General features: G+C 45.0%; 1 protein-coding gene across 4 annotated transcripts; it reads left to right on the plus strand.

Annotated features, from left to right (window-relative positions):
• Nucleotides 1–7,151: 7,151 nt before the first annotated feature.
• LOC143804853 (regulator of cell cycle RGCC-like) lies at nucleotides 7,152–53,701 on the plus strand. 4 transcript variants are annotated; one of them, XM_077283358.1, is made up of 6 exons: nucleotides 7,164–7,252; nucleotides 16,078–16,182; nucleotides 16,533–16,685; nucleotides 20,478–20,564; nucleotides 38,758–38,820; nucleotides 51,883–53,701. In XM_077283358.1, exons 3-6 carry the CDS (start codon nucleotides 16,565–16,567, stop codon nucleotides 51,888–51,890), a joined length of 279 nt encoding a protein of 92 aa, XP_077139473.1. In that variant the 5' UTR covers nucleotides 7,164–7,252; nucleotides 16,078–16,182; nucleotides 16,533–16,564; the 3' UTR covers nucleotides 51,891–53,701. The 4 variants fall into 4 exon arrangements, with proteins under 4 accessions (XP_077139471.1, XP_077139473.1, XP_077139472.1 ...); XM_077283356.1 differs by lacking the exon at nucleotides 16,078–16,182 and having other exon boundaries at nucleotides 7,152–7,252; XM_077283357.1 differs by lacking the exons at nucleotides 7,164–7,252; nucleotides 16,078–16,182 and adding an exon at nucleotides 7,341–7,425.
• Nucleotides 53,702–64,752: the final 11,051 nt, after the last annotated feature.

Here is a 64,752-nt window from a genome sequence, read left to right on the forward strand (position 1 = left end):
TTGATGTTCTCCCTCAACCGTCATTCCCATTTGATTACTGGGCATCCAAATTAGACACCTGGCCTGAATTGGCAGAATATGCGTTGCAGGAGCTTGCTTGCCCAGCAGCAAGTGTCCTATCAGAAAGAGTATTCAGTGCTGCTGGTTCAATATTAACCGAAAAAAGGACTCGTCTGGCTACCCAAAATGTGGATGATCTCACCTTCATTAAAATGAACCACTCCTGGATTTCAAATTATTTTGCCCCACCTTTCCCGGCTGACACCTAGCTTTCCTATAAAAAGGTCTTGCTTGTGGACTGGTCTTACTGAGTGTTAAAATCTCTTAATTTGCAGCAGCTGTTTGACCAGCATACGACATGTTTACACCTCTCCCAATGGGAAAACTCCCCCCACGGGGCCGTTGTCTCACTCTCGACACTTGGCGCAAGCACCCGTTAGTTACAGTGCTGTTTGTCAGAAGAGGTGGGTGTGCTCGCTTTTGGTCGACGGCACTGCCACTGGGTCCCTCATAGTACAATGTAGTGTCTCTGGCGGTGGTGGTGCGCACCCAACGTCAGACACACCGTTGTAACATGAGGGGCCCCGGGGCGGTACCGCCGGCCACAAGAGAGTTCCCCCCCCCAGCTCAAACTGTGCTCTACCACGTGCCAAATTATCTCGCACAGCTCCACCAATGTTTAGTCTATGCGCTGACATCATTCAATGCCTGGCACTGACAATCAATACCAATTTGTTGACATCTATGATGATAGTTAAAGTAGTCTGGGTCATGTCCTATATTGACACCAGTAAATACTAATTTACTGCCAAATTACTTTGTCATAAACTCTGCAGATGAGCCCACCCCTGTACCTAAGCATGCCACCCTTTTTTTTATTTATAGTTGTTTTGCGAGACATTAACATCTATTTATTTTTTGGGAGTACTGTGTCAGACACTTCTTGCAATACTCCTCCACTGACCACAATGCTGCCTGCCTGTGTATCCATGTAACCGATTTAAAACTGCCATGCCTGCCTATTGTTTGTTATTTTAGGCCTTTGATAGCCTGTCTGCGGCCCCTACCTGCAATACTCCTCCACTGACCACAATGCTGCCTGCCTGTGTATCCATGTAACCGATTTAAAACTGCCATGCCTGCCTATTGTTTGTTATTTTAGGCCTTTGATAGCCTGTCTGCGGCCCCTACCTGCAATACTCCTCCACTGACCACAATGCTGCCTGCCTGTGTATCCATGTAACCGATTTAAAACTGCCATGCCTGCCTAGTGTTTGTTTTTTTAGGCCTTTGATAGCCTGTCTGCGTCCCCTACCTGCAATACTCCTCCACTGACCACAATGCTGCCTGGAGTGCCTGCCTGTGTATCCATGTAACCGATTTAAAACTGCCATGCCTGCCTATTGTTTGTTATTTTAGGCCTTTGTTAGCCTGTCTGCGGCCCCTACTTGCAATACTCCTCCACTGACCACAATGCTGCCTGGAGTGCCTGCCTGTGTATCCACGTAACCGATTTTAAACTGCCATGCCTGCCTATTGTTTGTTATTTTAGGCCTTTGACAGCCTGTCTGCGGCCCCTACTTGCAATACTCCTCCACTGACCACAATGCTGCCTGCCTGTGTATCCATGTAACCGATTTAAAACTGCCATGCCTGCCTATTGTTTGTTATTTTAGGCCTTTGATAGCCTGTCTGCGGCCCCTACTTGCAATACTCCTCCACTGACCACAATGCTGCCTGCCTGTGTATCCATGTAACCGATTTAAAACTGCCATGCCTGCCTATTGTTTGTTATTTTAGGCCTTTGTTAGCCTGTCTGCGGCCCCTACTTGCAATACTCCTCCACTGACCACACCAATGCTGCCCGTGTACCCCTGGAACCTATTTAAAAGTTCATAGAGCCTAGTTATATATTTTATTTACTATTAATAAGGCCATGATGGACTACGCTGTACCACGCTACAAGCTAACCAGTCGACACTTCTTTTGCGAGAAAAGCCATCCCAACCCTCCACCAGCATGTAAAAGACCGCATTGTCCATGCACTCTGGCAATCTGTGAGTACAAAGGTGCACCTGACAACAGACGCATGGACCTGTAGGCATGGCCACGGAAGATTACGTGTCCATTAAGGCGCAATGGGTTAATGTGGTGGATGCATGGTCCACAGAGGACAGCCTACTAAGTCTGTCTGCAGTCCCTAATTCAAATTGTCCTCCACTGTCTAAATCGGAGCTTCCACCTTCTGGCTTTCGGCCTATAGTATCAGATATTAAACTGCATTTGGCCTTCAACTTTGGTTACGGCCTACTAACGGTGTCTGCCCCTGCCTGGTGTTTGTCCTCAACTGAATAAAGCTGAGCTTCAACCTTCTGGCTCTCATTAAGTGCTGTGTTTTTAAAAATTGGTGGTTAGGGCCTACTAACGGTGTCTGCCCCTCCCTGGTGTTTGCCCTCAACTGAATAAAGCTGAGCTTCAGTCTTAGGCTTTTGGCCTAAAGTATCAGATATTAAACTGCATTTGGCCTATTAGTGTGTTTGGGCCCTTAAAACAGTGTCTGCTGCTCCTGGGTTTGCTACTCCACTGAACAAAGCAATGCCGCCTGTTTAGTCCTGCTACCAATTTTGAACTGCATTTAGCCTACTTTATTCTTTGGCCCTATATCTGTTTCCTCCTCATCCTGCCCATTGCCCAGCCACTGCTAGATGAGTCTGCTGGTACATTGACCTAGACCACTACATTCCCCTTGCACTCTACACAGCCAGAATCTGACCCTGCTGAAAGTAAGGTTCCCCTTCCCGCATGTTATACCACCTTACACAGGGACAAAGAGGAAGGTGCAGATGAAAGTGCAGGTTCCTTCATCAGGTGGGGGGGGCATACTCGTTGGCGACGTCACTGGCACATGGCCCCTCAGAGTACGCAAAAGTGTCGCTGCTGGTGGGAGGTGCCCCCGCCATGCAAACACACCGCTGTACTTTGAGGGGCCCTGTGCCAGTGCCAATGCAAACAAGTGTGCCCCCCTGCTTGCTCAGGATCACGGCACTTGCAATGTTGAAATACTTACCTCTCCCTGCTCCACCGCCGTGACGTAGTCCACGATTCCTGGGCCCACTAAAACCTTGAACCAGCCCTACCCCCCACAAATTTGCCAAATGACCCCCAAGTTCCATTGAACAACTATTATTATAAAGTTAATTAAGATTGACAAGCTTCAGAAACAAGAATGGATGTTTTTGGCATTAAAATGGGCACTGTAGGTGTTTTCCTGGCCTCCACTCACTGCCGACTATGCTTCCCCATTGACTTGCATTGGGTTTCGTGTTTCGGTCGATCCCCGACTTTTAGCGATAATCGGCCGACTGCACTCGACTCGACTCTGGACAAAGTCGGGTTTCACAAAACCCGACTCGATCTTTAAAAAATGAAAGTCGATCAACCCTAGTAAGAACTGGTCTTTGATCATAAGGTCTCCCAGGTGCTCAAAGGTGGTCACTGACAGTCCTTGGATCCACTGGTTAAAGTGGGTCCTGAGTCCATGTACCACATCGCTATAACTCTTGTGTGGGCCATGTTGGGGGTTCCGGAACATTCTACAGTAAACCTCAGGTGTAAGCTGGTACTTTGTTATCAGGGCCTGCTTGATGGCCTCGTAGTCTTCATCTTGGTCTGACGGGAGAAGCAAATGCCTCCAGAGCTTTGCCTTTTAGCCCTGGGGTCAGGTATCGGGCCCATTCATCATTCGGCAACTTATACTGTCTGCAGGCCTTCTCAAAGGCCCTCAAAAAAGTGTCCAAGTCCCCTTCCTTTTCCATCAAAGGAAAGTGCTCTGGCCGGGGTTTAGGGATCTGAGTGCTGCTGGGCTCGCCGCTGGACTGGGACTCATGTCCCACTCAGTTATCTCCCATCCCAAAACCAAGGCACTCCCCCTGTGGTGACCTAACTCAGAGGCTGAATGCTCCCCTTTCTTAGAGTTAGGGCAAACCATTTCTATACCTAACTCGCTGGATGAACCTTGCATACGAATGAAACCATGATCAGGATGTTCACCACGTCAGGGGGGTTCTTTTAAGTGTAAACACAGCATAGTTACATGACCCGCTTATGGAGAAATCCGCTCCTTGCAGCTTGTTGGGTTTACCTCCTAGCGATTTCCTTGAGCCATCCGGAATATATAATCCTTATATCTCTAGCCTGGATCGGTGCCAGTATACGTAACTTTAAAAGAACAATAGAGTCCCATGCCTTCTGGAACAGGCTGTACCAGTTTTAGCTAGTATCAGACGTTATGGGGGAATGAGGAATTTATACAGAGACTGGCTTTCGCAGCTCATAGCCATATAAATTCTTGGCAGCTGGTCTCACATTACACTATATAGCAGGGGGAAGGGAGTTGCCTGCAGGCTAAGAGAGCAGAGCTTTCTAGGCATGGTGAAGAGGGGGTCGGAAAAGCCCACAGCGTGTGTCTGAAAGCCTTGGACCTTTTAGGTATATACTCAAAGCATGGCATATTCACATTATCGTAACACTGGGGTACTATAGATAATGCTAGGGAAGCTGGAAATTATTCTGGGGGAGCTGGAGATCATTCTAGGGAAGCTGGAGATGATTGTGATGGAGCTGGAGATGATTCTGGTGGAGCTGGAGATGATTCTGGTGGAGCTGGAGATGATTCTGGTGGAGCTGCAGATGATTCTCGGGGAGCTGGAGATGATTCTGGGAGAGCTGGAGATGATGCTGGGGGAGGTGGAGATGATTCTGGTGGAGCTAGTGATGATGCTGGGGGAGCAGGAGATGATTCTGGTGGAGCTGGAGATGATTCTGGGAAAGCTGGAGATGGTGGGGGAGCTGCAGATGATGCTGGGGAGCTGCAGATGGTGGCAGAGCTGGAGATGATGCTAGTGGAGCACGAGATAATTCTGCGGGAGCTGGAGATAATGGTGGAGGAGCTGGAGATGATTCTGGGGGAGATGGAGATGATTCTGGTGGAGATGATGCTGGGGGAGCTGGAGATGATTCTGGGAGAGCTGGAGATGATGCTTGGGGCTGGAGATGATTCTTGGGGAGCTGGAGATGATTCTGGGGAAGCTGGAGATGATTGTGGAGGAGCTGGAGATGATTCTGGGGGAGCTGGAGATGATGCTGGGGGAGCTGGAGGTGATTCTAGTGGAACTGAAGGTGGTTCTGGTGGAGCTGGAGATGATTCTGGGGGAGCTGGAGATGATGCTGGGGGAGCTGGAGGTGATTCTAGTGGAACTGGAGATGGTTCTGGTGGAGCTGGAGATGATACTGGGCGAGCTGGAGATGATTCTGGGGGAGATGGAGATGATTCTGGGGGAGATGGAGATGATGCTGGGGGAGATGGATGTGATGCTGGGGGAGATGGAGATGATTCTGGGGAAGCTGGAGATTATTCTGGGGAGATGGAGATGATTCTGGGGAGATGGAGAAGATTCTGGGGGAGCTGGAGATGATTCTGGGGGAACTGGAGGTGATTCTGGTGGAGCTGGAGATGATTCTGGGGGAGATGGAGATGATGCTGGGGGAGATGGAGATGATGCTGGGGGAGATGGAGATGATTCTGGGGAAGCTGGAGATGATTCTGGGAAGATGGAGATGATTCTGGGGAAATGGAGAAGATTCTGGGGGAGCTGGAGATGATGCTGGGGGAGATGGAGATGATGCTGTGGGTGATGGAGATCATGCTGTGGGTGATGGAGATGATGCTGTGGGTGATGGAGATGATGCTGGGGGAGCTGGAGATGATGCTAGGGAAGCTGGAGATGATGCTGGGGGAGCTGGAGATGATGCTGGGGGAGCTGGGGATGATGCTGAGGGAGCTGGAGATGATGCTGAGGGAGATGGAGATGATGCTGGGGGAGATGGAGATGACTCTGGGGTAGCTGGAGATGATGCTGGGGGAGCTGGAGATGATGCGGGGGAGTCGGAGATGATGCTGGGGGAGATGGAGATGATTCTGGGGGAGATGGAGATGATGCTGGGGGAGATGGAGATGATTCTGGGGGAGCTGGAGATGATGCTGGAGGAGCTGGAGATGATGCTGGGGGAGATGGAGTTGATGCTGGGGGAGATGGAGATGATTCTGGGGGAGCTGGAGATGACGCTGGGGAGCTGGAGATGATGCTGGGGGAAATGGAGATGATGCTGGGGGAGATGGAGATGATGCTGGGGGAGATGGAGTTTATGCTGGGGGAGATGGAGATGATGCTGGGGGAGATGGAGTTTATGCTGGGGGAGATGGAGTTTATGCTGGGGGAGATGGAGATGATGCTGGGGGAGCTGGAGGTGATTCTGGCGGAGATGGAGATGATGCTGGGGGAGAAGGAGATGATTCTGGGGAAGCTGGAGATGATTCTGGGGAGATGGAGATGATTCTGGGGAGATGGAGAAGATTCTGGGGGAGCTGGAGATGATTCTGGGGGAACTGGAGGTGATTCTGGTGGAGCTGGAGATGATTCTGGGGGAGATGGAGATGATTCTGGGGGAACTGGAGGTGATTCTGGGGGAACTGGAGGTGATTCTGGTGGAGCTGGAGATGATTCTGGGGGAGATGGAGATGATGCTGGGGGAGATGGAGATGATGCTGGGGGAGATGGAGATGATTCTGGGGAAGCTGGAGATGATTCTGGGGAGATGGAGATGATTCTGGGGAAATGGAGAAGATTCTGGGGGAGCTGAAGATGATGCTGGGGGAGATGGAGATGATGCTGTGGGTGATGGAGATCATGCTTTGGGTGATGGAGATGATGCTGTGGGAGATGGAGATGATGCTGGGGAAGCTGGAGATGATTCTGGGGGAGCAGGAGATGATGCTGGGGGAGCTGGAGATGATGCTGGGGGAGCTGGAGATGATTCTGGGGGAGATGGAGATGATGCTGGGGGAGCAGGAGATGATGCTGGGGGAGCTGGAGATGATTCTGGGGGAGCTGGAGATGATTCTGGGGGAGCAGGAGATGATGCTGGGGGAGCTGGAGATGATTCTGGGGGAGATGGAGATGATGCTGGGGGAGATGGAGATGACAGTGCGCAGACTCGATTCTGTCAGTCACAAGAATTGCAGGAAAGTCACGTACAGCGGGTTTCCCTTACGTCACTGCAGTTCGGTAGCTCTGTGATGTGATTGGCTCAGGGAGATACAGGGCGGAGCCTTCTCTCATCTTTCCCGGGAGCTGCTGCGGCTGTCGCTCAGAGGCGGAGAGGAGCGCGCCGGGGGCGGACATGGAGCGGGCAGGTGAGACTCGGGGCGGGCTCGGCACCGGGAGGGAGCACTGTCACCCGCGGCTGGCTCACCGGCTGCTGCTGGTAACGCGTGGATTGTACCTGGTCATACTGAGCAGTTCTTGTTTCACTTCCACTTCTTTTTCTTCAAAACTTTTCTTCAGGACGTGACAGTGTAATTGACAAGTTAAGAGCCGGCAGGGTCCTGTAGGCGCCGCCCAAATAGTACAGGGAGGACCCGGGGTCTGAGGAGGAAGCCACCAGCAGGGGCGTCCCGGGGACACTAATAATAACGCGCGGCCGGTGACGGTGTGAACTGCGGCTTATGGTAATGGCAGATAACGAGCTCTAGAAATCTGCAGAGCAGGTGACAGGGAAAGCTGCCGTCTCCCTGTCTTCTTCCTGCCATCTCCTGCCGTCTCCCTGCCGTCTCCTGCCGTCTCCCTGCCGTCTCCTGCCGTCTCCCTGCCGTCTCCTGCCATCTCCCTGCCGTCTCCCTGCCGTCTCCTGCCGTCTCCCTGCCGTCTCCCTGCCGTCTCCTGCCATCTCCCTGCCGTCTCCTGCCGTCTCCCTACCGTCTCCCTGTCTTCTCCCTGCCGTCTCCCTGCCGTCTCCTGCCATCTCCTGCCGTCTCCCTACCGTCTTCCTGCCTTCTCCTGCCGTCTCCCTGCTGTCCCCTGCCGTCTCCTGCCCTCCCCTGCCGTCCCTTGCCGTCTCCTGCCGTCTCCCTGCCGTCTCCTGCCATCCCGCTGCTCCTGTGTCTGAGCTTCATACATCGGTGACATTACGATGTCCCACAATATACACAGTACAAGTGATCAGAGGTTCCAGCTCCCAGGAAGAGAAGCTCCATTTCCCACCTTTTCCTAATTGAAAAATAAATGGAAATAACAAATATTTATATTATCATCTTGTCTGTAAACGTCCAATCTACTCACAGGTACAAATAATTATACTTCACATTAAATTACACAAAGAAAAAAAAAAAACAGAATTACTATATTTCACTTGCCACAAATTCGTTAAAAAAAAAAAAGTAAAAAGTGAGCAAAATGTCTTGTGGGCCCTAAAATAGTATAAATAAAAACAACAGAGCAAAGACCGAGCCGTGACCCAGAGCCATCGACAGAAGAGTAAAGGAAATGATAGGTCTCAGGAAATTACATGTTTTTTCTTTGATTATAAAGTTCAGAATTATTTTAACCACTAAAATGTGTATATATACTGCATGTGTGTGTATGTGTGTGTATATACTGCATTTGTGTGTATGTATATATATATATGTGTGTGTGTATATATATGTGTGTGTGTGTGTGTATATGTGTGTGCGTGTATATTGTGTGTATATATATATGTGTGTGTGTGTATATATATGTGTGTGTATATATGTGTGTGTGTATATATGTGTGTGTGTGCGTGTATATTTTGTATATATGTGTGTGGGTATATATGTGTTTGTGTGTGTGTGTATATATGTGTTTGTGTGTGTATATATGTGTTTGTGTGTGTAAGTGCAGCGCCCCAGAGTCCTGGTCGTTGCAGTACTGTGGCTCCGCCACTATGGGGAGCTATGGTGCGTCTGATGGCACTGAAGGAGTTCATCTGATCAGGTATCACAGACACCAAGACATTTCACAGCCAGGCCTCCGGGGGGGGCTAAGGGTTCTATTCACTAGGCCACTCCCCACCATAGTGGGTAAACTGGGGGTCAGGCAGGAAGTTAGATCAGAAAGCTGACTGGGTTGGAACCAGGCAACACCTTGTGGCAGAGGGTGTTGTGGGGGAAGATACAGTAGGGTCTCTGTCAGGGGTGGGATCCTGACAGAGGCTTGGCAACTTGAACGAACGTAACGGGACCGTGCCTGCTCAGGATAGCGGCGGTGCCCAAGGAAGGATAAGAAGCGAGATAGATTGTGCTGAGTGAGAAACGAGATCACGCAAAAGGAGAAATACCAGTAGGAGTCGTGTTGTAAGACCGAAGCAACATCCTACTGAGGCGCACTACCGGTGGCCGGAACGCCGAGGGAGTATCATAACATTCAGCTTCAAGCAATACTCCAAACAGCGGCATGACAGTCAGTCTAAGGCGGGCTGTCTAACTTAAATCACCTATGCAGTCTTGGGGGGCAACTTGTGGAGAGGGGCGACTCTAGGGTCCCGGAAGAGCTCCGAGCCTACCCGTCAAAGGGGTGCCGTCCCAACCAGAACACCAGGGAGGGACGGAGGATTAGCAGAACATCATCTAATCGAGTTGTGAGGGAACTTAAGAAACAGACACAACAGTTGTGGGGACTTTCTGTAAGCACAGCAGGGAAGGACCGCAACACATAGCGCTAGAAGGAAAGCACCGATTTCCACCTGCTAAGAGAACTCTGGAGGTGCCATTGGGCCGGCCGGGCTTGCGCAGCCTGGTTATCCGGATTCCGGACTGAGGACCCAGAGATCTTCAGTAAAGAGGTAAAGAGACTGCAACCTGGTGTCCTCGTTATTTACTGCACCGCACCACTACAGCTCCACCATCATCTGTCATCCTTATCTATCCACTTCATTATCCTATGCGCCCCTCGGCAGGGTCACGGACCGGGGCCTAGCCACCGTGACAACCCCAGAGCAGAGACTCAGAGGCCCGGTACCGGGTACACCTCGGCCCTGCGGCAGTGGGGGCGCTTCATATATATGTGTGGGTGTATATATGTGTTTGTGTGTGTATGTGTGTGTGTATATACTGCATGTGTATGTGTGTGTATATATATATGTGTGTGTGTGTGTGTATATATATACTGGATGTGTGCGGATGTGTGTGTGTATATATATATATATATATATATATATATATATATATGTATATATATATATATATGTGTGTGTGTGTATATATACAGTACAGACCAAAAGCTAGGACACACCTTCTCATTTAAAGATTTTTCTGTATTTTCATGACTATGAAAATTGTAAATTCACACTGAAGGCATCAAAACTATGAATTAACACATGTGGAATTATATACTTAACAAAAAAGTGTGAAACAACTGAAAATATGTCTTATATAATAATATAATAATAATAATTTTTATTTATATAGCGCCAACATATTCCGCAGCGCTTTACAAGTTATAGAGGGGACTTGTACAGACGATAGACATTACAGCATAACAGAAATCACAGTTCAAAATAGATACCAGGAGGAATGAGGGCCCTGCTCGCAAGCTTACAGACTATGAGGAAAAGGGGAGACACGAGAGGTGGATGGTAACAATTGCTTTAGTTATATTCTAGGTTCTTCAATGTAGCCACCTTTTGCTTTGATGACTGCTTTGCACACTCCTGGCATTCTCTTGATGAGCTTCAAGAGGTAGTCTCCGGGAATGGTCTTCCAACAATCTTGAAGGAGTTCCCAGAGATGCTTAGCACTTGTTGGCCCTTTTGCCTTCACTCTGCGGTCCAGCTCACCCCAAACCATCTCGATTGGGTTCAGGTCTGGTGACTGTGGAGGCCAGGTCATCTGGCGTAGCACCCCATCACTCTCCTTGGTCAAATAGCCCTTACACAGCCTGGAGGTGTGTTTGGGGTCATTGTCCTGTTGAAAAATAAATGATGGTCCAACTAAACACAAACCGGATGGAAAAGCATGCCGCTGCAAGATGCTGTGGTAGCCATGCTGGTTCAGTATGCCTTCAATTTTGAATAAATCCCCAACAGTGTCACCAGCAAAGCACCCCCACACCATCACACCTCCTCCTCCATGCTTCACGGTGGGAACCAAGCATGTAGAGTCCATCCGTTCACCTTTTCTACGTCGCACAAAGACACGGTGGTTGGAACCAAAGATCTCAAATTTGGACTCATCAGACCAAAGCACAGATTTCCACTGGTGTAATGTCCATTCCTTATGCTCTTTAGCCCAAACAAGTCTCTTCTGCTTGTTGCCTGTCCTTAGCAGTGGTTTCCTAGCAGCTATTTTACCATGAAGGCCTGCTGCACAAAGTCTCCTCTTAACAGTTGTTGTAGAGATGTGTCTGCTGCTAGAACTCTGTGGCATTGACCTGGTCTCTAATCTGAGGTGCTGTCAACCTGCGATTTCTGAGGCTGGTGACTCGGATAATCTTATCCTCAGAAGCAGAGGTGACTCTTGGTCCTCCTTTCCTGGGGCGGTCCTCATGTGAGCCAGTTTCTTTGTAGCACTTGATGGTTTTTGCAACTGCACTTGGGGACACTTTCAAAGTTTTCCCAATTTTTCGGGCTGACTGACCTTCATTTCTTAAAGTAATGATGGCCACTCGTTTTTTCTTTACTTAGCTGCTTTTTTCTTGCCATAATACAAATTCTAACAGTCTATTCTGTAGGACTATCAGCTGTGTGTCCACCAGACTTCTGCACAACACAACTGATCGTCCCAACCCCATTTAGGCTATGTGCACACGTTGCGGATTGGTGTGCAGAATTTTCTGCACAAAATCCGGATCTCCTGGCAGAAAACGCAGGTGCAGATTTGACGCATTTTTTATTGCGATTTTGTGCTTTTTTGTTGCGGATTTTGTGCTGATTTCATGCGTTTTTTACCACTGCGGATTTCTATAATGGAAGGGATAAGAAACGCTGCAGATCCGCACAAAAGAAGTGACATGCTACTTTTTTTGATCCGCAGTGTTTTTCATGCGGAATTTTCCACACCATTAGCACAGCATTTTTTTTTCTATTGATTTACATTGTACTGTAAATCACTTTGCAGTACTGCAGCTTTTCTGCACGGAAAAAAACGCTGCGGATCCTCACTAAATCCGCTTCGTGTGCACACAGCCTGACAGGGCACACCTGTGAAGTGAAAACCATTCCCAGTGACTACCTCTTGAAGCTCATCAAGAGAATGCCAAGAGTGTGCAAAGCAGTCATCAAAGCAAAAGGTGGCTACTTTGAAGAACCTAGAATATAAGACATAATTTCAGTTGTTTCACACTTTTTTGTTAAGTATATAATTCCACATGTGTTAATTCATAGTTTTGATGCCTTCAGTGTGAATGTACAACTTTCACAGTCATGAAAATACAGAAAATTTTTTAAAGGGAACCTGTCACCCCCAAAATAGAAGTTGAGCTAAGCCCACCAGCATCAGGGGCTTATCTATAGCACTCTGTAAGGCCGGTTTCACACGTCAGTGGCTCCGGTACGTGAGGTGACAGTTTCCTCACGTACCGGAGACACTGACACACGTAGACCCATAAAAATCAATGCATCTGTTCAGATGTCATTGATTTTTTGCGGACCGTGTCTCCGTGTGCCAAACACGGAGACATGTCAGTGTTCGTGGGAGCGCACGTATTACACGGACCCATTAAAGTCAATGGGTCCGTGTAAAACACGGACCTCAAACGGACGTTCTCCGTCTGGGGTCCGTGTGCGTGCAGGAGACAGCGCTACAGTAAGCGCTGTCCCCCCCACATGGTGCTGAAGCCGCGATTCATATGTTCCCTGCAGCAGCGTTTGCTGCAGAGAAAATATGAATAATAGTGTTTAAAATAAAGATCTATGTGTCCGCCGCCCTCCCACCCCCTGTGTGGCCCCCCCCCCCCCGCTGTTCAGAAAATACTCACCCACTCCCACGTTGGCTGTCACTCCTTCCTCTCTGCCCCGCGCCTCCTACTGTATGCGGTCACGTGGGGCCGCTCATTTACAATCATGAATAGTCGGCTCCGCCCCTATGGGAGGTGGAGCCACATATTCATGATGACTGTAAATGATCGGCCCCACGTGACCGCATACACTAGAAGCCGCGGCCAGACCAGGAAGCAGCGAGGGAGGCGGGTAAGTATTTTCTGAACAGCGGGGGGGGGGGGCGCGCACAGGGGGTGGGGGGGCGGCGGACACATAGATCTTTATTTTAAACACTATTATTCATATTTTCTCTGCAGCAAACGCTGCTGCAGGGAACATATGAATCGCGGCTTCAGCACGATGCAGGGTACCACACGCGTGGGTACCACACGCTCCGTGTGGTACCCACTCGCCATACGGGCGGCACACGTGTGCCGCACGTATGGCCTACGTGAGTTCCCAGGCACACGGACACGGATAACTCCGGTACCGATTTATTCCGGTACCGGAATTATCTGGACGTGTGGGACAGCCCTAATGCATTCTGTAATGCTGTAGATAAGCCCCGATGTATCCTGAAAGATGAGAAAAAGAGGTTAGATTATACTCACCCAGGGGCGGTCCCGCTGCAGTCCGGTCCGATAGGCGTCGTGGTCCGGGGCCTCCCATCTTCTTACGATGACATCCTCTTCTTCCCTTCCTGTCGCAGCTCTGGCGCAGGCGTACTTTATCCTCCCTGTTGAGGGCAGAGCAAAGTACTGCAGTGCGCAGGCGCTGGGCCTCTCCGACCTTTCCCGGCGCCTGCGCACTGCAGTACTTCTCTCAACAGGGCAGACAAAGTACGCCTGCGCCGGAGCCGCGGCAGGAAGACAAGAAGAGGACGTCATCGATGAAGATGGGAGGCCCTGGACCGCGGCACCCATCGGACCGGACCACAGCGGGACCGCCCCTGGGTGAGTATAATATAACCTCTTTTTCTCATCTTTCAGGATACATCTGGGACTTATCTACAGCATTACAGAGTGCATTACAGAATGCTGTAGATAAGCCCCTGATGCCGGTGGGCTTAGCTCATCTTCGATTTTGGGGGTGACAGGTTCCCTTTAAATGAGGTGTGTCCAAACTTTTGGTCTGTACTGTATATATATGGATCTGTGGGGGTGTAAGATGTGAATAACCATTAAAAAATGTTTTCCATTGCTTTAATATTAATTATCTATCTTTGTTGGGGGACGGGCACCTACAGTGGATGTCAGCCGCTTACGTGGCCTATTTTAGCCTTTAGGACGCTGCACGTCTTCATTTTTCTGTTGCTACAGCAGGATGGTAGCTTCATTTCTTTTGACTGTGGGAGCAATAATAATTTCTGGGCGCTTATAAATCACATCGGGTATTCTAGAATATGTATGTATGTACGTGGCGCTTAGCACAGCCACGTAGTATATAACACAGCCACGTAGTATATAACACAGACAGCCACGTAGTATATAGGACAGCCACGTAGTATATAACAGCCAGGCAGTATATAACACAGCCCACGTAATATATAGCACAGCCCACGTAATATATAGCACAGCCCACGTAGTATATAACACAGGCCACGCAGAATGTAACACAGGCCACGTAATATATAACAGCCCATGCAGTATATAGCACAGCCCATGCAGTATATAACACAGCCCAAGTAGTATATAACACAGCCCACGTAGTATATAGCACAGCCCACGTAGTATATAACACAGCCCATGTAGTATATAGCACAGGCTATGCAGTATATAACACAGCCCACGTAGTATATAACACAGCCCACATAGTATATAGCAGTGTGGGCACCATATCCCTGTTAAAATAAATAAAAAGTTATATACTCACCCTTTGTCGTCCACTGAAGCTGACCCGATGCGCGTGATGCTGCCGCCAGCTTCCGTTCCCAGTGATGCATTGTGAAATTACCTACATGACTTAGCGGTCTCGCGAGACCGCTAAGTCTTCTGGGTAATTTTGCAATGCATCACTGGGAAGGAAGCTGGCGGCAGCATCGCGCGCATCGGTAGACGTCGGAAGGTGAGAATAGCATAATTTTTTATTATTTTTAACATTATATCTTTTTACTATTGATGCTGCATAGGCAGCATCAATAGTAAAAAGTAGGTCTGGGATGGGGCGACACACTGGCACTCACTGGAGGGGAGAAGGGAGGGGGCACTGACTGAAGGAGAGTAGGGAGGGGCCAATTCACGGCCAGACTAAGCCTGTCGCTGATTGGTTGCGCCCGGCCGGGACCAATCAGCGACACGGGATTTCCGTTACGGAAGTTAGTTACAGACAAACAGACGGAAGTACCCCTTAGACAATTATATATATAGATTCATTATCCCCTTTACCTTTGATGCTTTCTGGGCCTTAAAGGGAATGTGGCAATAAGATCAACCACTCTAAAATCACATTTATAGGCATGCAGGTCTCTGAAATCTAAATCCATTGACTCCTTTATATCTTTTATCTGTTGCTGCACTTTTGCATTTTAATCCATATGCAAATTGGATGTGTTTTAAAAAAATGTTCTTGTGTTGAACTAACCTCTATAAATGTGCTTCTCCTTTGTACTGTATTATTTGCTGTGTCCTACCACGTTGAGGTGCTGCATCTGATGGTCACACATATACAGCTCCTGGCCAGGGGAGGAAGGGTAAATCAATATACTGAAGACATGGCAGGGACTCTTATTTACTTGTTTGTGTGAGAGAACGCATTTCCTTGCTTGTTTGTGTGAATTATCCAGCGGCAGCGACATAGGTACTGCACCAGCGGGTGCTGCTTGATTTATGATGAGCTCACAGGTTTGGTGACATGGCAGAAACACTTGCTCCTGTGATTAAACAAACAGGCAGGGAAATGTGTTCCCGCACTCAAGCAAGCAGCTGAGAGTTCCTGCCATGTCATCAGTATATTCACTTATGCTTCCGTCCCTGGTCGAGAACTGTGTATGTGCGACCATCATCTACAGCATCTCCGCATGGTCAGACACAGTGAATACACAGTACTCAGCACAGACACATTTATAAGATTATCTCAGCACAGGAATACTTTTTTTAAACACATCCAAATGTGGAAATTATTATTATTCAGAGATCTAATGATTAAAATGCACTTTTGTTTGTGGGACAAGGCTTTCAGGGGAGTTAACTTTAGGAATCGACTATTCGATATTCTGATTGCTTATATATTAAAATGCAATACTTCTTTCAGTGGATTTTAGGCCCCTGGTTAGTATAACACCCCATCGTCACCCTGGGGTGCCCACTGAATGACAGGAGTCCACTCCCTATGTTAGACACTGCAAAGAATGTAGAGGTCAGTTCATGTAGCATCGATGTTCTGTGACTAGTGTCCTCGTCTTGTCACATTATTGACTTACTCCATATTTTCAGTCCCTGCACATGTTTTAGTTTCCTGATCTTTTGTTCTGCACATATTCCTCATTGTTACTGTGCGTCGTTAGCATTTCCTGCTACCTGCAGAACACATCATAGTCCGGCTACATTGTTCGTCTCCCCTAACATTGTTGCTACTCTGGTTTCCGACCTGTGACTTCTTTCGGCTCGTCCTATGAGGCAGTATAGAACGTGCAGAGCGTTATGTGTAAGTATGGATTGTTTGCTAGTTACACAGTAACTAATGTCTGCGTCGTCGTCTTTCTCCAGTGTCTCTAGATGAAGATCTTGTTTTCACACTGATGGAGTTTGATCATGCATTGCAAGATTTCACGAGAGGACCGTGCAATTCCGAGGAACATCTTAGACGACTTAAGACAGAAAAGCAAACATCTCTTAACAATAGTGACAATGGATCAGAAAGTAAGAGGGCAGATACGGCGCCGGGATTCTACCAATAACATATAATGGCTGCACGCTACATAGACAAACGAATGGTCACTTGCTGCTCCTTTTAGGCTACGTTTTCAGGATGAGATGTCGGTGAGTTTTTACGTTGCATATTTACAAAAAAATGCAAGTGTCCTATCTTACTAAATGATGCCGAAAATCTACAACATCCAAACGTCACGGTGGGAACGTAGCCTTAAAGGGAATCTGGATTATGCTGCACAAATACTAAACCAAATTATTTACTGCCGCTCGCTGTGCAGATAAACATGGGCTAGTCCTGCAAGGCTTGCACTCACTAAAACCAGACCGGTCTCCGTAGCTGCCAGGTGTGATTGACATTCCCTGCATTGCCCCTGTTTCCGGACCAGTCTGAGTTTCTTTGCATATAGCAAATATAATGAGTCCAGTATAAAACACATTGGGGGACCTGACAGGTTCCCTTTCCAGGGATAAATGGGAACAAAAATATTTGAATTTTCCATAGATAATAATCATCCTCCGACCTCATTCACATGTAGGTTTTTCACTTTCGAGTGCTATCCGTTGCCTTTTTTATTTTCACGGATCACACTGATACCTATGATAATCTGTGGGACTTTTCTAATGTCAGATTTTATCCTCAGACCGTGCAAAATTGCAGAGACACGTCCGATATTTATCAGAGTGTCCTATCAATGCAAGTTCATGGGTTCCTGAAAAAATCTGACAGCATTCCGATGCCGCCTGTGTGCTGTCCGTTTTTTGCTGACTGATAGAAGATGGAGAAACTTTTTTTTTCTTTTTCCTATCCGTAAAAAAAAAAAAATGATGAAAATTGCTGATAAAGCTCGCTGTCTTTCTCATACGTCAAAAAATGTGACATCTGAATGAAGCCTAAGGCTGTGTGCACACGTTGCTGATTTTTCAGTTTTTTCGCGATAAAAACACTATAAAACTGCAAAAAAAAGCATACAATATGCATCCCATCATTTAGAATGAATTCCGCAATTTTTGTGCACATGATGCGTTTTTTTCCGCGAAAAAAACGCATCGCGGTAAAAAACGCAGCATGTTCATTAATTTTGTGTTTTTTTTGCGGATTTCCCACTATAAAATGCATAGGGAAATGTCCGGAAATAAACGTGGCAAAAACGCACGGAGAATTCTTGCAGATTTCTTGCAGAAAATTTCAGGTTTTTCTCAGGAATTTTCTGCAAGAAATCCTGAACGTGTGCATATAGCCTAAAGGTAATGAGACCTTGAAGCACAAAGTATAAAGCTGTTTGAGTTTTCATTTCTTTTCAGAATCTGTTTGTGTAATGCATTTTGAAAAAATAATAATCATGCGCGTCATTGTATCATCTGAATTGCATTTTAACCTTTAGTTACATAAACCTGTAAACCCCCTTAGGCTACTTTCACACTAGCGTTAACTGCATTCCGTCACAATGCGTCGTTTTGCCGAAAAAACGCATCCTGCAAAAGTGTTTGCAGGATGCGTTTTTTCACCATTGATTAACATGAAGCGACGCATTGTGACGGATTGACACGTCGCACCCGTCGTGCGACGGATGCGTCGTGCAGTGGCGGACCGTCGGGAGCAAAAAACGCTACATGTAACGTTTTTTGCTCACGACGGTCCGCTTTTTCCGACCGCGCATGCGCGGCCGGAACTCCGCCCCCACCTCCCCGCACTTCCCCGCACCTCACAATGGGGCAGCGGATGCGCTGGAAAAATGCATCCGCTGCCCCCGTTGTGCGGCGGAGACAACGCTAGCGTCGGGAACGTCGGCCCGACGCACAGCGACGGGCCGAGCCCGAAGCTAGTGTGAAAGTAGCCTTAGGCTCGGGCGACACATGAGCCGTGCAACACTGTAATTGCGGTGACAGATTGCAACACTGGATGCAATGATTACTTATGGTCAGTGGCGTAACTACAAAGTTATGGGCCCCGGTGCGAACTTTCAAATGGGCCCCACCAAAAAAACCTCCCCCATTTGAGCCTTAACTCTATTGAAACTGTATGAGCAAGCCAAGGTACATTCCCGAATCTCCATAATGTTAAAATAGACACCAATAAAAGTAAAATTAATTGAGACATCAGTAGGTTAAGTGTTTTTGAATATCCATATTGAATCAGGAGCCCCATATAATGCTCCATACAGTTCATGATGGGCCCATAAGATGCTCCATATTAAAATATGCCCCATATAGTGCTGCATGAAGGTTAATAATGGCTCCATAAGATGCTCCATAGGCACATTTGCCCAATATAATGCTGCATAAAGGTTAATAATGGCCCCATAAGATGCTCCATAGACACATTTGCCCAATATAATGCTGTAGAAACGTTGATTATGGCCCCATAAGATGCTCCATACGGACACTTGCCCCATATAGTGCTGCACAAATGTTATGGCCCCATAGATGCTCCATACAGACACTTGCCCCATTATAGTACTGCACAAATGTTATGGCCCCCATATAGTGCTGCACAAACATTATGGCCCCCATATAGTGCTGCACAAACATTATGGCCCCCATATAGTGCTGCACAAACATTATGGCCCCCATATAGTGCTGCACAAATGTTATGGCCCCCATATAGTGCTGCACAAACGTTATGGCCCCCATATAGTGCTGCACAAACGTTATGGCCCCCATATAGTGCTGCACAAACATTATGACCCCCATATAGTGCTGCACAAACATTATGGCCCCCATATAATGCTGCACAAACGTTATGGCCCCATGCAGACACTTGCCCCATTTGCTGTTGCTGCGATGATAAAAAAAAAAACACATACTCACCTCTCCGTCGCTCAGGCCCCCGGCACTTTCAATATTCACCGCTCCTCGTTCCAGCCGCCGCTGGCCGCTCCATCTTCCGCCTCCTCCGCACTGACGCTCAGGCAGAGGCGCGCACTAACTACGTCACCGCGCCCTCTGACCTCAGCGTCACCGCAGAAGATGAAGCGGCGGCTGGAACGAGGAGAGGTGAATATCGCGCAGCGCTGCGCTCCCTTCCCCGTTATACTCACCTGCTCCTGGCGCGGTGCAGTCCCTGCTTCCACAGCGCTGCTGCTTCTTCCTGTACTGAGCGGTCACAGTTACCGCTCATTACAGTAATGAATATGCGGCTCCACCTACGCATATTCAGTACTGTAATGAGCGGTACCATGTGACCGCTCAGTACAGGAAGAAGCCGGGGCGCCGGGCAGCCAGGGACCTGCAGGGACCGTGCCAGGAGTAGGTGAGTATAATTAGACAGCTCCCTGGCCCTGCCAACCCCCTCCTTGGACCGCCGCATCATCAGGCGGCCCGCTGTCGGCTGCGCCCGGGGCACATGCCCCGCTGCCCCCCCGGATACGCCACTTCTCTGACCTGCCGGGCCCCTGACCTGCCGGGCCCGGTCGCTGCGACCGCGGTAGTTACTCCCCTGCTTATGGTGCCGCGTTGCGACCTGCAGCATAATTACAAATGCTTCCAAATACGCTGGATTTTCTGCCATTGGTCACAAGTCACATGTGACACACTTGCCATAGACTTCAATGTAAGTTGCACGTGCCTTATCTACAACTTGGCTTTTTTATTCACAGCAAAATCAGAGCTACAAAAAAGTTTGACAAAAGATTTAGTCGCTTGACTTTTCAGAGAATTGCTGTAGGGTGACGCGTCATGTAGTCCCAGCCTTAAACCATACATGTGTATGAGATGACTTATGAATTTGTGGGTTTCAGTTATGTAAAGATGGTTAATCTCGCCAATTGGATGTATTTTTAGATCTAATGTCTTCGAAGGAAAACCGCTTAGATTTAAGTGAGGAAAATATGACATATTCATTCACCAACACAAGCCACCAACCAAAAGGTAAGATTGGAGAAGGTCCGTGTCTTTACCGCATGTGAAGATCTGAGGTTGTGGGCTGTAATAATCACCTAGGCAGGTTATCGGTGCAAATATTTTTTTATTCCTTACATCCATGGTTTTACAACAACTCCGGGTACATGGCCAAAATACATTGTCCCAGTTCACAAGATCCCCCTCCCCGGGGCCGGTAGTCCCACTGCCCCGTACCAGGCACACACTGTCTCCCAACTTTTGGTTGGTTCATAGATTTCGCATCTCCTGCAAGTATAGCCTGTCACAGTAAACGCTCCTCTAGACGACAAGTAACACAACTGAAGCCCATTTATCCAGCAGCACAATCCTTAATAAAGTTCCTGAAATCTAGACAACAAATCCCTCAATAGTAGCACGTATGTTCGACCGGCAACCATTCTCCAAACTCCATCGGCCATCCATCCATGTGCTCCAGGACCTCATCCTAGATCCTCTCCCTTCAATGTCCCTATCTCCACTCCCCGACTAAACATGTGGCTTCTCCTTTCAACCCCCTGGGTTAGCCCCCGAATGGGAAGACGTGTACATACCCTCCCCCTTTAACATTTGCTTTTAGCTCAAAGAATGAAAAATATTCCAGAAGCCCATGACCTGGGACTGCATGTGAAACCCCCTGTGATGACAGCTACCCTTGGTCTGCTATTCCCATCCATACAATGAGCCAAGTGGCTGAGAGAACATTGGTGTGAGGCCAATGAGATACAGAAGGATTGCTTTACATTTACCTTTAGTAATCTCCTGTTTGGCCTTAGGTATGCATAAGATCCATCCAGCATGTCTTCCTCTGCTTACTGTCGCTGAATGGAAACATTGATTCTTGAGGCTGAACTGACGAGCAAGAAAATCACTAATAAAACACAGCAATATCAACATCATCGGTGCTCCGTGCTGGAAAAAGTCTGTATCCCTTCGAGCCGTGTACTCCACTCTACGTGCATTGGTCCAATTGTCTTTAGTAAATGGCCAGCTCCTCACACCACAATGTGTATAAATGACACTTCAGAAGGAGAGCAAAGAGTGAGCTGTCAATCAAAGTGTCGGGGTGTGCTTACCTCCCCTCTCTGCTGTAAATTATGTGCTCAGTAAATGTTATCCTTTCATGGACATCCTACGGCCTCACATAAGGGGAATTCAGTAGCAATGAAATTAGGGAGGAGGGATTATGGAATAACTACTTTTTTTTTACAAAGGTTGAACTTTCCGAGTCATGAATCTCCAGCCTTTATTGCTCAACAAAGTTGGAACCGGAGGACCAAGAAGCTGCTTTACAAATGGAACAGGTTGAATCAGGGCTAACCCGGCCCGGGATGTAGGAGAGGAACGTGTTGTGAGAGCCTGAAAAATAGCAATAAGTGATAGTTTTTCAAAGCTCAATACTAAGAGAGGATAACCTGATGCCATTTCTGTTATTGGAACCCTTTAATTATAAAAACAAATGTTTATCTTTTCTGAAAGTCTGTGGTTGAAGATATAACAGAACTATCCTTTTAATGTCATGGAAATTAGATTTTGTCTTGTTCTCCATTTCTTGAATTTGGGAAGAAAACTGGAAGTGAGATTTCTGGTTGATATTAGCAGAAAGTGTCTGAGATACGACTCTTCAGAGGAGAGGGCCTGAAGACCACTAATTATTTTGATGGATGGAATTTGAACAAAGTGTGAATGAGAGATGCTTGATCCACACGCTCAAAGGGTGATGGCATGACATATTTCTGTATATCAGAGAGAACCCAGGGAGATACCAGTGGATGGAGGACATGTATTCTCCAGAGGAGCATTAACTGCAGAGAACGGAGATTTTTAGTATATTCAACTCAAGTCCTTTGTGAATTCACTCCGATGAAAACTGAGTAGTGAAAGAATAGAATCTGTAGGAGACTTTTGCTTGGTACACTATGATTTATACATTATACCCCCTAGAATAGAGCTTGATTGTAGAAGGTCTTCTGACTGTAGGGAGGATGGTCTTCACCTTTTCGGAGAAGTCTGGTGTCCTCTACCTCTGACAACATGGGGGATGAACCAGAGAATTAGTCTGTGCAGGTCTGGGGGAGGGAATGAATCTGCCTTGAGACAAAGGATCATGATGAAGACGAAGTTTCCAAATTCTGTCTCTCAAATGGTTTAATATGGAAGGCCGGTGGGACCAGAATGGAAGAATCGTAGGGTTTACCTCTGGGGATAACAGGCTGAACAGATGTCTCCTTCATCCGGTAGAGGAACAATCCACATGCCTTGTCACTATTTTGCTTTTTTGTAAACTGGCCAAATTTAAAAAAGAATAAGTTTGGGTTATGATGAGCATAATTGTCTGTTTTCATCCAGAAAATAAACAGTCTACACTACGTCTGTATCATCTTCCATATACCATCTTTTTATATCCGTACGACATCTGTTTTACACTGGGGAGAACAAGTATTTGATACACTGACAATTTCCCAGTTTTCCCACCTACAGGGAATGGAGAGGTCTGTAATTGTTATCGTAGGTACACTTCACCTGTGAGACAGGATCTAATAATAAAATCCAGAAAATCACATTGTAGGATTTTTACATCATTCATTTGCATTTTGTTCCATGAAAGAAGTATTTGATACAGTAGAAAAACAGAACTTAATATTTGGTACAGAAACCTTTGTTTGCAATTAGAGTTCAGACGTTTCCTGTAATTCTTGACCAAGTTTGCACACACTGCAGCAGAGATTTTGGCCCCCTCCTCCATACAGATCTTCTCCAAATCTTTCAGGTTTCGGGGTTGTTGCTGGGCAACATAGAGTTTCAGCTCCCTCCAAAGATTTTCTATTGGGTCCAGGTCTGGAGACTGGTTGGGCCACTCCAGGACCTTGAAATGCTTCTTACAGAGCCGCTCCATAGTTGTCCTGGCTGTGTGTTTGGGGTAATTGTCATGCTGGAAGACCCAGCCACAACCCATCTTCAATGCTCTTACTGAGGGAAGGAGTCTGTGGGCCAAAGTCTCGTGATACATGACCCCAGCCATCTTCCTTTCAATACGGTGCTGTTGCACTGTCCTCTTTGCAGAAAAGCACCCCCAAAGTACGATATTTCCACCACCATGATTCACAGTTGGGACGGTGTTCTTGGGGTTGTAATCATCTTTCTTCTTCCTCCAAACACAGCAAGTGGAGTTGATACCAAAACGTTCTATTTTGGTCTCATCTGACCATATGACCTTCTCCCATTCCTCCTATGAATGATTCAGATGGTCATTGGTGAACTTCAAATGTGCCTGGACATGTGTTGACGTGAGCAGGGGGACCTTGTGTGTCCTGCAGGATTTTAGTCCATTACGGCATAGTGTTACTAACGGTAATGTTTAAGACTGTGGTCCCAACTCTCTTCAGGCCATTGACCATGTCCTCCCATGTTGTTCTGGGCTGATTCCTGACCTTTCTCAGAATCATCCTTACCTCACGAGGCGAGATCTTGCATGGAGCCCCAGACCAAGGAAGATAGACAATCATCTTGTTTCTTCCATTTTCCTAATAATTGTGCCAACAGTTGTTGCCTTCTCACAAAGCTGCTTGCCTATTGTCCTGTAGCCCATCCCAGCCTTGTGCGGGTCTACAATTTTGTCCTTGGTGTCCTTAGGCAGCTCTTTGGTCTTGGCCATGGTGGAGAGGTGTCTTTGAACTCGTTACCTGTATAAAACAGGTGCAATTAATCCAGTTAATGAGTGCAGAGTAGGGGGCTTCTTAAAGAAAAAGTAACAGGTCTGTGAGAGCAAGAATTCTTGCTGGTTGGTAGGAGATCAAATAATTAATTTGCATTTTTTTGCATGAAACATGTAAAAATCCTACAATGTGATATTCTGTTTTTTATCTTTAGATTCTGTCTCTCACAGGTGAAGTGTACCTACAATATAAATTACAGACCTCTCCATTCTTTGTAGGTGGGAAAACTTGCAGAATCGGCAGCGTATCAAATACTTATGTTCCCCAATGTAACTCGTATATATCAATAATTGATAGTATAATCAGCCAAGTTCAGATACTTTTGTCATTAATTGCAAGCAATCTATGGAAAGCGGAAGCCGTAGGGATGGTGTCTGTATGACGTGCACTTTTATTGCACCCCTTTTAATTGGTGAGTCTGATCTCAAAAATGGATCAAATCCAGCGCATGTTATGATTTTTACATTTGTAAAAACAATGATGTGAAATACCGCACTGTTATACATTGGACAAGGGAGTGTAGCAGCGGGAGCAGAAAGAGGCAGGTCGGCGAGGGGCCATTAGTCTACGGAGCAGACCTTGTGCCATCGCCAGCCTGAGGGGCAAATATAACACTTGTATGCAGGTATTCTGAGGATACGAAACCCTGAGGATGTAGATGTGGACACACCTGTCCTCTATGTGGGAGTAGAAGAAGATGAGTTCTGCTTTTGTGGACAGATGAACAGACGGAACTTTTTATATCCGTTGACTTGTAGCAATGGATGAAACTTGGCTGGATCTGTGAAGGACTAAGTCTGTCCTCCTAGTTTCCACCACATCTCATGGATACCGTAGACATTAATGGCTGAGCCTGATCCACAGGACACATGAGGATTGGACCTTCTCGGCGTCTCCCGGACCCCTGTGTATCATTGATATTCCGCAGATGGCACACACGTGTCACAGATGTGAGCGCCACCTTCTATGTGGACTTATCGATATACAGTTAGGTCCATATATATTTGGACAGAGACAACATTTTTCTAATTTTGGTTATAGACATTACCACAATGAATTTTAAACAAAACAATTCAGATGCAGTTGAAGTTCAGACTTTCAGCTTTCATTTGAGGGTATCCACAATAAAATTGGATGAAGGGTTTAGGAGTTTCAGCTCCTTAACATGTGCGACCCTGTTTTTAAAGGGACCAAAAGTAATTGGACAATTGACTCCAAGGCTATTTCATGAACAGGTGTGGGCAATCCCTTCGTTATGTCATTCTCAATTAAGCAGATAAAAGGCCTGGAGTTGATTTGAGATTTGGTGCTTGCATTTGGAAGGTTTTGCTGTGAAGTAAACATGCGGTCAAAGGAGCTCTCCATGCAGGTGAAACAAGCCATCCTTAAGCTGCGAAAACAGAAAAAAACAAGCCGAGAAATTGCTACAATATTAGGAGTGGCAAAATCTACAGTTTGGTACATCCTGAGAAAGAAAGAAAGCACTGGTGAACTCATCAATGCAAAAAGACCTGGGCGCCCACGGAAGACAACAGTGGTGGAGGATAGAAGAGTAATCTCCATGGTGAAGAGAAACCCCTTCACAACAGCCAACCAAGTGAACAACACTCTCCAGGAGGTCGGCGTATCAATATCCAAATCTACCATAAAGAGAAGACTGCATGAAAGTAAATACAGAGGGTTCACTGCACGGTGCAAGCCACTCATAAGAATCAAGAATAAAAAGGCTAGACTGGACTTTGCTATAAAACATCTAAAAAAGCCAGCACAGTTCTGGAAGAACATTCTTTGGACAGATTTGAAACCATGATCAACCTCTACCAGAATGATGGAAATAGAAAAGTATGGCGAAGGCGTGGTACAGCTCATGATCCAAAGCATACCACATCATCTGTAAAACACGGCGGAAGCACTGTGATGGCTTGGGCATGCATGGCTGCCAGTGGCACTGGGTCACTAGTGTTTATTGATGATGTGGCACAGGACAGAAGCAGCCGAATGAATTCTGAGGTATTCAGAGCCACACTGTGTGCTCAGATCCAGCCAAATGCAGCCAAACTGATTGGTCGTCGTTTCATCCTACAGATAGACAATGACCCAAAACATGAAGCCAAAGCAACCCAGGAGTTAATTAAATCAAAGAAGTGGAATATTATTGAATGGCCAAGTCAGTCACCTGATCTCAACCAAATTGAGCATGTATTTCACTTGTTAAAGACTAAACTTCAGACAGAAAGGCCAACAAACAAACAGCAACTGAAAACCACCGCAGTGAAGGCCTGACAGAGCATCAAAAAGGAGGAAACACAGCGTCTGGTGATGTCCATGAGTTCAAGACTTCAGGCAGTCATTGCCAGCCAAGGGTTTTCAACCAAGTACTAAAAATGAACATTTTATTTAAAATTATTGAATCTGTCCAATTACTTTTGGTCCTTTTAAAAACAGGGTGGCACATGTTAAGGAGCTGAAACTCTTAAACCCTTCATCCGATTTTAATGTGGATACCCTCAAATGAAAGCTGAAAGTCTGAACTTCAACTGCATCTGAATTGTTTTGTTTAAAATTCATTGTGGTATTGTCTATAACCAAAACTAGAAAAATGTTGTCTCTGTCCAAATATATATGGACCTAACTGTACGTTCATTAACTCTACGAATCTTCTGTCTTGAGTGGGGACAAGCAATATCAATCTATTATGTGCCACCGTGGACGGACAAAGAAAGCGAGAATTTCCTCCGGGACGTAAACGTGCAGCAGTCGTCCGCTTTCTCTATGTACAGTGACTGCGGGCGGCTGACTGAAACGTGTTTGCTTGTAAATTGTTTGATTTTTGACTTGTGACTTTTTTAATTCATTTACAACAAAGTGGTTTTTTTTATGAAGACCTGAATGCTGGAAGTGTTACCAGGTACTCCGTCATCGTCGGGGAACTTGTTCCTTCATCCGGGTCTACAATGCTTATCGCTTTGCCATTGCACTCTCTTTTATGCTGATTTATGGCCACATAAAGCTTGACTATGGTCATAAATTGGATTTGATGAAAATTTAGATGAAGAAAGATAAGGTTGCACGTACTGCCCCCAGAACGAGATCACTGACAGATTATCTGTTAACTCGTCTGTAATATACTATCTCTGTCCAAAAAGGCATTTAAAGAAAACCTGTCACCAGGTCAAAATTGGCTAGTTGTTACCCGTTCCTTTTTCTTGCTTCTCCCCTGAATACTAAATTTTTTCTGTTTTTTGTAAATCCGCCATACGGTTCGAGAGATATGGCGACTTTATTTAGTGCTAATTTTTATGGTCACAGGATCCTCTGGGGCGTGTCTTTACCTGCTCTGCATTGTTACCCAGAGAGCACTGCTCCATTGGTAAAGACCACAAAAATTAGCCCTTAATAAATGTCTCATATGTGGAGTCGTATAAAAGATTCTAAAAAAAGAAAGAAAAAAAATGTTAGTGGAGAAGCAGGAATAACATAAAGGCGAAAACGATCCAGTTTTGACCTGGTGACAGGTCCCCTTTAACTAAAGATCTTTTGACGTCTTCCATATCCTTTAACCCCTTCCGACCTTTGACGCAGCATATGCGTCATGAAAACCTGTGCCAATCCAACCTGTGACGCAGCATATGCGTCATGGTCGGATCGCGCTCCTGCAGGCCGGGTGAAAGGGTTAACTGTAATTTAACCCGACCTGCAGGACAGGGGGAGTGGTACTTGAGCCCAGGGGGGGTGGCTTCGCCCCCCCGTGGCTACGATTGCTCTGATTGGCTGTTGAAAGTGACGTTTCACTTTCAATCAGAGCGATAGCAATATTTCACCAATGAAAATTGGTGAAATATTACAATCCAGCCTTGGCCGATGCTGCAATAGCATCAGCCATGGCTGGAGATCGCGATCTGCCCTCTCCATCGCCCCCGATCTCCTCACCTCAGTCCTCCGTCCTGTCATTGCTGTCCTCCGCTCCCCTCCGTCCTCCTGTCCGCTCCCCCCGCAGTCCGATTTTCCCCCCTCATACTTAAACTCATATAAAGAAAAAAGCGTATAATGAACAGTTCATGAAATAATCTTTATTACAAACAAAACACAGGGGATATAATCCCTATCACATACATAATAAAAGAAGACACACACCTGGTAGCCACATGTGTGTTAGGGTACTGTCACACAGTGCCATTTTGATCGCTACGACGGCACGATTCGTGACGTCGTAGCATCGTATGATTATCGCTCCAGCGTCGTAGACTGCGGTCACACGTTGCAATCACGGCGCTGGAGCGATGCCGAAGTCCCCGGGTAACCAGGGTAAACATCGGGTTACTAAGCGCAGGGCCGCGCTTAGTAACCCGATGTTTACCGTGGTTACCAGCATAAACGTAAAAAAAACAAACAGTACATACTTACATTCCGGTGTTTGTCCCCCGGCGTCTCAGCTTCTCTGCACTGTGTAAGCACAGCGGCCGGAAAGCAGAGCGGTGACGTCAGACGTCACCGCTGTGCTCGCTTTCTGGCTGGCCGGCGCTCACAGTGCAGAGAAGCTGAGACGCCGGAGGACAGACACCGGAATGTAAGTATGTACTGTTTGGTTTTTTTACGTTTACGCTGGTAACCAGGGTAAACATCGGGTTACTAAGCGCGGCCCTGCGCTTAGTTACCCGATGTTTACCCTGGTTACAAGCGAACACATCGCTGGATCGCTGTCACACACAACGATCCAGCGATGTCAGCGGGTGATCAAGCGACGAAAGAAAGTTCCAAACGATCTGCTACGACGTACGATTCTCAGCAGGATCCCTGATCGCTGCTGCGTGTCAGACACTTAAATTAAAACAGAACTAGGCAACATATTTATATGGGCAATCTAAAACACTGAATCGTGTCAGACACTGCAATATCGTATGGATATCGCTGGAACGTCACGAATCGTACCGTCGTAGCGATCAAAATGGCACTGTGTGACAGTACCCTTACATTGGTGAGCCAACAGAAATTAATGGCACCACTCTGAGTGTGTATCAATATCAAAAACAAGGAGAGGGGACTGGACTACTACGTCATGTGTTAAGAAAACAACAGCAAAGAAAAAACTGCAGGTAATGAATAAAGTCAAACCATTATTGTGTCCACCATAATATTAGAGCCACTGTGGCATACATCGCTACATACTAACAAGCAAATAGACAGCGGCATGACAGACAAGTAGGCCAGAAAATACTTAGAATACCTTACCAGAACACTCAGAGGATGGTGCCACGACCCCAATACTTACCGACCTCCGGTGTCCCTCCCGGTGTCCGTCCGTCTGCTCTATGGGCGCCGCCATCTTCCAAAATGGCGGGCGCATGCGCAGTGCGCCCGCCGAATCGGCCGGCAGATTCGTTACAGGTACATTTTGATCGCTGTGATAGAACCTATCACAGCGATCAAAATAAAATAAATAATAAATAACCCCCCCCTTTATCACCCCCATAGGTAGGGACAATAATAAAATAAATAAATATATATATTTTTTCCCCACTAGGGCTAGGGTTAGGGCTAGGGTTAGCGTTAGGGCTAGAATTAGGGTTAGAACTAGGGTTAGGGTTAGAATTAGGCTATGTGCACACGGTGTGGATTTGTGTTGTGAATTCTGCTCTTGGGTTCCCTCTGGTGGTTGTTGGTAGTAATGCAGTTGTCCCTGGGTTGCAATCCTGGGCAGGTGTCCCTGCTGATTGCAGCTCTAACTAGGATATTTAGGTGTGCAGGATTCATTAGCCCTTGCCAGTTGTCCATTGTTCTTGGAGGTTTTGCATCTCTGTCTGGTTCCTCCAGCCCTGCTGCCAAATCAGCAAAGATAAGTGTCTGGTTTTGTTTCTACAGCACACATGCTGTGTGCTTTACAATTCAGTACTATTCAATGTTCTTTCTTGTCCAGCTTAGACTGTGTTTGGATATTTCAGTCAAGTTGGATTCTCAGGAGATGCAGATATACATTCCATGTCTTTAGTTAGATGGTGGAATTTTTGTATTATCTGCTGTGGATATTTTTAGGGTTTTAATACTGACCGCTTAGTATTCTGTCCTATCCTTTCCTATTTAGCTAGCGTGGCCTCTTTTGCTAAATCCTGATTTCTGCCTGCGTGTGTCTTTCCTCTAATACTCACAGTCAATATTTGTGGGGGGCTGCCTATCCTTTGGGGTTCTGCTCTGAGGCAAGATAGAATTCCCATTTCCATCTATAGGGGTATTTAGTCCTCCGGCTGTGTCGAGGTGTCTAGGATGTGTTAGGTACACCCCACGGCTACTTCTAGTTGCGGTGACAGTTTAGGGTTTGCGGTCAGTACAGGTTCCACCTACTCCTGAGAAAGTCTCATGCGGCTCCAAGGTCACCGGATCATAACAGTACAACTGGCCAACAATGAGTTAAATGCATCTCAGAAGAAGGGAAGAAAGAGCCATTTTTTTTTCTGTAGCCTGCTTTGTCTTTTCTTCCCTCTTTTTCTCTGGGTGGCTGAGGAGTCTTGTGCTAGCATGGATGTTCAGGGATTAGCTTCTCGTGTAGACCAGCTTGCTGCTAGGGTACAGGGTATTTCTGATTATATTGTTCAGATTCCAGTTTTAGAGCCTAAGATTCCTACTCCTGATTTGTTTTTTGGGGACAGGTCCAAATTTTTGAGTTTTAAAAACAACTGTAAACTGTTTTTTGCTCTGAGACCTCGATCCTCTGGTGATTCCATTCAGCAGGTTAAAATTGTCATCTCCCTGCTGCGTGGTGATCCTCAGGATTGGGCATTTTCCCTGGAATCTGGGAATCCGGCCTTGCTTAATGTAGACGCCTTTTTTCAGGCTTTAGGATTATTATATGATGAACCAAATTCTGTGGATCAAGCGGAGAAGACCTTGTTTGTCCTGTCTCAGGGTCAAGTAGCGGCAGAATTGTATTGTCAGAAATTTAGAAAATGGACTGTGTTGACTAAATGGAATGATGATGCTTTGGCGGCAAATTTCAGAAAGGGTCTTTCAGAATCCGTTAAAGATGTTGTGGTGGGGTTTCCCACGCCTTTCGGACTGAGTGATTCTATGTCTCTGGCCATTCAGATTGATCAGCGTTTGCGGGAGCGCAGAACTGTGCGCGCTGTGGCGTCGTCCTCAGAGCAGATGCCTGAGTCAATGCAGTGTGATAGGATTCTGTCTAGAACGGAACAACAGGGATTCAGACGTCAGAATAGGTTGTGTTTTTATTGTGGCGATGCTTCTCATGTCATTTCAGTCTGCCCTAAGCGTACAAAGAGGATCGCTAGTTCATTTACCATCAGTACTGTACAACCTAAATTTGTATTATCTGTGTCCTTGATCTGCTCATTGTCATCATTTTCTGTCATGGCATTTGTGGATTCAGGCGCCGCCTTGAACTTAATGGACTTTGAGTTTGCCAGGCGTTGTGGTTTTCCCTTGCAGCCTTTGCAGAACCCTATTCCTTTAAGGGGCATTGATGCTACACCTTTGGCTAAAAATAAGCCCCAGTTCTGGACACAGGTGACCATGTGCATGGCGCCAGCCCATCAGAAAGATTGTCGATTTCTGGTGTTGCATAATTTACATGATGCTATCGTGCTGGGTTTTCCGTGGTTGCAGGCACATAATCCTGTGTTGGATTGGAAGTCTATGTCTGTGACTAGTTGGGGATGTCAGGGGGTTCATAATGATGTTCCTTTGATGTCAATCTCCTCTTCTTCCACTTCTGAAATTCCAGAGTTTTTGTCTGATTTTCAGGATGTATTCGATGAGCCCAAGTCCAGTTCCCTTCCACCGCATAGGGACTGTGATTGTGCGATTGACTTGATTCCAGGCTGTAAGTTTCCCAAGGGCTGACTTTTCAACCTGTCTGTGCCTGAACATACCGCCATGCGGAGTTATGTTAAGGAGTCTTTGGAGAAAGGACATATTCGGCCATCTTCTTCACCGTTGGGAGCAGGATTTTTTTTTGTTGCTAAGAAGGATGGCTCCTTGAGACCCTGTATTGATTATCGCCTCTTGAATAAGATCACGGTCAAGTTTCAATACCCTTTACCTCTGCTTTCCGATTTGTTTGCTAGGATTAAGGGGGCTAGTTGGTTTACTAAGATTGACCTTTGGGGGGCATATAATCTTGTTCGTATTAAGCAGGGTGATGAATGGAAAACTGCGTTTAATACGCCCGAAGGCCATTTTGAATACCTTGTGATGCCATTCGGGCTCTCTAATGCTCCATCTGTTTTTCAGTCCTTCATGCACGATATCTTCCGGACTTATCTTGATAAATTCATGATTGTATATTTGGATGACATTTTAATTTTTTCCGATGATTGGGAGTCTCATGTGAAACAGGTCAGGATGGTATTTCAGATCCTTCGTGATAATGCTTTGTTTGTGAAGAGGTCTAAGTGTCTCTTTGGAGTGCAGAAGGTTTCTTTTTTGGGCTTTATTTTTTCTCCCTCATCTATAGAGATGGATCTGGTTAAGGTTCAGGCCATTCATGATTGGATTCAACCCACATCTGTGAAGAGCCTTCAGAAATTTTTGGGCTTTGCTAATTTTTATCGCCGTTTCATTGCTAACTTCTCCAGTGTGGTTAAACCCTTGACCGATTTGATAAAGAAAGGCGCTGATGTGACGAATTGGTCCTCTGCGGCTGTCTCTGCCTTTCAGGAGCTTAAACGCCGATTTACTTCTGCCCCGGTGTTGCGTCAACCAGATGTTTCTCTTCCGTTTCAGGTTGAGGTTGACACTTCTGAGATTGGGGCAGGGGCTGTTTTGTCTCAGAGGGATCCTGTTGGTTCCTTGATGAAACCGTGTGCCTCCTTTTCCCGTAAGTTTTCGCCCGCTGAATGCAATTATGATGTCGGCAATCGGGAGTTGTTGGCTCTGAAGTGGGCGTTTGAGGAGTGGCAACATTGGCTCGAGGGAGCCAAGCACCGTATTGTGGTCTTGACCGATCATAAAAATCTGATTTACCTCGAGTCTGCCAGGCGGCTGAATCCTAGACAGGCTCGTTGGTCCTTGTTTTTTTCCCGTTTTGATTTCGTGGTCTCGTATCTTCCGGGTTCTAAGAATATTAAGGCTGATGCCCTCTCTAGGAGTTTTTTGCCTGATTCTCCTGAGGTCCTTGAACCGGTCGGCATTCTGAAAGAAGGGGTGGTCCTTTCTGCCATTTCCCCTGATTTACGATGGGTTCTTCAGGAATTTCAGGCTGACAAACCTGACCGCTGTCCAGTGGGGAAACTGTTTGTTCCTGATAGATGGACTAGTAGAGTGATTTCTGAGGTTCATTGTTCTGTGTTGGCTGGCCATCCTGGTATTTTTGGTACCAGAGATTTGGTTGGTAGGTCCTTTTGGTGGCCTTCTTTGTCACGTGATGTGCGTTCTTTTGTGCAGTCCTGTGGGACTTGTGCGCGGGCCAAGCCTTGTTGTTCCCGTGCTAGTGGGTTGCTTTTGCCTTTGCCGGTCCCTGAGAGGCCCTGGACGCATATTTCTATGGATTTTATTTCTGATCTTCCGGTTTCCCAGAAGATGTCTGTCATCTGGGTTGTTTGTGACCGGTTCTCTAAGATGGTCCATTTGGTGCCTTTGCCTAAATTGCCTTCCTCTTCTGATTTGGTTCCGTTGTTTTTTCAGCATGTGGTTCGTTTGCATGGTATTCCGGAGAATATTGTGTCCGACAGAGGGTCCCAGTTTGTTTCTCGGTTTTGGCGGGCCTTTTGTGCTAAGCTGGGCATTGATTTGTCTTTTTCTTCCGCATTTCATCCTCAGACAAATGGCCAGACCGAGCGAACTAATCAGACTTTAGAAACTTATCTGAGATGCTTTGTGTCTGCTGATCAGGATGATTGGGTGGCTTTCTTGCCATTGGCCGAGTTTGCCCTTAATAATCGGGCTAGTTCGGCTACCTTGGTTTCGCCCTTCTTTTGTAATTTTGGTTTTCATCCTCATTTTTCTTCGGGGCAGGTTGAGCCTTCTGACTGTCCTGGTGTGGATTCTGTGGTTGACAGGTTGCAGCAGATTTGGGCTCATGTGGTGGACAATTTGGTATTGTCTCAGGAGGAGGCTCAACGTTTTGCTAACCGTCGTCGGTGTGTTGGTTCCCGGCTTCGGGTTGGGGATCTGGTCTGGTTGTCTTCCCGTCATGTTCCTATGAAGGTTTCTTCCCCTAAGTTTAAGCCTCGCTTTATTGGTCCTTATAGGATTTCTGAGATTATTAATCCGGTGTCTTTTCGATTGGCCCTTCCGGCGTCTTTTGCTATCCATAATGTCTTCCATAGATCTTTATTGCGGAAATATGTGGTGCCCGTTGTTCCCTCTGTTGATCCTCCGGCCCCTGTGTTGGTTGATGGGGAGTTGGAGTATGTGGTTGAGAAGATTTTGGATTCTCGCTTTTCGAGGCGGAGGCTTCAGTACCTTGTTAAATGGAAGAATTATGGCCAGGAGGATAATTCTTGGGTTTTTGCCTCTGATGTCCATGCTGCTGATTTGGTCCGTGCCTTTCATCTGGCTCGTCCTGATCGGCCTGGGGGCTCTGGTGAGGGTTCGGTGACCCCTCTTCAAGGGGGGGTACTGTTGTGAATTCTGCTCTTGGGTTCCCTCCGGTGGTTGTTGGTAGTAATTCAGTTGTCCCTGGGTTGCAATCCTGGGCAGGTGTCCTTTCTGATTGCAACTCTGACTGGGATATTTAGGTGTGCAGGATTCATTAGCCCTTGCCAGTTGTCCATTGTTCTTGGAGGTCTTGCATCTCTGCCTGGTTCCTCCAGCCCTGCTGCCAAATCAGCAAAGATAAGTGTCTGGTTTTGTTTCTACAGCACACATGCTGTGTGCTTTACAATTCAGTACTATTCAATGTTCTTTCTTGTCCAGCTTAGACTGTGTTTGGATATTTCAGTCAAGTTGGATTCTCAGGAGATGCAGATATACATTCCATGTCTTTAGTTAGATGGTGGAATTTTTGTATTATCTGCTGTGGATATTTTTAGGGTTTTAATACTGACCGCTTAGTATTCTATCCTATCCTTTCCTATTTAGCTAGCGTGGCCTCTTTTGCTAAATCCTGATTTCTGCCTGCGTGTGTCTTTCCTCTAATACTCACAGTCAATATTTGTGTGGGGCTGCCTATCGTTTGGGGTTCTGCTCTGAGGCAAGATAGAATTCCCAATTCCATCTATAGGGGTATTTAGTCCTCCGGCTGTGTCGAGGTGTCTAGGATGTGTTAGGTACACCCCACGGCTACTTCTAGTTGCTGTGACAGTTTAGGGTTTGCGGTCAGTACAGGTTCCACCTACTCCTGAGAAAGTCTCATGCGGCTCCAAGGTCACCGGATCATAACAGATTTGGCTGTGGATCCGCAGCGGATTGGCCGCTGCGGATTCGTAGCAGTTTTCCATCAGGTTTACAGTACCATGTAAACCTATGGAAAACCAAATCCGCTGTGCCCATGGTGCGGAAAATACCGTGCGGAAACGCTGTGCTGTATTTTCCGCAGCATATCAATTCTTTGTGCGGATTCCGCAGCGTTTTACACCTGTTCCTTAATAGGAATCCACAGGTGAAATCTGCACAAAAAAACACTGGAAATCCGCTGTAAATCCGCAGGTAAAACGCAGTGCCTTTTACCTGTGGATTTTTCAAAAATGGTGCGGAAAAACTCACACAAATCCACAACGTGGGCACATAGCCTTGGGGTTAGGGTTGGAATTAAAGTTAGGGTTGGAATTAGGGCTAGGGTTGGAAATAGGGTTAAGATTAGGCTGTGGTTAGGGTTATGGGTGTGTTGGGGTTAGGGTTGGGATTAGGGTTAGGATTAGGGTTGGGATTAGGGTTAGGGGTGTGTTGGGGTTAGGGGTGTGTTGGGGTTAGGGTTGTGATTAGGGTTATAGCTAGAGTTGGGATTAGGGTTAGGGGTGTGTTGGGGTTAGTGTTGGAGTTAGAATTGAGGGGTTTCCACTGTTTACGCACATCAGGGGTCTCCAAACGCAACATGGCGCCACCATTGATTCCAGCCAATCTTGTATTCAAAAAGTCAAATGGTGCTCCCTCCATTCCGAGCCCCGACGTGCGCCCAAACAGTGGTTTACCCCCACATATGGGGTACCAGCATACTCAGGACAAACTGGGCAACAATTATTGGGGTCCAATTTCTCCTGTTACCCTTGTGAAAATAAAAAATTGCTTGCTAAAACATAATTTTTGAGGAAAGAAAAATGATTTTTTATTTTCACAGCTCTGCGTTGTAAACTTCTGTGAAGCACTTGGGGGTTCAAAGTGCTCACCACATATCTAGATAAGTTCCTTGGGGGGTCTAGTTTCCAAAATGGGGTCACTTGTGGGGGGGTTTCTACTGTTTAGGCACATCAGGCGCTCTGCAAACGCAACGTGACGCCCGCAGACCATTCCATCAAGTCTGCATTTCAAAAGTCACTACTTCCCTTCCGAGCCCAGACATGTGCCCAAACAGTAGTTTACCCCCACATATGGGGTATCAGTGTACTCAGGACAAACTGGGCAACAACTATTGGGGTCCAATTTCTCCTGTTACTCTTGTGAAAATAAAAAATTGCTGGCTAAAAAATAATTTTTGAGGAAAGAAAAATGATTTTTTATTTTCACGGCTCTGCGTTATAAACTTCTGTGAAGCTCTTGGGGGTTTAAAGTGGTCACCGCACATCTATATTAGTTCCATGGGAGGTCTAGTTTCCAAAATGGGGTCACATGTGGGGGAGCTCCAATGTTTAGGCACACAGGGGCTCTCCAAACGCGACATGGTGTCCGCTAACGATTGGAGCTAATTTTTCATTCAAAAGTCAAATGGCGCTCCTTCCCTTCCGAGCCCTGCCGCGTGCCCAAACAGTGGTTTACCCCCACATGTGAGATATCAGCGTACTCAGGAGATATTGCCCAACACATTTTAGGATCCATTTTATCCTGTTGCCCATGTGAAAATGAAAAAATTGAGGCTAAAGAAATTTTTTGTGAAAAAAAAAAGTACTTTTTCATTTTTACGGATCAATTTGTGAAGCACCTTGGGGTTCAAAGTGCTCACTGTGCATCTAGATAAGCTCCTTGGGGGGGTCTAGTTTCCAAAATGGGGTCACTTGTAGGGGAGCTCCAATGTTTAGGCACACAGGGGCTCTCCAAACGCAACATGGTGTTCGCTAAAGATTGGAGCCAATTTTTCATTCAAAAAGTCAAATGGCGCTCCTTCCCTTCTGAGCCCTGTCGTGCGCCCAGACAGGGGTTCCCCCCCACATATGAGGTATCGGCGTACTCAGGACAAATTGTACAATAACTGTTGGGGTCCAGTTTCTCTTTTTACCCTTGGGAAAATAAAAAAAATATTGCTAAAACATCATTTTTGTGACTAAAAAGTTAAATGTTAATTTTTTCCTTCCATGTTGCTTCTGCTGCTGTGAAGCACCTGAAGGGTTAATAAACTTCTTGAATGTGGTTTTGAGCACCTTGAGGGGTGCAGTTTTTAGAATGGTGTCACATTTGGGTATTTTCAGCCATACAGACCCCTCAAACTGACTTCAAATGTGAGGTGGTCCCTAAAAATAAAAATGGTTTTGTAAATTTCGTTGTAAAAATGAGAAATCACTGGTCAAATTTTAATCCTTATAACTTCCTAGTAAAAAAAAAATTTTGTTTCCAAAATTTTGCTGAATGTAAACTAGACATGTGGGTAATGTTATTTATTAACTATTTTGTGTCACATAACTCTCTCGTTTAACAGAATAAAAATTCAAAATTTGAAAATTGTGAAATTTTCAAAATTTTAGCCAAATTTCCAGTTTTTTTCACAAATAAACGCAAAAATGATCTACCTAAATTTACCACTAACATGAAGCCCAATATGTCACGAAAAAACAGTCTCAGAACCGTTATGATCCGTTGAAGCGTTCCCGAGTTTATTACCTCATAAAGGGACACTGGTCAGAATTGCAAAAAACGGCCAAGTCATTAAGGTCAAAATAGGCTGGGTCATTAAGGGGTTAAGTCATATCTTGTTATTTGAGAAATATTTATAGATTCCTGGATGACATTTACTTTAAAGTGGTATTCTCAGCTCCAAAATCCTATCCCAATACGTATTAGGAATAATAATAATTATATTAGCAAATACCTCCAATTAGAAATGAAGTATAGTTCTTCTGATTCGCTATGTCTTTCTTCATGTGAAGTCTTTGCAGGACCTTAGCTGTCCATGGTTACGACCAATGATAAAGTGACAGCTAGTTGCTAGTGTTGTAGCTATGGATACCTAAGGTCCTGCAATGCCTGCTCATGAGGAAAGAGACATAGCGAATCAGAAGAACTATACTAGATTTCTAATTGGAGGTATTTACTAATGTTAGTATTATTATTACACCTACTACTTATTGGGATAGGATCTTGGAGATGAGAATACCCCCATAAATGCTTCCTGAGATGCTTCCTTTTATTTGCTTGTTTATTTTATCTTCTAGCAAAGCTTGGTGACACACGTGAGCTCGAAAACTTCATTTCTGATCTTGATAAAGTTCTCAGTGGTAAGTTGTGATATTTCATTGCACTTTCATAGAAAAAAAAATGGGGGGGAATTTAACCCCTTCTCGACCTTTGACGCATACGCTGCGTCATGAAAGTCGGTGCCAATCCGACCTGTGACGCAGCGTATGCGTCATGGAGGGATCGCGCTCCTGCAGATCGGGTGAAAGGGTTAACTCCAATTTCACCTGATCTCCAGGAACAGGGGGAGTGGTGCTTCAGCCCAGGGGGGGGTGGCTTCACCCCCTCGTGGCTACGATCGCTCTGATTGGCTGTTGAAAGTGAAACTGCCAATCAGAGCGATTTGTAATATTTCACCCCAAAAAACGGTGAAATATTACAATCCAGCCATGGCCGATGCTGCACTATCATCGGCCATGGCTGGAAAACCTAATCTGTCCCCCCCCCACGCCCACCGATCTCCTCCCCCGTCCTCCGTTATGTGGTCCACCCCCCTAAGTCGTCCTGTCCGCTCCTCCGTCCTCCTGTCCGCTCCCCCCGTGCTCCGGTCCCCCCTCCCTGTGCTCCGGTCCCCCCCCCCGTGATCCGATCACCCCCCTGTCATACTTACCGGGCCTCCCGGTGTCCGTCCGGCTTCTCCATGGGCGCCGCCATCTTCCAAAATGGCGGGCGCATGCGCACTGCGCCCGCCGAATCTGCCGGCTGGCAGATTCGTTTCAGATGTATTTTGATCACTGCGATATAGCCTATCACAGTGATCAAAATAAAAAAAATAGTAAATGACCCCCCTTTATCACCCCCATAGGGACAATAATAAAAATAAATAAAATATATAAAAAAAAATTTTCTACTAGGGTTAGGGTTAGAACTAGGGTTAGAATTAGGGTTAGAATTAGGGGTAGGGTTAGGGTTAGGGGTAGGGTTAGGGCATGTGCACACAGTGCGGATTTGGCTGCGAATCCGCAGCAGATTGCCGCGGATCCGCAGCGGATTGGCCGCGGATCCGCAGCGGATTGGCCGCGGATCCGCAGCGGATTGGCCGCTGCGAATTCGTAGCAGTTTTCCATCAGGTTTACAGTACCATGTACACCTATGGAAAACCAAATCCGCTGTGCCCATGGTGCGGAAAATACCGTGCGGAAACGCTGTGTTGTATTTTCCGCAGCATGTCAATTTTGTGCGGATTCCTCAGCGTTTTACACCTGTTCCTCAATAGGAATCCGCAGGTGAAATCCGCACAAAAAAACACTGGAAATCCGCTGTAAATCCGTAGGTAAAGCGCAGTGCCTTTTACCTGCGGATTTTTCAAAAATGGTGCGGAAAAATCTCACACGAATCAGCAAAGTGGGCACATAGCCTTAGGGTTAGGGTTGGAATTAGAGTTAGGGTACCGTCTCACAGTGGCACTTTGATCGCTACGACGGTACGATCCGTGACGTTCCAGCGATATCCATACGATATCGCTGTGTCTGACACGCAGCAGCGATCAGGGACCCTGCTGAGAATCGTACGTCGTAGCAGATCGTTTGGAACTTTCTTTCGTCGCTGGATCTCCCGCTGTCATCGCTGGATCGTTGTGACAGCGATCCAGCGATGCGTTCGCTTGTAACCAGGGTAAACATCGGGTTACTAAGCGCAGGGCCGCGCTCAGTAACCCGATGTTTACCGTGGTTACCAGCGTAAAAGTAAAAAAAAAAGAACCGTACATACTCACATTTCGGTGTCCTTCAGGTCCCTTGCCGTCTGCTTCCCGCTCTGACTGTCTGCCGGCCGGAAAGTGAGAGCACAGCACAGCAGTGACGTCACCGCTGCGCTCTGCTCTCACTGTACGGCGGCACTCAGTCAGAGCGGGAAGCAGACGGCAAGGGACCTGAAGGACACCGAAATGTGAGTATGTACAGTTTTTTTTTTTTTACTTTTACGCTGGTAACCACGGTAAACATCGGGTTACTAAGCGCGGCCCTGCGCTTAGTAACCCGATGTTTACCCTGGTTACCCGGGACCTTGGCATCGTTGGTCGCTGGAGAGCGGTCTGTGTGATAGCTCCCCAGCGACCACACAACGACTTTCCAACGATCACGGCCAGGTCGTATCGCTGGTCGTGATCGTTGGTAAATCGTTATGTGAGACGGTACCCTTAGGGTTGGAATTAGGGCTAGGGTTGGAAATAGGGTTAAGATTAGGCTTGTGGCTAGGGTTAAGGATAGGGTTAGGGTTGTGTTGGGGTTACAGTTGTGGGTAGGGTTGGGATTAGGGTTAGGATTAGGGTTAGGGTTGGATTTAGGGTTACGGGTGTGTTGGGGTTAGGGTTGTGGTTAGGGGTGTGTTGGGGTTAGGGTTGTGATTAGGGTTATGGCTACAGTTGGGATTAGGGTTAGGGGTGTGTTGGGGTTAGTGATGAAGTTAGAATTGAGGGGTTTCCACTGTTTAGGCACATCAGGGGTCTCCAAACGCAACATGGCGCCACCATTGATTCCAGCCAATCTTCTGTTCAAAAAGTCAAATGGTGCGCCCTCCCTTCCAAGCCCCGACGTGCACCCAAACAGTGGTTTACCCCCACATATTGGGTACCAGCATACTCACAACAAACTGGGCAACAAATATTGGGGTCCAATTTCTCCTGCTACCCTTGTGAAAAAAAAATTGCTTGCTAAAACATCTTTTTTGAGGACAGAAAAATGATTTTTAATTTTCACAGCTCAGCGTTGTAAACTTCTGTGAAGCACTTGGGGGTTGAACGTGCTCACCACACATCTAGATAAGTTCTTTGGGGGGTCTAGTTTCCAAAATGGGGTCACTTATGGGGTGTTTCTACTGTTTAGGCACATCAGGGGCTCTGCAAATGCAATGTGACGCCCGAAGACCATTCCATGAAAGTCTGCATTTCAAATGTCACTACTTCCCTTCCGAGCCCTGACGTGCGCCCAAACAGTGGTTTACCCCCACATATGAGGTTTCAGCGTACTCACAACAAACTGGGCAACAAATATTGGGGTCCAATTTCTCCTGTTACCCTTGTGAAAATAAACAATTGCTTGCTAAAACATCTTTTTTGAGGAAAGAAAAATGATTTTTTATTTTCACGGCTCTGCGTTGTAAACTTCTGTGAAGCACTTGGGAATTGAACGTGCTCACCACACATCTAGATAAGTTCCTTGGGGGGTCTAGTTTCCAAAATGGGGTCACTTGTGGGGGGTTTCTACTGTTTAGGCACATCAGGGGCTCTGCAAATGTAACATGATTCCCGCAGACCATTCCATCAAAGTCTGCATTCCAAATCGTCACTACTTCCCTTCCGAGCCCCAGCATGTGCCCAAACAGTGGTTTACCCCCACATATGGGGTATCAGCGTACTCAGGAGAAACTGGACAACAACTTTTGGGGTCAAATTTTTCCTGTTACCCTTGGGAAAATTAAAAAATTCTGGGCTAAAAAAATATTTTTGAGGAAAGAAAACACATTTATTATTTTCACGGCTCTGCGTTATAAACTTCTGTGAAGCACTTGGGGGTTCAAAGTGCTCACCACACATCTAGATTAGTTCCTTGGGAGGTCTAGTTTCCAAAATGGGGTCACTTGTGCGGGAGCTCCAATGTTTAGGCACACAGGGGCTCTCCAAACGCAACATGGTGTCCGCTAATGATTGAAGCTAATTTTCCATTCAAAAAGCCAAATGGCGTGCCTTCCCTTCCGAGCCCTGCCGTGCGCCCAAACAGTGGTTTACCCCCACATATGGGGTATCATCGTACTCAGGACAAACTGGACAACAACATTTGGGGTCCAATTTCTCCTATTATCCTTGGGAAAATAAAAAACTCCGGGCTAAAAATCATTTTTGAGGAAAGAAAAATAATTTTTTATTTTCATGGCTCTGCGTTATAAACTTCTGTGAAGCACCTGGGGGTTTTAAGTGCTCACTATGCATCTAGATTAGTTCCTTGGGGGGTCTAGTTTCCAAAATGGGGTCACTTGTGGGGGAGCTCCAATGTTTAGGCACACAGGGGCTCTCCAAACGCGACATGGTGTCCACTAACGATTGGAGCTAATTTTCCATTCAAAAAGTCAAATGGCGCGCTGTTGTGAATTCTGTTTGTGGGCTCCCTCTGGTGGCTACTGGTGGTACTGGTTGACTTCTGTCTTCTATCTCCAGTGCACCTGTTCCCATCAGGAAATGGGAGTTTCCTATATAGTCTGGCTTCTCACTCATTTACTTGCGGGCTATCAATGTTACCAGAGCTCCTCTGTTACTTGCTACCTGCTCCAAGTCTGCTGAGTCAGATAAGTTTCATCATTTGTACCTTTTGTCCAGCGTGCATTTATATGAATCTTGCTGCTGGAAGCTCTAGTGGACTGAAATGACCACTCCGGTGTCATGAGTTGATACCGGAGTTTAAAGTCATTTCAGGATGGTATTTTGTAGGGTTTTGAGTTGACCGCGAAGTCCACTTTTGTATTTTCTGCTATCTAGTTAGTGGGCCTCTCTTTGCTGAACCTGTATTCATACTGCGTATGTGTTTTCTTCTTAACTAACCGTCATTATATGTTGGGGGCTACTATTACTTTGGGGTTTTCTCTGGAGGCAAGCCAGGTCTGTGTTTCCTCTATTAGGGGTAGCTAGATCTCCGGCTGGTGTGAGACGTCTAGGGATAAAACGCAGGTACGTTCCCCGGCCACTGGTAGTTGTGCGTTAGGTTCAGCATCGCGGTCAGCTTAGATTCCATCTTCCTAGAGCTAGTCCTGTTTTTGCCCATGTCCCTGCCATTGGGAATCATGACAGTATAGCCGGCCAAAATGTGTTAAGTATTGGCTGAAGAAGGAGAGAAAAAGAAGTCTCTGACACCTTTTTTTTTTTTTTTTTTTTTTACTCTGAAGTCTGTTTAGCCATAATTGCAGTCTGCTTCTTTTCCCTCCTCTTAATCCCTGAATGGCTCAGATCTCAGCTGCTGAGAAATGGATATCCAGAGTTTAGCTTCAAATCTGAATAATCTTGCTTCTAAGGTTCAAAATATACAAGATTTTGTCATACATGCTCCTATGTCTGAACCTAAAATTCCTATACCAGAGTTTTTTTCTGGAGATAGATCTCGTTTTTTGAATTTTAAGCACAATTGTAAATTGTATCTTTCTCTGAGACCTCATTCCGCTGGAAACCCTGCTCAGCAGGTTAAGATTGTTATTTCCTTGCTGCGGGGTGACCCCCAGAATTGGGCATTTGCATTGGCGCCAGGGGATCCTGCGCTGTTCGATGTGGATGCGTTTTTTCTGGCGCTGGGGTTGCTCTATGAGGAACCGAATTTGGAGATTCAAGCTGAAAAGGCCTTGATAGCCCTCTCTCAAGGGCATGATGAAGCTGAAATATGTTGTCAAAAGTTTCGTAAATGGTCTGTGCTTACTCAGTGGAATGAGTGCGCCCTGGCGGCGAATTTCAGAGAGGGTCTCTCTGACGCCGTTAAAGATGTCATGGTGGGGTTTCCTACGCCCACAGGTCTGAATGAGTCCATGACAATGGCTATTCAGATTGACCGGCGTTTGCGGGAGCGCAAACCTGTGCACCATTTGGCGGTGTCTTCTGAGCAGGCACCGGAGAATATGCAATGTGATAGAATTCTGTCCAGAAGTGAACGGCAGAATTATAGGCGTAAAAATGGGTTGTGTTTCTATTGTGGCGATTCTGCTCATGTTATATCAGCATGCTCTAAACGCACTAAAAGGGTTGATAAGTCTTTTGCAGTTAGCAACTTGCAGTCTAAGTTTCTTTTGTCTGTAACTTTGATTTGTTCGTTATCATCTATTAATGTGAATGCCTATGTGGACTCTGGCGCCGCCCTGAGTCTTATGGATTGGTCCTTTGCCAGGCGTTGTGGGTGTAGTCTAGAGTCTCTGGAAGTCCCTATTCCTTTGAAGGGTATCGACTCCACACCATTGGCTAGGAATAAACCTCAATACTGGACACAAGTGACTATGTGTATGACTCCAGACCATCAGGAGGTGATTCGATTCCTTGTGTTGCATAATTTTCATGATTTCTTAGTGCTTGGATTGCCATGGTTACAAACTCACAACCCAGTTCTTGACTGGAAAACAATGTCCGTATTAAGCTGGGGATGTCAGGGGGTTCATGGGGAAGTACCTTTGGTTTCCATTGCTTCATCTACTCCCTCTGAGGTTTCGGCATTTTTGTCTGACTATTGTGATGTTTTTGAGGAGCCTAAACTTAGTTCGCTCCCTCCTCACAGGGATTGCGATTGTGCTATAGATTTGATTCCTGGTAGCAAATTTCCTAAAGGTCGTTTGTTCAATCTGTCTGTGCCAGAGCATGCTGCTATGCGAGAGTATATTAAGGAGTCCTTGGAAAAGGGACATATTCGTCCATCTTCATCCCCTTTAGGAGCAGGTTTTTTTTTCGTGGGTAAAAAAGATGGTTCTCTGAGGCCTTGTATTGATTATCGGCTGTTGAATAAGATTACAGTCAAATATCAGTATCCTTTGCCACTGTTGACTGATTTGTTTGCTCGTATTAAGGGGGCAAGGTGGTTCTCTAAGATTGACCTTCGGGGTGCGTATAATTTGGTGCGGATTAAGCAGGGAGATGAGTGGAAAACTGCATTTAATACGCCCGAGGGCCATTTTGAGTATCTGGTAATGCCTTTTGGTCTTTCTAATGCCCCTTCAGTCTTTCAGTCCTTTATGCACAATATTTTCCGTGAATATCTGGATAAATTTATGATTGTGTATCTGGATGATATTTTGATTTTTTCCGATGACTGGGAGTCGCATGTTCAACAGGTCAGGAAGGTTTTTCAGGTTTTGCGGGCCAATTCTTTGTTTGTAAAGGGTTCAAAGTGTATTTTTGGGGTTCAGAAGATCTCTTTTTTGGGGTATATTTTTTCCCCTTCTTCTATTGAGATGGATCCTGTCAAGGTTCGGGCTATTTGTGATTGGACGCAGCCGACTTCCCTCAAGAGCCTTCAGAAGTTCTTGGGCTTTGCTATTTTCTATCGTCGATTTATAACTGGTTTTTCAAGTGTCGTTAAGCCTCTAACGGATTTGACTAAGAAGGGTGCTAATGTTTCCAATTGGTCCTCGGCGGCTGTGGAGGCCTTTCGGGAGCTTAAGCACCGCTTTTCTTCTGCTCCTGTGTTGCGCCAACCTGATGTTTCTCTTCCTTTTCAGGTCGAAGTTGATGCTTCAGAGATCGGAGCGGGGGCGGTTTTGTCGCAGAGAAGTTCCGATTGCTCGGTGATGAGACCATGTGCGTTCTTTTCTCGAAAATTTTCGCCCGCCGAGCAAAATTATGATGTTGGTAATCGGGAACTCTTGGCTATGAAGTGGGCCTTTGAGGAGTGGCGTCATTGGCTTGAGGGTGCTAGGCATCAGGTGGTGGTATTGACTGATCACAAGAATCTGATTTACCTTGAGTCAGCCAGGTGTCTGAATCCTAGACAGGCGCGCTGGTCGTTGTTTTTCTCTCGGTTTAATTTTGTGGTCTCATATCTACCAGGTTCAAAAAATGTGAAGGCAGATGCCCTTTCTAGGAGTTTTGAGCCTGACTCCCCTGGTGATTCTGAGCCTACGGGTATCCTTAAGGATGGGGTGATATTGTCTGCTGTCTCTCCAGACTTGCGACGTGCTTTGCAGGAGTTTCAAGTGGATAGGCCTGATCGTTGTCCGCCTGGGAGACTGTTTGTTCCAGATGAGTGGACCAGTAGAGTCATCTTGGAAGTTCATTCTTCTGTGTTGGCAGGCCACCCTGGAATCTTTGGTACCAGAGATTTGGTGGCCAGGTCCTTCTGGTGGCCTTCCCTGTCTCGGGATGTGCGTACTTTTGTACAGTCTTGTGATGTTTGTGCTCGGGCCAAGCCTTGTTGTTCTCGGGCTAGTGGATTGTTGTTGCCCTTGCCTATTCCGAAGAGGCCTTGGACGCACATCTCTATGGACTTTATTTTGGATCTCCCGGTTTCTCAGAAAATGACCGTCATCTGGGTGGTGTGTGACCGTTTTTCTAAAATGGTTCATTTGGTACCCTTGCCCAAGTTGCCTTCTTCATCGGAGTTGGTTCCTCTGTTTTTTCAGAATGTGGTTCGTCTGCATGGTATCCCGGAAAACATCGTTTCTGACAGGGGATCCCAATTTGTGTCTAGATTTTGGCGGGCGTTCTGTGCCAGGATGGGCATTGATTTGTCTTTTTCGTCTGCTTTCCACCCTCAGACGAATGGCCAGACAGAGCAAACTAATCAGACCTTGGAGACTTATTTGAGGTGTTTTGTGTCTGCTGATCAGGATGACTGGGTCGCCTTTTTGCCGTTGGCGGAGTTTGCCCTTAATAATCGGGCTAGTTCTGCCACTCTGGTTTCTCCTTTCTTCTGCAATTCGGGGTTTCACCCTCGTTTTTCATCTGGTCAGGTGGAATCTTCGGATTGTCCTGGAGTGGACACTGTGGTGGATAGATTGCACCAGATTTGGAGTCATGTGGTGGACAACTTGAAGTTGTCCCAGGAGAAGACTCAGCAGTTTGCTAATCGTCATCGTCGTGCTGGTAATCGTCTTCGCGTTGGGGACTTGGTGTGGTTGTCTTCTCGTTTTGTCCCTATGAGGGTCTCTTCTCCTAAGTTTAAACCTCGGTTCATAGGTCCTTATAAGATTTTGGAGATTCTTAATTCCGTATCGTTTCGTTTGGACCTACCAGCATCTTTCACTATTCATAGTGTCTTCCATCGGTCTTTGTTGCGGAGGTACGAGATACCGGTTGTTCCTTCTGTTGAGCCTCCTGCTCCTATGCTGGTGCGGGGTGAATTGGAGTATGTTGTGGAGAAGATTTTGGACTCTCGCATTTCCAGACGGAGACTTCAATATTTGGTCAAATGGAAGGGATACGGTCAGGAGGATAATTCTTGGGTGACTGCCTCTGATGTTCATGCCTCTGATTTGGTTCGCGCCTTTCATAGGGCTCGTCCAGATCGCCCTGGTGGTTCTCATGAGGGTTCGGTGCCCCCTCCTCAAGGGGGGGGTACTGTTGTGAATTTTGTTTGTGGGCTCCCTCTGGTGGCTACTGGTGGTACTGGTTGACTTCTGTCTTCTATCTCCAGTGCACCTGTTCCCATCAGGAAATGGGAGTTTCCTATATAGTCTGGCTTCTCACTCATTTACTTGCCGGCTATCAATGTTACCAGAGCTCCTCTGTTACTTGCTACCTGCTCCAAGTCTGCTGAGTCAGATAAGTTTGATCATTTGTACCTTTTGTCCAGCGTGCATTTATATGAATCTTGCTGCTGGAAGCTCTAGTGAACTGAAATGACCACTCCGGTGTCATGAGTTGATACTGGAGTTTAAAGTCATTTCAGGATGGTATTTTGTAGGGTTTTGAGTTGACCGCGAAGTCCACTTTTGTATTTTCTGCTATCTAGTTAGTTGGCCTCTCTTTGCTGAACCTGTATTCATACTGCGTATGTGTTTTCTTCTTAACTAACCGTCATTATATGTTGGGGGCTACTATTACTTTGGGGTTTTCTCTGGAGGCAAGCCAGGTCTGTGTTTCCTCTATTAGGGGTAGCTAGATCTCCGGCTGGTGCGAGACGTCTAGGGATAAAACGCAGGTACGTTCCCCGGCCACTGGTAGTTGTGCGTTAGGTTCAGCATCGCGGTCAGCTTAGATTCCATCTTCCTAGAGCTAGTCCTGTTTTTGCCCATGTCCCTGCCATTGGGAATCATGACAGCGCGCCTTCCCTTCTGAGCCTTGCCGTGCACCCAAACAGTGGTTTACCCCCACATATGAGGTATCGGCGTACTCAGAAGAAATTGCCCAACAAATTTTAGGATCCATTTTATCCTGTTGCCCATGTGAAAATGAAAAAATTGAGGCTAAAAGAAATTTTGTGTGAAAAAAAAGTACTTTTTCATTTTTACGGATCAATTTGTGAAGCACCTGAGGGTTTAAAGTGCTCACTATGCATCTAGATAAGTTCCTTGGGGGGTCTAGTTTCCAAAATGGGGTCACTTGTGGGGAGCTCCAATGTTTAGGCACACAGGGGCTCTCCAAACCTGACATGGTGTCCGCTAACGATGGAGATAATTTTTCATTCAAAAAGTCAAATGGCGCTCCTTCCCTTCCGAGCCTTACCATGTGCCCAAACAGTAGTTTACCCCCACATATGAGGTATTGGCGTACTCAGGAGAAATTGCCCAACAAATTTTAGGATCCATTTTATCCTATTTCCCATGTGAAAATGAAAAAATTGAGGCTAAAAGAAATTTTGTGTGAAAAAAAAGTACTTTTTCATTGTTACGGATTAATTTGTGAAGCACCTGGGGGTTTAAAGTGCTCACTATGCTTCTAGATAAGTTCCTTGGGGGGTCTAGTTTCCAAAATGGGGTCACTTGTGGGGGAGCTCCAATGTTTAGGCACACGGGGGCTCTCCAAACGCGACATGGTGTCCGCTAAAGATTGGAGCCAATTTTTCATTCAAAAAGTCAAATGGCGCTCCTTCCCTTCCGAGCCCTGCCGTGCGCCCAAACAGTGGTTTACCCCCACATATGAGGTATCAGCGTACTCAGGACAAATTGGACAACAACATTCGTGGTCCAGTTTCTCCTTTTACCCTTGGGAAAATAAAAAAATTGTTGCGAAAAGATCATTTTTTTGACTAAAAAGTTAAATGTTAATTTTTCCCCTCCATGTTGCTTCTGCTGCTGTGAAACACCTGAAGGGTTAATAAACTTCTTGAATGTGGTTTTGAGCACCTTGAGGGGTGCAGTTTTTAGAATGGTGTCACTTTTGGGCATTTTCAGCCATATAGAACCCTCAAACTGACTTCAAATGTGAGGTGGTCCCTAAAAAAAAGGTTTTGTAAATTTTGTTGTAAAAATGAGAAATCACTGGTCAAATTTTAACCCTTATAACTTCCTAGCAAAAAAAAAATTTGTTTCCAAAATTGTGCTGATGTAAAGTAGACATGTGGGAAATGTTATTTATTAACTATTTTGTGTCACATAACTCTCTGGTTTAACAGAATAAAAATTCAAAATGTGAAAATTGCAAAATTTTCAAATTTTTCACCAAATTTCCGTTTTTTTCACAAATAAACTCAGAAATTATCGACCTAAATTTACCACTAACATGAAACCCAATATGTCACGAAAAAACAATCTCAGAACCGCAAGGATCCGTTGAAGCGTTCCTGAGTTATTACCTCATAAAGGGACACTGGTCAGAATTGCAAAAAATGGCAAGGTCATTAAGGCCAAAATAGGCTGGGTCATGAAGGGGTTAAAGGGAATCCGACATGACGCCAGAATCCCTAAATAATTAGTGTAAGTAACAACTTTAAGACAGTTTATTTAATATAACAGTGTAGGGTCAGAAGTGGTGACATGTTTCTATTAGACTTTTCCTCTGATTGTTCCTCTCCTGGTTTTGGCTACAAATACTGATGGGAAATACTGACCAAATACTGACCGTGGGAATAAGATGAATAAGTCTGAGCCATTTCTCTCATAGGAGAAGTGTTGATGAAAGAAAAGAAATTGCATTATTTTATTCCCCCCTAAGGGAGAAGCTGATGTGAAAATACCAACAGTCACAATTTTTTGCCCATCTCTGGATTGTGGAAAACTTTAGCGACTTTTCAGAGAAACAAAAATTTCTATGATGAATCAAGGGCCGATGTCTTTCTTTCAGAAAAAAAACAAAAACTGGGGAATAAGAAAGCGCAGTAGGGTCGGATCCAAGTATCTGATGCAAGTTTCGGTTTGGATCCCTCATCAGCAGTACTTTGTATCACACCTCATTCCCGTCTTCATTTTTTTTTATATGCAAATTGCCTCTTCTGAGAAAAAGAGGACTTAAACTCTACAGCGCCACCTATTGGAAGTAGCGATCCTACAAGTCACAATCAACCCTTTAACGAGTCGTGCAATATGACTTAGGATAAAAGCCAAATCATTATCTCAATTCGCAGACACGGTGTTTCGGGCTGTTGGCCCTCGTCAGTGCGAAGCATGAGAACTGATTTGGCTAGGTGAGAGGCTCTGGACATGGGGTCTAAGGGGTATCGTTTCTCCTTATGGAGAGTGACATACCATCTCTGGCTTGTCAAGGTAAGGAGGCTTATTTGCCGTACAATGCTCCTCTGGGAATTTAAATATGCAAATTGCCTCTTCTGAGAAAAAGAGGACTTAAACTCTACAGCGCCACCTACGATACCCCTTAGACCCCATGTCCAGAGCCTCTCACCTAGCCAAATCAGTTCTCATGCTTCGCACTGACGAGGGCCAACAGCCCGAAACACCGTGTCTGCGAATTGAGATACTGATTTGGCTTTTATCCTAAGTCATATTGCACGACTCGTTAAAGGGTTGATTGTGACTTGTAGGATCGCTACTTCCAATAGGTGGCGCTGTAGAGTTTAAGTCCTCTTTTTCTCAGAAGAGGCAATTTGCATATTTAAATTCCCAGAGGAGCATTGTACGGCAAATAAGCCTCCTTACCTTGACAAGCCAGAGATGGTATGTCACTCTCCATAAGGAGAAACGATACCCCTTAGACCCCATTTTTTTTTTCTAATTTTGCCTGTAACCCCCTATGAACAAAAAGCTTAAAAATGACAAAACAATTAACAGAGGCTGCAAAGTACTAACGACTTGTACACGTTCCATTACCTGTCTCAGGCTTCCAATGCCACGAGGAAGTTAAAAACCACAACCCGTCCATTCTCCCGACGCTTGGAAGCCGCTCACTATTATTACATATATTTAAGAGCAAAAACCCCCAAACCTCCGCTGTCATAACCGCTGCAAAAGACGTCAGAGGAAATATAAGAACACTGCCTCTAAAAAGGCGGTGGGCTCATAGTTTCTTTTATAATGAACACAGTACAGCAATTATTTGTTCTCTCCATTCCTGATGGTGCGAGCTCAGCTCCTGAGTCTGCACCGTCCTCGTCACCAGTCCTACATTGTACCGTTACTGGAGCTGCCGCCCACCAGCATTGCGGATGCAGTGGATAAAGTTCTAATTTATAATTAATTAAAAAAATAATGACGGCAAGTGTATACTTTTTCCTTAAGTATAATAGTAACTTTATTTCATTTTTCTTTATCTCTTACAGATTTTTAAAAGAAGATTTGGATCAATTCTTTAATCCATCATCCTGGAGTAAATCATTTTAAAATTTCTCCTTTTTCTGGAATTTTGGGTTCAGTGAGCGACCTTAGCACTGACTGAGAGCTACCTCTGTACGCACAGCTATACAAACACAGCTGTGAGTTGCTGATGGGACCGCCCACTGGACTCACTGATGGGACCGCCCACTGGACCCAAAATCCTAGAAAGATTAAAACTCATGTTTTACTGAATCTGTTCCCACCAGCCTATATCAATCTGCTTAGCTCCCCCCGCTTTCTAAGGCTTCGTTCCCACCATGAGCTTTTGGTGAGTTTTTGATGTTGCAGATTTTCTGCACTCATTAAGTAAAATAGGTCACTTGCATTTTTTGGAAAACACGCAGCATAGAAAACAAATTAAAAACTCATTGTGGAAACGTGGCCTTACATGTTGCCTGCAGATTGGACGGCATTTTCATGGTGACAGGTTCCTTTTAAACAATTTTTACATTTGAAAACCATTTTACTGTTTACATATACAGAAATATCACTGTGACAAAAATCTGCAAGATGAGCGTACAACAGCAACCTATGGTTTTGTGTAAACTAATCGGCAGCACATTATTCTCTGTAAACAGCGTATGTGCTGCCGAGAGCGATGGCATTCCATGTGCACAGAACGATCTATTACTGATTGGAAATGTGGTCTCCCAGTCCAAATAGGCTGTTAAATGACCGCGATAAGTCAGGTGATGTGACCCCGCTATCACACTTGTAACATCCATTGCCGTGAACAGTTACAGGCGCTGTACGAGGCTCACAGTTACTGACCATTGTCTGCCATGTTTAGCTTTAAACTCCCGGCAGCTGTGTATTGTCGTATTCTCCCCTGCTTTAGGAATTAAAGGAGAATAATTTATTAAGTATTGTTTCCTATATATTTTCCTATGTTTTATATTTTTATATCCATTGTTTGGAGCATATTAAAACTCGTGCACTAAATGATAACCCCCTATAGATAGTGATTGGCGGATAATCACAAGATCTGAATGCATTTTGGACCTGGTGACACCAAATAGGAAATTAAACATCCAAACCTTCAAAGTTCTGGATCCTAAAATGTATATTCAAGGAAACTCTGCTATGTGAAGCCACTCCGATAACCCCAGCCAGTCTCCAAAAGAGCCGAATTAGCCTTTATTAGACACATCACATAGAAGTTAAAAAAGATTTAAAGGGAATCGGTAACCAGACTTATTCTACGTAATCTGAGATCAAATGACGTATGGGAAGAGATCCTGCTTCCAGCAATGTGTCAGTTTCTGGGCTGCTTGCTGTAGTTTTGGTAAAATCACAGTTTTATAAGCAGGAGATTATCACTAGAGGACTAGTAAACCTGCTGCTTGTAGTCCTGCATATTAACGAGCTCTGTATAAACCCGCCCACATCACTGATTGGTAGCTGATAGATCGTGCACACTGAAAGCTGCCAATCAGTGGTGTGGGCGGGGTTATACAGTGCTCAGCATTCGGAGAACTGCTAGATCTATTGCAGTAAAAACCGGGATTTTAGCAAAACTAGTAAGTGACACATCACTGGAATCAGGGTCTCTGCTCATACATCATGCAGCTGTCAGGTGACGTACAAAAAGCTGGTGATAGATTCCCTTCAAATACTTAGTGAATTGTTTTTATTTTTTTGTGCACTACTCTGTATTATGTGTCTACTAAAAATAAAAGAACTCCAACACCAAAGAACAGCGCTCCAAACGGGTGTAGTGATCCAATGAAGAACCTTTATTTAGCCATAGAAAAGCAGCAACGTTTCGACCATGGATTGGTCTTTTTCAAGCATGCTTGAAAAAGACCAATCCATGGTCGAAACGTTGCTGCTTTTCTATGGCTAAATAAAGGTTCTTCATTGGATCACTACACCCGTTTGGAGCACTGTTCTTTGGTGTTGGAGTTGACGTGTTACCCAGGAGGGTTCCCTGGATATGGAACGAGCGCCCCGATAAGTGAGTGCTGTCAGCCACCTTTATACTTTATATACTAAAAATAAAAGGTCTGACCTCAGGAAAAATGAGAACAAGATTCTTGAATGGAGCCGAGGAGTCCATGCGCGACCTACGCGCCATTCATTGTCTATAGGAGATGAGCTACAATTCTGAAAATAATCGTTTGATGAATTTGTGTGACGTATTACTGTGCGTCTAATGAAGAAATCTCTCAGGGTGGAATGGTCGACGAGGCCATCTTGAAGTCTCGGACGACCTCAAACCTTAGAGAAAACCATTATGTCCCGAGGACAAACACTTGGAATGATGGCGATGTTGTATTTGTCATTCGGGAAGAATCTACATTAGTGTAGAACTATGACTTCATGCTCTGTTTATGTTGCCTTTTATATGCCTTTTATATACAGTGTTAACTGTAACCTGATTAATAATGCATGTTTTTATTAAATGTCCTGTGGTAATATTTTGTAGACATTATTTATATTTGTTGAGTGAGCTGTACGCTTTGGGTATAGGGCTTCCTGAATTGCGATCCACCCGCGGCTGTTAACAATATGTTAAATGCTGCTGTCAATCTCTGACAGCGGCTAGTAACATGCACATGCTGGCAGCGCATCATAAACCCCCCCATCGGCGCCCTTGTCACATAATTGCGGGGCGCCAATGGGTTACCATGAGTCTGCAGGAAGCTGTTCTGCTATGAGCGCCGCCCTGTGGCCGACGTGCATAGCAGATGAACATTTCTGTTTCGCTGTTTTACTGCTATTTCTGCTTAAGTGTAGCATTTTCATATCTTGTACAACCCCTTTAATAGAGTTGGATGCTTAAAGGGAATCTGTCTCCAGGTTTATATTACCTCATCGGAGAGCACACCAAGCTCTATATGCACATAGTGTATAGACAGTGAGCTACATATTACAGGAAGAGGCGGAGTTGGACTAGTATGCACTCCCTGCTATAGTCCAGACAACTATAATCACCAGGTGATCAAACCTTCAGTGTAACAAAGCAACAGCACATAAGTGACATATCATTGAAATCTGTGTCTTAGCCTCTACCTCATGCTTTCCTAAGGTTACATAGCAAAACTTACTGAGATATTCCCTTTAAGAGATGTTTATGTGCTTGAACATTCCCCTATTTTGAGGCTGGGTGATAACTTTAGATAGTTTTTTTGATACATTGAGCTGGACATAAATCTGATTGGGCTACAGCTCACATTTTGGCTGGACATTCACCGGCAGCACACTTGAGTCATCTTCATCCAGCAGACTGACACTCCCTCTTGAAGCTACTTCCTGTTTCTTAGAGAAACACTTTGGCTGCATCTAATCAAACACTGCAGAGCTGGGATCTTACTCTGTCCTTTCCAGCCATGCTACAACACATCCCGGCTGGTGATCAGTTCATGCAGGTTTGTTTCAATTCCCCTATTTATTATACTGATGGGTGGTCCATACATGGCGTGCACTTCATTTTTAATCCTTTCCTGGTCCTCTACAATTCAGCAAAATGGTGGTCGGTTGGCTGCAATTTTAGTTGAGAAAAATGCAAATTTTGTATAAAATTATAGTCCAATGCAATCTGCCTCAAACAAACTAGCTCATATCTATTGGCCACATTGATGGAACATTGATAAAGTTAATGCTTTTGATATGAGACGATGAAAAAAGACCACTGTGCCTAAAAGGTCCAAACTAGGCAGTGTACAAGGATGATTTCTGTATTAGAGGAAATGATTGTAATACTGTAAGTTTAATGACATCTCACATATTTTGGAATCGATTTCCTTAGACATAGTTTCATATGCAACATGAAACCATAAAAAAAGATGGTGAATGGCGAAAATGACAGAGATGTTCCCAATGACAGGATCACAGAAGAATGCCCATCACACCCCTCCCTTTCCCGTCCCCTCATCCCTGTTACTTCCACACATTGTCAGATGAAGTCCTGTTATGTCTTCCCAAGAGAAACATTACATTCTTGTCCTGACTCACGTTTACAATAGTTACGTACTTTCAGTTTAAAATATTTATCAAATGTCATCAAGCCTGATTTTAAGGTCAAGCGGGCCAGACAATGGCAAACAATGGAGGCACAGATACGTAAGTGTACCAGAAATAAGCAAGATTTGTAATGTGTGTGTTTGGGTATATTGGTTTTGGTCCACCTAAATGTAAAATTTGTACTGCACATTCTGAATAGTGATGAGCGAATATACTCATTACTTGAGATTTCCCGAGCACGCTCGGGTGTCCTCCGAGTATTTTTTTAGTGCTCGGAGATTTAGTTTTCGTCACCGTAGCTGAATGATTTGCATCTCTTAGCCAGCTTGATTACATGTGGGGTTCCCTAGCAACCAGGCAACCCCCACATGTACTTATGCTGGCTAACAGATGTAAATAATTCAGCTGCAGCAATAAAAACTAAAATTCCAAGCACTGAAAAATACTCGGTGGACACCCGAGCGTGCTCGGGAAATCTCGAGTAACGAGTATATTCGTTTATAACTAATTCTGAACAATAAGGAAGATGCCATCAGGTGCTACTTGACTACTTCCAGACTGCCCATAGATGATCAATGTCAGCATTCACTTTTAGGTGATCCACGTGATCGTGCAGCTGGCGGGATCAAGCTGTCAGACACATTAAGACTCACCATAGAAGGGGCAGAAATTGTTTATTGCTGTCTCTGCCTATCTGATCTGTATATGCAGAGCGCTAAACAAACACTGTATGCATTCATAGAAGTGGTGCATTTGGGGGTCCACTTACTTGTATAACAGGGTCCACCTTGGTCTGCTGGGGCTTTGTTCCTGTAAGGACCATGTAATGACAGGCAGAGTCCAAATCCAGTTTCAACAAAACAAGTGTACTCAGCTCATCCAGTTCAGTCACAGAAACAGCACAAGGTTCCTTGCAGAATATCAACATTCCATTCCCTCTACTGTCCCTGACTTCTCCAGGAATATCGCAGGGTCGTGCCGTCGCCTTCGGTACCACAGCTTCTTGATTGGCCAGACTAACTCGCTTCAGGAGTTACCCGACTGTTTCGCACCAGACGTTTAGGGTAGTTCCCACGAAATTAGCTGCTACCATTTTGATGCTGCTCTGTATTCCTCCACCAACGTGTGACTGTCAGCCCATAGGCCCTGGACAACTTGGCTCTTCCCCTTGAATGTTGCAGGACTCAATTGTCCTGTCTGGGCTCCCAGCCCCTACTGACTAACTCCAGGAAGCTCCCCAACTACTCCCAGTTGGCCTCTCCTATCTAGCTAAATCCTATTGGTCTAACTTATTCCTATCTTACTCTATTGTGCCCCCCTAGTGGGCTAAATCCTATACTTTCCCTATATCTACTTGACACATTAACATCTGTGCATTGCATTAGAAAACAACAAATATACATGGCATTCCACAGTATCACATATCAGATGTACCAGTCTTGCACGACATGGTCAAGGAGTGTGGGGCATGAACTAGCCTCCGTACCCCCTTACATCAGTATGGGAGAGCAAAGTGGACTTGAGCAGGCCTGCGCTAAAGCTGCACACATGTAAGATTTGCAGTAATCTGTGGATGAGATAGTGTGCTTCATCCACATCACTCAATGTAGAAGGTAGGCAATTCAGCCCAGCCTCCAAAACATACATCACCTAAAACAACATCATCAGTGACGTCTGTCGTCTGATCATCAGGCTGGGATGATCTCTGCTCTTCCTGCTTGCTGCGTACTCTGATTTTCAAAGCGCACTGACAGTGCACTCTTTTGCCAGCTCAACAATTCTCAGACCAGGAGAGGAAGCGCACTGTCACTGTGCATTCAAAGTAATATAGCGCTATGAGGAGGAAGCAAATACTGAGCATTCAACAGAATTGACAACCTACTGATACACAGTAAAGAAAGGATTAACTCAGCCTAAAAATGGATGTAATCGATGATGCTTCTTTTAATGTGGAGAAAGCAGCACCCAGGTATATACAGTTATATGAAAAAGTTTGGGCACCCCTATTAATCTTAAGCTTAATGTTTTATAAAAATTGATTTTTTTGCAACAGCTATTTCAGTTTCATATATCTAATAACTGTTGGACACAGTAATGTTTCTGCCTTGAAATGAGGTTTATTGTACTAACAGAAAATGTGCAATCTGCATTCAAACAAAATTTGACAGGTGCATAAGTATGGGCACCCTTATCATTTTCTTGTTTTAAGTACTCCTACCTACTTTTTACTGACTTACTAAAGCACTGTTTTTGGTTTTGTAACCTCATTGAGCTTTGAACTTCATAGCCAGGTGTATGCAATCATGAGAAAACCTACTTAAAGTGGCCACTTGCAAGTTGTTCTCCTGTTTGAATCTCCTCTGACCAGTGGCATCATGGGCTCCTCAAAACAACTGTCAAATGATCTGAAAACAAAGATTATTCAACATAGTTGTTCAGGGGAAGGATACAAAAAGCTGTCTAAGAGATTTAACCCGTCAATTTCCACTGTGAGGAACATAGTAAGGAAATGGAAGAACACAGGTACAGTTCTTGTTAAGGCCAGAAGTGGCAGGCCAAGAAAACATCAGAAAGGCAGAGAAGAAGAATGGTGAGATCAGTCAAAGACAATCCTCAGACCACCTCCAGAGAGCTGCAGCATCAACTTGCTGCAGATGGTGTCACTGTGCATCGGTCAACTATACAAACAATTATTAGGTTCTGTAGAAGGATGTAGATCTGGGGATTTATTATGATGGAATATAGGAATATAGGCTGAACTGGATGGACAAATGTCTTTTTTCGGCCTTACTAACTATGTTACTATGTTACAACGCACTTTGCACAAGGAGAAGCTGTATGGGAGAGTGATGCGAAAGAAGCCGTTTCTGCAAGCACGCCACAAACAGAGTCGGCTGAGGTATGCAAAAGCATATTTGGAGAAGCCAATTTCTTTTTGGAAGAAGGTCCTGTGGACTGATGAAACCAAGATTGAGTTGTTTGGTCATACAAAAAGGCGTTATGCATGGCGGCAAAAAAACACAGCATTCCAAGAAAAACACTTGCAACCCACAGTAAAATTTGATGGAGGTTCCATCATGCTTTGGGGCTGTGTGGCCAATGCCAGCACCGGGAATCTAGTTAAAGTTGAGGGATGCATGGATTCCTCTCAGTATCAGCAGATTCTTGACAATAATGTTCATGAATCAGTGACAAAGTTGAAGTTACGCAGGGGATGGATTTTTCAGCAAGACAATGATCCAAAACACCGCTCCAAATCTACTCAGGCATTCATGCAGTGGGACAATTACACTGTTCTGGAATGGCCATCCCAGTCCCCAGACCTGAATATCATTGAACATCTGTGGGATCATTTGAAGAGGGCTGTCCATGCTCGGCGACCATCAAACTTAACTGAACTGGAATTGTTTTGTAAAGAGGAATGGTCAAAAATACCTTCATCCAGGATCCAGGAACTCATTAAAAGCTACAGGAAGCGACTAGAGGCTGTTATTTTTGCAAAAGGAGGATCTACTAAATATTAATGTCACTTTTCTGGTGAGGTGCCCATACTTATGCACCAGTCAAATTTTGCTTGAATGCAGATTGCACATTTTCTGTTAGTACAATAAACCTCATTTCAAGGCAGAAACATTACTGTGTCCAACAGTTATTAGATATATGAAACTGAAATAGCTGTTGCAAAAAAACAATTTTTATAAAACATTAAGCTTAAGATTAATAGGGGTGCCCAAACTTTTTCATATAACTGTATATATATATTTTTTTTTAAACACTATGACATTTCAGAGAAAACATAACTTAAAGAGATATCTGGTAATTATAGTGAGTGACGAGACTTGTCCTCTGCCGCACCAAGCCGGATTTTGCCTGCATCATCATAGTTGATTGACAAGGCTCTCCCATGTGTGTGTAGATGAGGAGAAACCATCAATCAAAGTGATGCGGGGAGTAACTCTTCAAACTATGTTTTCTCTGAAACGCATGGCAATTGTGCAGCCAAGCACAATTAATGCTTATTTAATAATATATATAATAATATATAATGCTGCTCTGGCATCATATATCGACTGACCGGTTAATTTTAAGACAACACAAATTCATTCCAAATGTTTATTGTCAAATCATGATATTTACATTCTGAGATGCACAGGTTTACAACATTGTATCTACTGTTCTAGAAACACAACGTAAACTCGTTTTTTAAAGTTTTGAGGCATAAAAAATGCAAGTTACACTACAAAAACAACATGTAAGAACCAAGAACAATGCACTAGCACAAAGTTAGAAGAGGACGAGTGTGTTAGGGGTGATAGAAGGCATTCGTATTATGTTTAGTAAGGACAATTAATGAAAAAAGTCTCTCTCGGCGTACAAAGGTGGACCGCAGCGGCTCACCTCACTTCCTCTGATGAAGTTTGCATGCCCTCTTATGCATAGCCAGTTACAGTTTTGAGAACCTGGAATCCCCAGATAAAAATAAAATGAGTAATAATAATCAATCTATAGCAAAATATTTATTGTTAAAAGAAAGGGATTGTTAAAAGAAATCCCCAATTTGTAATCACAGCACATGTGTAAACAATTTACTTAGTTATTTTTAAGAACCTTACACTTTGGCATGATTTTATATGAAAACGTGACATGGACAAGAGAACTAACACTGTAAAAACGTAGGAAACCAACCATTGCTTAAGCAGTGTCTAATTACTTACTAGAGCTACCCGGCAGCAGCAGAACAACCATGTAAAACATTTATGGTCCTCAAGCTTCAACATGTTAGAAGAGACGTGTAGCAATATCGCACAGGTGTCGCACTGTGTTTTTAAAAAAGTCACTTTTTTTCCAGTTCTGTACAACCCTTTATGCTATAGGGGGATTTACTCTTTATTACATTTTGTAATCAGGCTTCTACCAAAAGAAACTGCACACTAAGCTGTGTTGTCATCAACGATACACAGAGATAGTAAAAAAGGCAAAACAGGTACTTTAAAGAGCGTCTGCACTTTTTGAAAACTTTTGACATGTCACGGTTCGGCTTGGGTCTAGATGATGAAGGGCAGAAAAGCCGAGCCTTGCTCTCTTATGTGATGAGCTCGATACATGTCTGTCGAGATCATCTGAAAGGGAACCATTCAGGTCTGATAGCACGATTAGGGTTAGTTCAAATCGGCGAGTGCAATGGCAAAAAAAAAAAACCGCACTACACTCACAATTATTATTCAATTAGGCAGTGTTCATCAAGTTTTTCCTCACTTGGAAATTGGGCAAGAAACAAGATGGCAGTAGGCTGCGTAAACCGGCCGAGACTCACCAATGCAAGTCAAAGGGTGTGAGCAAAATATCGCACAGAACACAGACCATGATTGTGCCATTTTTACAAATCCATCTCAAGGGAAACCCAACATTTCACCAGCCAAGTACAGTAAAATCACAGTGTGACCCGTCAGAATAACATAGAAAGATGTCAGTGAGATATATAATTGGAACAGTGCATGTGCAACTTACTGTACATGTAATTAGCTAATAATTAAGTAAAAGAAAAAAATGGTGTGGGGTCCTCATTATGTTTATTAACCACCTGAGAGAAAGCAGACAACTGAGAGCTGGTCTTAATAGTCTGGGAAGAGGGCAATAAACATGCAGCTTCCCAGGCTACTAATATCAGCTCCCAGCTGTCTACTTAGCCTTTACTGGTTATTAAAAACAAGAATGAAGTGGGTCCCCACTATTTTAATAACCAGCAAAGGCTAAGCAGACAGCTGCAGATTGATATTAATTGTCTGGGAAGGTCCATGGATATTGGCCGCTCCCAGACACCCTCCCCCAGCTGCCCCAGAAATAGTGTATCCATTAGATGCGCCAATTCTGGCACTTAGCCTCAGCCACACTGTTTTTTTTAATGTGATCGCTCTGAGCCGTGTTCTCCAAAGTTTCAGCTACCTCCAGTAGCTAAAACCCCGGAGCTTTTCCGATGGGGGGCACTATGCCCTTATTTCAGGTTGCCATTTTAAAATGGAAATGAGGGATAAGGCCCCTTAACGACTGCTGTTTTAATGCATATCAGCTGTCGGTAAGGGGTTAATTGCAATAAACACTTGCTGATCCTCTGTTACCCTTTTACACACATGGTCAAAATAGTTGGTACCCCTCGTTTAATGACAGAAAACCCCACAATGGTCACGGAAATAACTTGAATCTGACAAAAGTAATAATAAATTAAAAAAATCTATGAAAATGAACAAATGAAAGTCAGACATTGCTTTTCAACCAAGCTTCCACAGAATTAAAAAAATAAATAAATCATGAAATAGGCCTGGACAGAAATGATGGTTCCCTCAACTGAATATTTTGTTGCACAACCTTTTGAGGCAATCACTGCAATCAAACTATTCCTGTAGCTGTCAATGAGACTTCTGCACCTCTCGACAGGTTTTTTGGCCACTCCTCAAGAGCAAACTGCTCCAGTTGTCTCGTGTCTGAAGGTTGCCTTTTCCAGACGACATGTTTCAGCTCTTTCCAAAAATGCTCAATAGGATTTAGGTCAGGGCTCAAAGAAGGCCACTTCAGAATAGTCCAATGTTTTTTTCATAGCCATTCTTAGGTGCTTTGGGTAATTATCCTGTTGCAAGACCCATAACCTGCGACTGAGACCAAGCTTTCTGACACTGGGCAGCACATTTCTCTCTAGAATCCCTTGATAGTCTTGATATTTCATTGTACCCTGCACAGATTCTAGACACCCTGTGCCAGATGCAGCAAAGCAGCCACAGAACATAACAGAGCCTCCTCCATGTTTCACAGTAGGGGCAGTGTTCTTTTCTTGATATGCCTCATTTTTCCATCTGTGAAGATAAAGCTGTTGTGCCTTGCCAAAAAGCTCGATTTTTGTCTTATCTGTCCATAGGACATTCTCCCAGAATCTTTGTGGCTTGTGAACATGTAGTTTGGCAAGTTCCAGTCTGGCTTTTTTATGATTTTTTTTCAACAATGGTGTCCTCTTTGGTCGTCTCCCATGAAGTCCACTTTGGATCATACAACGACGGATGGTGTGATCTGACACTGATGTTCCTTGAGCTTGAAGTTCACCTTTAATCTGTTTAGAAGTTTTTCTGGCTCTTTTGTTACCATTTGTTTTATCCCTCTCTTTGATTAGTCATCAATTTTCCTCCTGCGGCCATGTCCAGGGAGGTTGGCTACAGTCTTATGGATCTTACATTTCTGAATAATATGTGCAACTGTAGTCACAGGAACATCAAGCTGCTTGGAGATGGTCTCATAACTTTTATCTTTAACATGTTTGTCTATAAATTTTCTTTCTAATCCCCTGAGACTACTCTTTCCTTTGCTTCCTCTGGTCCATGTTGAGTGTGATACACACCATGTCACCAAACAGCACAGTGAGTATCTGTAGCCCTATATACAGGCCACTCACTGATTCCAAGATTGTAGACACCTGTGATGATAGTTAGTGGACGCGCCTTGATTTAACATGTCCCTTTTGTGACATTATTTTCAGGGGACCCATCATTTCTGTCCAGGTGTATTTCATGAGTTTTATTTTTATTTTTTTAATTCTGTGGACGCATGGTTGACAAGCATGTCTGACTTTCATTGGTTCTGTTTCATAGATCTTTTATTTATTATTACTTTTATCAGATTCAAGTTATTTCTGTGACCATTGTGGGTTTTTCTGTCATTAAACGAGGGGTATCAACAATTTTGATCACGTGTGTATTACCATTAAAAAATGAAATATTCCAAAGGGGTCCGGCATAAATCCATCCCATGTCCCATGACCATCCCCAACTCTACTACATCTGGGTGCTACTAATGTGTGAAAGTGAACAATACCCGACCAACTCAGTGCCCAACCAATGCGCTAGGTAAACAATGCCTGACCAATTTAACTCGCCTGCTATTTTTACATTTGCAATTATGTAGTTTTTCATGAACTCGTGAACTTTTTGTTCACAATAATCACTATTTTTTCAGACATAAAAAACTTTTAAAACTAAATTATTTGATCAAATTGCCCTTTATTCCAAAAATGTTTTATGGTTTTACACACGTCTTACAATGGTGACCTAAAGCCTTGTATTGTTCATGCTTGTAAAAATAAAGCTGAACTTTGGATCCTGAAAAAAACAACAAAAAAACAGCAAAAACACATCATGAAAATCAGCAAAAAAGCCAGCAAAACTCGGCTTTTGTCTGCAATTGTTTCCCTGCCAAGAGATCTGGTCTTGTCTGCAGGAAAAAAGCAGCACAAAACATGTGAACATAGCTTTATGGCGCTGTCCATCTGCAGATTGTGCAGCATTAATAGTGTTCCCTTTAAGTCTCGGAGGAGAGCAGTTCTTAGCTGAATGTTTCTGACCTTCTGTTTTAGTGATCTAGGGGAGTCTTGGCACAAAATATCCAACCAATCAAAATTTCTGACAATCCTTTATGACAAGTCAAAAGTTTTCTAAAAATGCAGTTAGTCTTTAACACTTTTCATAACACTTACTAAACTCGTTACAGAGAAAATGTGTCCTGTGCTAAGGCCAAGAAAGAAGATGGCCATAATCGAGCATTCTGCAAAAAGTCCCAAACTGTTAAATGTCACCCAAAACCATTCTGATGCCACAATAATGCAGAACTACAATTTCGGCAGCACTAGAGCAGCGCATAGGTTACATTTTGCTTTTTAGGAATCTTCTTTAACCTTTGCTGTCGTTTTGTGTATTTATGTTTAGGCATCTCATCCTTCTCGCTACTTGAGTACAACATTTCCTTGGGGATCCTGTGATAAACTTGGCAGATTTAGTTTCCTCTCTTTATGAAACATTATCTTTCCCCAAAGA

This window comes from Ranitomeya variabilis, chromosome 2 (assembly GCF_051348905.1).
Source record: "Ranitomeya variabilis isolate aRanVar5 chromosome 2, aRanVar5.hap1, whole genome shotgun sequence".
NCBI lineage: Eukaryota > Metazoa > Chordata > Amphibia > Anura > Dendrobatidae > Ranitomeya > Ranitomeya variabilis.

Excerpts from the sequence above, each read along its gene's own strand:
- LOC143804853 (XM_077283356.1), top strand. Across the intron at positions 16,686-20,477 it reads TAGTGACAATGGATCAGAAA|ATCTAATGTCTTCGAAGGAA; the intron begins GTAAGAGGGCAG and ends ATGTATTTTTAG. Across the intron at positions 20,565-38,757 it reads CACAAGCCACCAACCAAAAG|CAAAGCTTGGTGACACACGT; the intron begins GTAAGATTGGAG and ends TTTATCTTCTAG.